We start from the raw sequence: 60,948 nt of genomic DNA on the forward strand, positions 1-60,948 counted from the left end.
GCGCTCCAGGTCTGCAAACAGCGAGCTGGGCATTGCTCCGCCGTGCACGCCGCGCCCCAGCCGGCTCTCCGCTCGGCAGCCAGAAGCTGCAGCCACAAAGGCAGCCGGGAAGAGGGTGGTCAGGGGCGGGGAGGCCGGTCGGCTGCGGAGGGCTCCGTGGCTCGTTTCTCGGCTCCGGGAGGAGTGGGTCTCTGTGTGCAGTCCGCACCGGGCAGTGGCTGCAAGAGCCCCCGCCTGGGTCCCCACCCCAGATCTGCTGGCGGTTGGGGTGGGGGCAGAGCTCGAGCGGCGGCCGCGCGTGCCCCCCCGAGTGCCCGGCTGGCTGGCCACAATGCCGAGCGCAAAGCGAGCAGGCGAGCGACAGCAGCGTTTCTTTAAGGAGCCCCTCCCCGGTTCCTCCACTCCCTCCCTCCCTCCCGCCCGCCCGCCCTCACTCAGCGCTTTTTCCTCCTCTCCTACCCGCCTCTTGACTGAGCCTCTGCAGCCAGACGGCTCCGGAGGGGGACGAGGGAGGCGCAACGTCACCGGCGGGAGCTGACACTACAATGCTACTGACACTATCGCTGGGGGAGGCGATTGGCGCGCGCCAGGCCGGGGGCGGGCGGAGGCCGGGGCTGAGCGAGCGGAGAGCCAGCGCCACCCCCATCGAGCTCACTGCAGCCCGCCCCGGCCTCCTCCCGGCCGCGCCCCTCCCCCGCCGCCGCCGCGAACGCCTCTCTTTGTTGTCTAATGCGGGACTGGCTGGCTTGGGACATTTTTATGTACCTAACAGCCAAGGACAACCACTGCCCCGAAGTCTTTTCCCCTCTCTTGGTTGAGAAGAAAAGGCGCCCAACTGTGATGCCAGCGGAGCGGTCCTTCGAAAGTCCCGTTACTGCCCCCAAATAAAGCATCCCCGGAGCCGACGCTACCACTAGGTGGACGGTATGATATTTGTACAAGAGAGCAACCCAACACTGGGACGCAGAAATCAGAGCTCGAGGTCCAGGGCCCCATGGTGATAGTTACTGCTGGGCGCGAGCTGCCCACCTGCGCGGGAGCGCACGCGACACAAAAGACACGCCCGCCCACATTGCCACTCGCGCGCGCGCCCACATTTCTGTCCCCTTAGGGAGCACTTTGCCCAAGTGGCCCTGAAGGAGCCGATGCCAAACCCAGAAGCCGGCTGCAGCATGTTTGGGCCTGACCCACACCGCCACCAGTGACCTCTGGAATGCTCTGCACCCGGGTCCCGCACACGCCTGGCGCGCGGACTGTGAGATCCCGCGGGCTCCCACACGCGCACGAGCGCAGCGCGGCCACTACCGGGATGCCAACCTTACAGAGCCAGAGGATGGTGCGGGCGTGCGCGCCCGCCGCTCCCGGCCCCGCCCCTCCCCTCGGTCAGGCATGCGCGGTTCCTGCGAGGAGCCTAGAGCGCGCCGGCCCCGCCCTCCGCCTTGCCGGTCCCGCCGGGAGGTGTGTGCTCGGGCCCGGCGCTCTTTGTGCGCTTCTCGGGATGGGGGTGGCGGCGGAGGAAGGGTAGGATGGGACTAGCGGGAGGCCGCGGCGAACTGCGCCCTCTCCCGGCTCCTCCACCGACAGCCTCCAAGAGCAAGCAAAAAGAAAGAAGGTTTTGAGGGGCGGGCCGGGGCGGGGTTCGGGCCTCGGCGCATCTCCCTTCGGGCTCAGCGCGCGTCCGCTTCTCCCTTCTTTGTTCCGGGAGCCCGCCTGTTTATCCGCGCCCCTGCGCCCTGTCTCTGGTGTTTGGCCAGCAGTCCGGGGTTTTCCTAATTCTGCCCAGGTTTACCCGGAGGGACGCCTGCGAGAACCCCAAGGCCACTTATCTATGCCACAGACCGACTAACTGGAGGCCTCCCCTGCCCCTGTTGGGAGCGACCCCGGGGGGCCAGGGCGGATCCGAGGCACCCAAAAAAGGGGATTGGGTTGGGCGCCCCAGTTCCGGCTTTTATCCATAATACCTACCCTGTCCAATGTCTGGATGTTTTTGAGCATTAAACGTGACAAAAGATGGTAGCGCTCTTGAGAGTAGACAGTTCCGCAAGAGCCTGTACGTACTTCCCAGCACGCTAAGGTGACCTGAGCTTACTGGCTCACCTGGAGCTGTCTTGGGGATGAGGTGCTGATTATTTCCTTAGGGAAATGAGGCTGAGGAGCCGCTTTACTGTGGCTATTTCCTCAGGATGTTTACGTCAGCTTCCCCCAAGCTGGCTGTGTTTTTCTTCAAAGCAGCAGTTCTATGAGGGGCGCGCGCGGGGGGGTGGGGCGAGGGAGGAGTAAGAAGATGGTGGTGTAGAGTCCGCGGATCTGGAGCTCCAGTATGTAATTATTCTTATGAACTAACTCAGAATCAAATTGGCTTAGGAATGAGGAAGGGGTGCATTTGAGGACCCTTGCTTAGACAGTGCTGGAGGAAAATCGCTCTGCGTGCAAAGAGTAACAGAAGAGGCGTGCATGAGGGCAGGAAGCCAAAGAGCCTGGCCTAGAGGCTCAAGCCTGTCATCCCAACACTTGAGAGGCTGAAACAGGAGATGTCACCTAGTTCCTGGCCAGCCTGGGCTATATAGTGAGTTCTGGGCCAATCTGGGCCACAGTGTGAGACCCTGATTTGTAAAAGTCAACAAAAAGGGGAAGTTAGGGAAAGTCCATTTTCACCTTGCCAACACAGCACGTTAGCTTTTGTTTGGGGCCTATTGGGGTTCCTTTAAAAAAAAGATTATGATGGTGTGCCCATGAGTGGGATGTGGGATGCAGGATCTCTCGGGATGCTTGCAGGAGGGAGCTTGCCCATAGATTTTTGCTGGCCTGCCATAACTCGATTCCCCCTGGAACCTGCTCATAATAAGATTTCAGATGAGTTACTTCTGAAAATTTGGAGGATTTGGCTCTTTGCAGAGGTCCCCAGGGACTCTGGCTCATTAGCAGGAAGGTAAAAGCAATGCTTCACCAAGGTGACATGTTTAATTTCACTCTTCCCTGCCGGATGAGAGTGGGAACCACGCTTGCTTATAACTGTGAAGGGTGGATGAAATCACACATTTTACCCTATGTGAAAGGAAAGTGGGAACTCTGACCTTAGGAATTCATGAGCAGTCCTGAAAGGTCCAGGTAGTCCAGACTGGGGCTGTTTAGAGACAGTTGTGAAGATCTGTGTTCTGGAGACACAGCATTGACTATGTATGTTCCCGAGAGTATTACAGGATGGCTGATATGATAGAGACTATAACATCTGACACACCCAGGCTCTATTCCCAGCTGGTCTTCCGGGTCAACTATTAAAAGACTGGTATCCAGCTTCCAGTGGGCTGTCTTAACCAGAGAATAGGACAAAGGGAACTCATTGTGGATGACAAGATGCTAGCTGGTACCTTTCCTCCAGCCGCTGCCCTGCTCTGCTTGTGTGCAATACAATATACTGAGTGCTGGAATGAATCTTTTTACAGAAATAATTCAGAAAATTTCATTTTCGATAACGTCTTATAGGTCAAGATACCAGTACAACATGCAAGGCCTGCTTCTGGTTTTAAGTACATACCCTAGTCCCATAGTTTCTGTTAGATTGTTCTAGGCTCCTGTTGGACCCCAGAGCTTGTCGACTTTTCCTGATACAGGACACATTCCCCAAGGACTTTTTTTTTTGTCTTACCACATTATGTCTTTTATTGTTGCAGAAAATTGTTGCAGAGGTTGTACTGGCAATGAGCATTTCAGTTGCTATAAAGTATGAAAGGTTCAAGTTATCTCCTGAAAGCAAACAAGGGTAGCAATAAGACAGCCTGCATTCGTTTCCAGAGGTCTCAAAAGCTATTTTATACATATCTTGCAAACTGAAGAGATGGCAAGAGGAATTCAAATCTCCGTGTGAAAGAAAGCAAGCTGACTTCAGTCAATGTGACTGCCCATGAGAAAAGCATTGTACAAAAACTAGAAGGATGCAGGGGTTGGGGGGAGGACTCTTCCCTGAGCCATTGTTCTTGTGCAAACCAGGCGCATTGAGGGTCCAGATAGTGACTTCTTGCGTTCTGGGAGGACTTCATGGAGGAGAGGATAACTGTGTTGTGCTTTAGTGAAGGAGATGAAAGAATTTATAGTGACCAGAGCTTTGCGGTGTGTAGCATCTACTTAGGAATCCAGTACCTCCTCATTAGATGAATGAGTGAGCCTGGCAGAATAGCCCTGAAGGCACAATTTCTTAAGTACACACATGAATAATTCAGTCTCTAGGAAACAGTCCAAATGACTCCAGCCACAACAACATGACTTTGGGCAATGTTTACTAATCACAGATAATATTTATTATACACATATGATGTGCCAGTCAGTTAATAAATGCTTTCCAATATAGTGTAAGGTTTAATTCTTATAATTTCCCTCTGCCAAAGACTGTCCATGTACCCATTTTACAGATGAAAATTGCTAAGTACCTTATCCCAACAGAGTGAGATTTCCTAAGTGAAGCTTTACTATAGGGACTTTCCCCCAACACAGTACATTCCCAAGATACTGAGAAAAGTCCTAGCAGTTTCTTTACAGGGTCGTGTGTTTTAGTAACATTTTCAACATTGATGTTTTTGTTCATTTTATTAAGGAGAATTCCTAAGATGAAGTAAGCTTCAGGACCAACAAATCTTAGAAAAAATATTGTCCCCCAAGGCCACATAGCTCGTAAGTGGCATCGGGTCCTGTGATCTTGACCAAGCCTAAGTTCCTTCCTGTCTCAAGCCATGGATCCTCAGTTAGAAGTTGGAAATATTTACAGCCCCACATCCTACATGGGGTTGTAAATATCATACGTGGGAAGGGATTTGAGAGTTCTTTGTTCTTATAGCTCACCATTGTCTCTGTATTGTTAACATGTCAGTGACACAGAGTTCATGCAACCCGAATCTATTTAGTGAAATGTTTTAAGAGCATAGGAAATCCTCTCCATATGCTGACCAAACATAAATGACAACAAGGAATGTGTGTCCATGTTTGCGTGTGTGTGTGTGTGTGTGTGTGTGTGTGTGTGTTCAACTGTGTGTGCAGTAGGCCTTAGAAATGGAATAAGCAATAAAATGCATCAAAATCCTAAATTCTTTGCTGAAAAACTTTTTTCATTTATTTTCTGAACATACATATTTAGTCCATTAACTTTTCCAAGTAATATCTAGGATCCACAGGGAAGGCTCAGTGAATAAAGTGCTTTTGGTTCAGCCATGAGGGCCAGAGGAGTTCAGATCCACAGCACCCACATAACAAACCTGACTTGGTAACACATTGCTAAAAGCACTTGGAGGGCAGAGACAGGCAAACCCAAGGGACCTTCTGGCCCACCAGACTGGCATTAGTGGCTAGCTCCAGGCTCAGTGAGACCTATCACAAAAGGTAAAAATAAAGCGGAGAGTGGTTGAGGAAGAACACCAGTGCTGACCTCTGGCTTCCACAGACACACGCATACTTTCTTTTCATTGTTAAATAGTGCTAAGAGGCAAAACCACAACAAAACTATTCCCCGTCCTTGCCACAGGGAATGGATTTGGGGGCCCCACACAGTTACTCTCCACAAACTGTTGAGGACAGCATCCACACAGCTCTTTGAATATAGAGAGGTCAAGCTGACACCTGCATGAAGCCTTCACCCCTAAATTCTAGCCTCTTCAGTGTGGGAAGTAACACTGCCATAAGAAAAACCTAGATACCAATCCTGCCACAAATCCTTTTACCCATGTACAATCCGCCCTACCTGCTAGAGGGTACTGAGGCAATGGTGGCATAGAACTTATGGGAGTGGCCAAGCAATGTCTGATTTAACTTGAGGCCCACTCCACGGGAAGGAGTCCATGCCCTACGCTGTCTGGATGGCCAGGAACCAGAGACTAGATAGCCCAGAGACCTAAAGTTGTGGGTAGCTTTGCACTCTGATCTTCAGGCAAGCATTATCATATCATAAACAAAATATCACCACAGGGCACAGGTAGGTTCACAGAGACTGAAGCAGCAGCAATCATGAGGTCTGCATGGGGCTATACCAGGTCCTTTATGTTTATGTTGTGGCTGTTTGTTTGTTTTGTGGGAGCAAGTGTGTCTCTGACTCTTTTGCCTGCTCCTAGGACTCTTTCTCCTATTGGGTGGCCTTGTCCAGCTTCCAAGTGAGGGCTTTTGCCTTGTCTGACTGAGTTATGTTTCACTGGGTTTGATTGTTGTCTCTTGGAGGCCTACTATTTTCTGAAGGGAGAGGGAGTGGATCTGGGAGAGATGGGGGCAGTTGGAGGAGTGGAGGGAGGGGGAGGGAGAGTTGTGGTTGGGATGTATTGTATGAGAGAAGAATCTATCTTCAATTTTTAAAAAGGAACTATCTAAAGCCCATTTCTTAAAGCAGTTGGCATTATGAGAGAGGGTGAAAATTTCAGAACATGTATGAAATTAGCCTATATAATAGTGCAGCCTGACTTCTAAAGTTTAATATCACTTAGTTAATAGTTAGCAGTCAGCATTCTATAATGCCAGAAAGGAAGAAGGAAGAGAAGATCTGTCAGAGAAACCACCCAAGTCCAGCCTTTGTAGGGGTTAAACGCCACCTTTCCCAAACTCTCATGTGGGAGCACCACCCTGTAAAACTGATGCAACCCATGGAAGGCCAGACTTGGGATGTCTAGATCCTCATTTGACAGCAAGCAGACTGAAAGCCAGTGTAGGACACTGTCAGTCTGAAGCCAAAGGCTTGTTCATCGTGGAGCCAGAGGCCAAGTCAGAATCCGAGGCTTTCAGTGAGGTTCCTTTGCTTTACTGTTTAAGGAAATAGGGTGTAGTGAACATCTCCCCTGTCCCTTACTTGGCCCTGAGGGAGCTTTGTGGTTGATGTTGCTGGAATCTGATCAAGATGGTTGCTGAAGGAATTGCTCCTGGATCTAGGGACTGGAAAATAAGAAAAGGAATGGTCTTGTAGGACATGTAAAAGCAGCATCTGGGGCTTCCTTTGTGGCACCTGATTGCCTCTGGGTGAAGAAAATGTCCCCGGGGACTGCATACCCTTCTTGCAGACTCTGTGATGGAACAAACATCATCATGGTGGTACCAGCTGTTCTTGTCATGGAAGTCAAAAGAAATAAAATAAGCAATTTATATAAGCATTTGATGGCAAGCAAACCCTTTGTTATTTAACACTTGTGGTATTCATAAGATAGGTATTATCATTACTATTGTTATCGTTGTTGCTCTATAAGCCAACTTTCCCAAGTCCACATTTCTAGGAAGAGTTAAAGCTAGCATTCCAGCATCTAGACTCCTGCTAGCCTTCTGAAATAAGCTATATTCAGGAAAATACAGTGAGAATTGTGCACTCAAGACCATAATAGTGGAAATAATGAAATAGTAATCACTCCTCAGACAGGCAGCTGAGGAGATTCCTCAGAGATATGGATGTCAGGGAGATATCAAGTGGTAATAAAAATAAATGAACAGAATAAGAGAGAGAGAGAGAGAGAGAGAGAGAGAGAGAGAGAGAGAGAGAGAGAGAGAGAGAGAGAGAGAGAGAACAGAGTGTTAAAATGAGAAAACTGGGAAAGGATAGTAAGCAACAGGAGGAGCTGAGAGCTTTGCCATATCTAAAGAACTATGTGAGTTAAACTCTTTTATTAAAGGAAAAAAAGACTATTCAAGAAGAATGTCTAGAAACTGTATAGGACAGAACGTGGGTAGATATTCTTGGAAGGTAAACACTGGGATAAGAAAATTTCCTTAATCCAAGAGCTGTCTGCAGGTGGGTGGCCCACCTCTTGGCTGACGTACAGACATGCCCATGTGCACATACAACTGGGAAAGTGATGTTTGTAGATTGTGTACACAGGTGAATTTCTTTCACTTGTTGACTTTCAGCTAGTTGTATAGTTCCCAGGCTTTGGATTTCTTATCTGTGAACTAGGAGTCCTGGTGCTCACTTTGGCAGAAAACTTGCTTGGTCCCCTCTGACACAGGATGTGGATACAGTCTGTTGGGATGAGGGCTTTCAGCATCACATAGACAGGAATGTGAAAACCCTTTCATCTTCATTTAATGCTGTAACTATATGATGATAGGTTCTTTGCTCTTGTAACATACAGTTTTGGTTGGTTGGTTGGTTGGTTAGTTGGTTAGCTGGCTGGCTGACTGGTTGGTTGGTTGGTTAGCTGGCTGGCTGACTGGTTGGTTGGTTGGTTAGCTGGCTGGCTGACTGGTTGGTTGGTTGGTTAGCTGGCTGGCTGACTGGTTGGTTGGTTGGTTAGCTGGCTGGCTGACTGGTTGGTTGGTTGGTTAGCTAGCTGGCTGACTGACTGGTTGATATTGGGTCTCACTATGTACCCAGCTTGCATTTGTCCTCCTGCCTGCCTCAGCCCCACAGTACTGGCATTAGAGGCATGCATCTCTGCAACCAGCTTTGTTCTCTTACCTTTTTAAATAAGAAATACTCTTACAACCTAGAGAGTTTTTATGTCTGTATTAAATGTACATTGACCAAAAGTCAAGATGTTAATTAATGCAATACAGCCAGGATACTGACGTAAATAATCCTGAGGTAAAATTATTTCTTTCTCATCCACATCGGTTAAAACAATAAAAACCATGCCAATAGTGTTATTAGAATTTTAGCTTGAACTGGGTGTAGTGACATATGAGTTTAATCCCAGAACTTGGGAGGTAGGATATCCAGAGTTCTTGATTGCCATTGTTACAGAGCTAGTTCAGAGCTAACCTGAACTGCATAAGAGGCTGTCTCAAAAAAGAAAAACAAACAAAAAAACAAAGTTTTCAAGTTAACAGTTGGGAAGCAGAGCAGATGGATCTCCGTGAGTTCAAGGCTAGTCTGGTATAGACAGTGAATTCCAGTCAGCCAGAGCTATATAGTGAGACCCTGCCTTGAAAACACCAAAAACAAAACACAGCATTAGCTATTGTTTCATGTTAAAGCACATTTTTATTAAAATTGTACTATTAGCATCACAGTAAAATCTGTGTGAAATCATGTTTTCACTGACCCTGACAAACAAAATGACCATTTAAGGAATTCTTTTAAGATCCAGGTATGGGATGGAGGTGGGGAAGATTTGGGAAGAGTTAGAGGAAGGAAAAACCATGATCAGAATATGTTGTATGAAAAAGAAACTAAAATAAAAGACCCAGGGTGGTACATATTTGGAACACCAGCACCTGTAGTGATATTTTGTTTGTAATCTAACAAATACAGCTTACCTGAAGATCAGAGTACAGAGCATTTCTCTCTCTCTCTCTCTCTCTCTCTCTCTCTCTCTCTCTCTCTCTCTCTCTCTCTCTCTCTCTCTCTCTCTCTCTCTCTCACACACACACACACACACACACACACACACAAATTAGCCATAGAGGACAGGCAATGGTGGTCACACCTTTAATTCCAGCACTTGGGAGAAAGAGGCAAATGGAATTCTGTGAGTTCAAGGCCACCCTGGGCTACATGAGAATTGAATCAGTCTAAAAGAGAAACAGAGCTCACACCTTTGATCCCAGCACTTGGGATGGCAGGCCTTTTCTTTTTTTCTTTTGGTTTTATGAGACAGGGTTTCTCTGTATTGTTTTGGAGGCTGTCGGTCCAGCCTGGCCTTGAACTCACAGAGATCCACCTGCCTCTGCCTCCCGAGTGCTGGGATTAAAGGTGTGTGCCACCACCGCCCGGCTATGGATGGCAAGCCTTTAATCCTAACACTACAAAGGAATATAAGGCAGGAGCTCAGCGAAGTCTCAGGGCAGTCTGAGGTTTGGTGGAGAGCATTGCAGTCTGCAATCACTCTGAGGACAGGATCACCCCTCTTTGGTCTGAGCCTTGGTGGAGATAAGAACCCTTCAGTAGCTTGGCAACTTTGCTTTTCTGATCTTCATCTTGAACCCTAATATCTGTCTCTGGGTTTTTATTAATTGTGCTACAAGCACTTGGGAGATAGGAGATCAGGAGTTCATGATTATCATCAGCTACATAGCTAGTTCAGAGCTAACCTGGACTACATGAGAGCCTGTATCAAAAAAGAAAAGCAAACAAAAAACAATGCTTTTAGGTCAGCACAACTGCTACTGCACCCAACCAAACCATTAAAATATAGACTACCAGATAAATTCCATTTCTTGAAACAAAAAATAGTCTCTAACCAGAAAATCTTAATAAGTTTTATAAATAGACAGTACAAAACAAGGCAAGATAAAAGTCACCAAACAGCCAGACAATTTCAATACTATTATAAAAGTCATCAAACAGAGATGGTGCAAGATTTTAATGCCAGCCTTTGGAAGGCAGAGGCAGGTGAATCTCTGAGTAGGAGGCCAGCCTGGACTGCATAATTCCAGGACAGCCAGGACTATTTAAAGAGACCCTGTATCAAAAAGCAAAACACAGATGAGGGCATCAAATACCAACAAGTCAGTAACGCTGGCCGTAACAAAGGTGCGCTCAGATCACCCTCGAGGAAGACAGGTTGGATCTGATATATTTTGTAAAGCTAAGGTCAAGTTCTCAGGACGTAGACAGATGAACAGATCTGACCGTTCCTTAAAGACTTAGAAGTTATGGCCTTGAACCTATGGCTTCTCTTTCTTCATGCAGTTTTCTCACTGGTAAAGCAGGGCTTTAGTGCATTTGGCTACAGCAGAAGTGACACTTGTTGATTAGAGAGGTGACACGTATCACTACTAAGAATCCTGCAAAAGAAGATATATTTAGCTTTGTTATAGAGCTATGAAAATGAAAGCAGCACATTCTGACGTCAAAAGAGGGTTTGCCTTTAAAGCAGCTGTGAAACTTTGGAAACAAATCCAAACTGACATGAATTTACTATGTAATAAAGAGAGATACCAGCTTTTAAGACACAGTAGCTGTGGGTTGTTTTTAGTGTGTGTGCTTCACAGCGATGGGTGGGAATTGACTTGAGTCCTCATGCGATAGCTAAGTGCTCTATCATTGAGCCATATCCTTGACCCTCTCAAAATATACTCAAATCAATTCCAAGTAACTTAAAAAGTTCTGTTTAAAATAATTCAATTGTAAAAAGAATTAATAGAAAATAACACCATTGCTTCTATAATTTTGTAGTAAGGGAAGGACTTTCTCAACATGATTCTAAGGGTGGAAACAATTTAGGTAAATACACACAGAAGCAAACTTAAAAACTGTATCTATATAGCACCACATAGCATGACTCCCAAAGTATAACATATATAACTCCAGGTGTACCAGTCAGGGGACTTAAGAAGTTGTAATGTTTTCTTTTTCTTCTTTTCCAATATAAGAACTTGAACTAAAACATTGGACAAATAATGTTACAGCTGGTTCCCAGATTAGGCCAATAGATGACAGACAGATAGATAATGAATGGATAGATAAGTAGATAAATAAATGGGGATGGATAGATAGATATAATGTACAAATATCTAGTGTTTTGACATAGAAGCTGGAGACATGACATTCTGATGTGACTAATTCTTTTAAAAAAGCATTTATACTCAGAATTTTATGTAATCCTCTCAAAACCCACCTTATGCCACAGAAAAAATGAGATGTGGTACCAATACCATGGAGTAGAAGGATCAAGCAAGGCTTGCTTTGGGAACTACTTATGCTTCCCCTAAATACTTAGAGGGTCTATTCTGGCAAATCAGAATAAGAAGTGATCCAAAGGGAGACCTGGGTTCTGCCTGCACTCTAGGAAGATTGACAGCATTCATCATGGACGCACACACACACACACACACATGCACACGCACGCACGCACGCACATGCACATGCACACGCAATGCACATGTACATACATACATATACATATTCCCAACAATAACCCACACATTGTATATTTAAATGGTCAAAAGTCACAGATGAAGCTAGTAACTGTTGAAGCAGATTCTTGGAGGTTGACAGTAGAAGTCAATGATCTGAAAGCCTGGATTGGAATTTAGAACTCTTCATCACCTGCTGAGGCTGGTGTGGACTCTGGTCACTCAGGGAACTCTGATCCACAACTCTCACCTTTCTTCTATTGCTTCCTCCACCCCAAGATCCACCCATACCACTAAAGGACCCCAAGTGCACATCCCACACAGTCGCATCCACACACTGGAGTTTCCCAAAGCATTCGATTATCCCTTAGATACCCTCTGAGCCCCGGGGAATACACTTACAGCAAATTTCTGGTGAGAGAGAGAGCCACATAGACATACCTCAGGGCCTTCTGCACAGCTTAAGTGTCAGCACAGAAAATTAAGGGGACATAGAAAGGAAAGCAGTCACTCACTCTGGAGTCCAGATGAAATCTCTCACCAGCTGAGGGTCGAGAATGCCAACACAGTTAACATCTCCTGTGAAGTATTGCCTACTATGACACAACATTGCTTTTATAGGTAGATGCTTTAACTAAAAATGTTAAAGCATCAATGATACACACATAAGGCCTTTCTCTTTTCCTAAGTGTGAATGAGTGATTTTTCTAGAACTCTCAAAGGAAACCCCATCAAAGGTAAAAGGTAGGTCTTAGCACCCTTGTGTAACCACTATGACCTGAGGTTTTGTCTTATTCTACTACAACCCTATGCAAAGCATCTCCAGGACTCTCTTGTGATCTCATTTATAAAGATGGGAGGGCTGGAAGCTTGGCCACCCTTTGGCCTGTACCCCAAGAGGCACCAAAATCATATGTATAACTGCTGCTGAAACAGTTAAGTATGTTCTCTCTGGAGATGCCTACACCACACTTGAGTGTGTCTTATCCTTTCTCTTCATCACTGTGCCAATGTCTATGATAAACTTTCTTCTTAAAAATCTCCAGCCCTGGTGTAAACTCACTCAACTTCAAATTCTCTTCTGCAGCAAAGTTAAGAATCCCTTCTTCACCTGAGTAGAGGTCTCTAAAGAGAACTCCATGGGCTTCTGGAGCTTTATGGAGTGCAAGACCCTCTAAAATCAAAGAGCCTGTTTGCTACAGGGGCCTCTCCTACCTAGCACAACCTAACTGACCAAATAGCTAGACAATAACTCCTGAGACACACGCTCATATTCTCTCCATGTGAAAAAGTGCAAGTTGACTTGGGAGGCTTTGAACACTACAGCTGTTGAGGATCTTTCCACATGTAAAGTCTCCCACTGATTCCTCCCCTCTTCTCCCCCTCCCTCCTTCCCTCCCTTCTTTCTTTCCTTCAGCCCTGCCTTGCAGTCTCCCTCTTGCCTCCCTCCCTCCCTCTTCCCTTCCTCCCCCCCCTTGTTTTTATCCTCTCTTCTCCCCACACCTTCCTCCCCCTCTCTTTTTCTTTCATACACAGATATTTAGAAGATGCTTTTTGTGCCAGTCACTCTGGGCATCAGAGTCCAGAGCAATCAAGGCAGAAAGCTGGGAGGAATTTAGGGACCAGGAGCAGACTTGATGACACACAAATAAATGCACAATTACACCCCAGAATAAAGGGAGAGATAAACATGTGTTGATCTGTTAGTTGCCTTTGATTTCAGGCTTCCTGCTGTGAAGGGGTGGGTGTAAATCTGCCTTTCCCTGGAAGCCAAGGGCCTTACATATTTTCACACACTCCTCCCTATGGATGCATTTCTGACAGCTAGCCAGAGCTGACGAGTGCTTCCCACAAACACAGGAGCCGCTGTGATTAAATCAATGCTACTAGTAAAAGCTAACTAAAAGCTTCCCGACCCAAATTCTGCAGTGTTACAAAGCTACTTGTCCTGAAGACTGTGATGCCAGGTTCTATGAGGATGGAGAAAGGGGAGAATTGCTCCAGGACAGAGGACAGCTGCTCCTTGTTCCTCCTGACAACCATGTACCACAAAGTAGGAAAGGACAGGGAGGTGTGGTGGTACTTTTGTTTCCAGATTGCATGACACCAGCCCATTCCTGGTGAATGAATCATCACTTTAGAAAAAGGCAAAAATTTTGCGGGGCGCCTGAGCCTGAAAACAAACAAACAAACAAAAAACCAGGAAGGGCTGTGTTGGTTCTAACTCCTTGCAGTCATAACCAGCTGAATGCAACATCATGCAACTACTAATATTAAATTCATGTGGACCGACAGAGAAAACAGACAGCATTTCATGTTAAAATAGCTTTGCATTGAAGGGCAGAAGCTTAGAAAGAAAACACACACGTGCTGTTAATGTCAGCAACCTGGGTTTCTGAGTGCCAATTGGCCGTGTGTTTTCACTAATAGCATTCATTGTTTCTAGTAAGGATTAAATTCCCAGGAAATGTGCCCCAAGGAAAGAATGATTGCATCTCTACAATTAGGTAAACATTCCCTGGAGAGAGTCTCTTCTGGCACTAAACGTTCCAACAGAAGAAACTCTTAATTTTAAAGTCAGTCTGGTACATTCACACACACACACACACACACACACACACACACTCTGATACACATACACACAGATACACACATCCATATACTAATACAGTCTCACACACATACACACACACACACACACACACACTGATACACACCCACTCACACACTCATACATGCTTTCCTGTACCTTCTCTGCAAAAGTTCTCAGCTCAGAGGCAATGTAGGAACCAGCACACCCTGAGCTTAATGCGCTCCCTAACAAGGGTTCCCTGCTGCAGGTCACTTGCTGACCTGAGGCTGTGCTGTGGGTGGTGAGAAGAGCTGGCCCGACTCATGAACAAGGTGTCTATGCCTCAACCTTCTCCCACCCTCTCACCTCCACTGCCTGCTTAGCTGCCTGAGGTGTCTTTCCTGTATCTACCTGTACACTGCACACTGAGTACAAGGTCTTAATCTTTATTTGCAGGATTTGGGGAAACATGATGCATCAGAATTAGAGCTGAGAAGGGGCTGAGGAAGTGACCAGGAAGGCTATCTCCAAAGCATCTTCAAAACATGTTTATCTTAAAAACATGTACTTTAAAAAAATAATAAACCTCTCAAGTGTCCCCTGACAAGACATAAGTATTTATGTCATCGTCATCTTGGTCAAGGTTGAGGAGTGGGATAGAACCCAAACTCCCCTGACGTGTTCCAGAACTGACCCCCAGCCTTTATCCCCCTCTCCTCACTTCTGTCTCCCCCACCTCCTTTTCTCCCTTTCCGTTTCCTAGCTTTCATGAAGCATATGAAGCTTACAGAGTCTATTATACCAGCTGCACAGAACCTTCCAGGAATGCATCCATTTACTCATTTGTAGAATCAGGAAGATAATCACTGCTCACTCTGAAAGTGCTTGTTTCAAATTATTTCATTCTTCCAACATGTCGCAAGGCACGAAGCTTCCAGAAAGGGCTTGGCCACCACCATTTATGAGGACTCAACTTGCTTTTTGTTTTTGCACCAGCACATTATGCTGTTCACATGTGGGATCCCATCCTGAGTGACATCATCACACTGCCCCCACGTGGGACTCCATCTTGATTGTCCTTGTTTTAAACTATTTTCACTTCATAGTTTTTATTGTGAATTTAGCATCTCCAGGAAGGAGTGTTGCCACTAGGAGGAAATAGCCATACAAGACCCTAGTATAAAGGAAGTGATCTCACAGAGATGTTCTGAAGATGTTTGTAGGGTGATGGTGACGCAGAGAGAGTTCAGGACTTAGCAGCTGAATGTTTTCCCTTTGAGTTCAGGCACTGGTGTGAGAAGGTCTAAGGCTGAATGTCCACAGCCTTGCCATAGTGAATGGGACCAGCAGATGCGAGGCCACAGACAGCCTTAACTGTTCCACTCACAGAGGGTGAGTCTTCGGTCACACAGATGCTACTGTCCCCTCAGGCCTGCGGCCCAGAGCGGGCACACTCCTGTTGTAGGCTTCACTGTTCTCGAGGGAGCTGCATCTGTGGCTGGAATCCAGCCACCGTCTGTGTCTCTGGCGCAGAATAGGATGGGAGCTCCTGGAAGCACAGGCATGACTGGTCTCCTGGCATCACATCTGCAAGAAAACCCTTTGCCTCTGGTAGAACTGGGCCAGCTGAACTGTGAGCACATTCAAGCCATGCGAATAGGTCCAGAGCAGGGGCCGAGCTGGTCCAACTGCAGGCTCAGACTCACACAGCTTCGGCTCCACAGCATCCAGGCTCCTGTTCACCAGGTGCTGCAAAGCAAGCCATCTGTTAACACCTCCTCCTGGAACGATGACTCTATTCACTCTTAACTATTAGTTTTCGTTTGTTTTCTAGCTTTTTACTGGGGCATAATTCAAACTTACAGAAAATTTGTAAAGCTGAAAATAACACAAAGAATGCTCATCTATTCAGATTCGTATGTTGTTGGAGTTGTGTGTGTCAGGCCTTTCTCCCTTGTCCCTTTCTTTCCTTCTTCTTCTTTCCCTCCCTCCCCCTCACAATACTCTTACTTCCTGTAACATCTGAGAACCAGGTACATACTATTATGACCCTTGAACTTGGAATTCTTCAGTACCTGTTTTCTAAAAATGAGGTGTTCTTTTACAAAATGGTGTTCCAGGGATCAACTTTGGTAAATTCAACCCTGATGGAATTTTATAAAATCTACTATCTGGTTCCAATACTGTCCATAAGGTCAGAGCTTTGTGAATTCTCTTTCAAATTAAAAGGATAATGGGACAATCTTAAGTACATTGAACTGGGCGTAGCTCACACCTGTAACCAAACACTTGGGAGTCTGAGGCAAGAACACAAGGAATTCAAGGTCAATCTAAGCTGAGTATTGAGATTCTGTCTAAAAAGCAAATAAAGTTCAACTACTATATTTTTAAAAATCATATTGATTTAAAAAAATCCTAGTTTTATGACTAAATTAAGACATGCACATATCCTTTTATTATTCTATTCCTGCAGTCAAAATTGACCTGAGATGCCAGTATCTGTCATACCATTGGCTGATGGAGGTCCCAGTGTTTAAGCAAGGGGGCCCACCAGGCAAGCAAGCCTCAGGAATGCTGGAGTGCAAAGTCCTGCCTAGGTTAATCTACACCTTCAACAGTTATCCATGAAGCATCTCACTAGGCTGGGCACCAAAGACACAGGGCAAAAAGAAAGTCTGTGATTCAAACTTGGCAATGTGGCAACTGAGAACCAGATTTGGAAGTAAGTCTAACCTGGCCTGTACCACACAGCTGAACCCCTGCCACACACATACTTCTGGGAGACTTGACCATGTTACTATGCCTAAGTCTATTTCCTCACCTGCAGATACTCCTTGACTTATGATGGGGTTACATCACCCCAAATAGCCTACACTGAAAATATTCAAAGTGCTTGTGCAGGTCGAGTATTCCTTTCGTGACATGTTGCTGGAAGAACTGCTTCAGATTTCTCTAGATTTGGAAACGTATGCACATATAGAATGAGATATCCTGGGGATAGGACTCACACATCCCAGACATAAAATTTGCTTGTGTTTCATATACACTTTACACACAAGCCTAAAGATAATTTTATGCACTATTATAGTGCCCCTGCATTTTGACTGCAACCTGCCACATGAAGCCACATGTGGGATTTTCCACTTGGAGTGTCATTTGACACTCAAGAAAGTTTCCAAGTTCAGAGCATGTCAGATTGAGATTACTGATTAGAAACATTTGACCTGTTACAAACCAGCCTCCAAAACCAGGTAACTTAGCCACACAGACCATTCTGGAATGCTAGCTGCTTCCCCCTACCATCTCCTGGAAGCTGAAGCTGCTACGCAGCATTGAAAGAGCTGAAGGAAGACCAAGATTCTACATTGAAAGGAGGGCTTCTAGTGAGTGCATGTCACTTGCATCCCGTCCTGAAACCAGTCAAGAAGGGAAGCGCTGTCAATCAAGGAGGACCTGCAATGGAGAAGCTACTTAGAACATCGAGTGAGAACATCACTGAAGCACTGGCAACCGTGAGGTGACTGTCGTGGCAGGAAGGGAACACACAGTCATAATACGGTCTTCACGGCGAGCAGCTGGCTGTGCAGAGCGCCTGGCCAGAGGACCCCCAGGAGATGGAGCCCATGAGTCTCTCACATGGAGTCTGAGATGCCTTCAGAGGAAGTGTTTGAAGGGAGACGTGAACGGTGACACAAGCTCACAAAGCTGAAGGAAAGGGAGGAGGAGGGTGGGTATTCTATATTCCACTCAAGGAAACCACATGGGATTGCGTGTGGAAGCAGGAGCTGCTGAGTCGCTTGTGACCTAGGCTCTGAGCTGAAGTACAGGTCAGCAGCAGATGCAGCAGGAAAAACACCAGGAACACAACAGTGCAGGCAAAGCCACACTCTCCAGGTAGGTGAGAGAGAGCTGGCTAAACGCCTGTGGGCACATCTACTCGAACAGCTCTTTCGATGGCTCAACATAGCCGAATCTTTAGAAGATTTTTTTTCTGATTGTAAAATTAATAATGCTCATTACAGATGATTTTGAAAATATAAAACAAAATTTCCCACTCTCAATTAAGAAGTACTCACTTCATAATAGCCTCATTATCTCACATGTCAAGTTAATTGAAGGGCTGGCTAACAGAACATTAAGTTGTTTAACTCCCTGCTGTCTTCCCCTTGGACTTTGCATCCTATGATTGACGAACGACCAGCACCCTGAAAAATGGTCTCTGCACCTCACCTCAGGCCTGGTCCTGGATGTCTTTTCTTTCCAGGAGAGAGGAACTGTGATGTGCAACCCCGCAAGGTGACCCAGTATTTGCTGATGGTTAAACACCCAAGACTTTCAGGCTGGGGAGGTGGCTTAGTGGGTAAAGTACTTGCTACACAGCCATGAGGACACGGGTTTGAATCCTGCAGAATGCATGTACTGTCAGCCATGTTAGTGCATGTCTGGAATCTCAGCGCTCTTAAAATCAGACGGGATGCAGATGGGAGAATCCCCAGGAATGTGGGGGTCAGCTAGTCTGGTATGTACAGTTGCAAGCTCAAGACCCTATCTCAATAAGAATGGCAAGGACAGATACCCAAGGTCCGCTGACCTCTTGTGTGCTATGGTACTCTAGCACCTACAGTGACACCACACAGGAATACACAGTTGACTGGAAGGGGGGGTGAGGAGGAAAGGAGGGAGGGAGGGTTTGGTTCTTGCCACAGCATCACTTTGAGGCCTCCCTAGCTCACAGGCCCACCATTTTGCTCATCAGTCATGTCGGGACTGGGTCCAGTGCATGGGCTCTGGTTTCCCAGGTGAGACGGATGAGCCATGGAGAAGGGCGTTTCCTGACATCCAGCAGAAGGGGCCCCAGAGGGAAACAGTTCTGCCAAAAGCCCCAGAGCTGGAGTCCCCTCATTAGCGCTCCACTCACCCCATTGTTCTTTGAATGGCCTGGCTCCCTGGTGCTTTGGAAATGCCTTACTCTCAGATGTGACTCCTTTACTTCCAGTAACAGATTGGTTCAGTGAGCTGAAGCAGAACTCCACGACTGGGCTTCCATTGGACTGTGGTGGCCATTAGGGAAGATTTCACAGAGCAGAAATGTGGCTCCTTCAGTTTACTCCCACATGAAAGATTGTTCATCTCTTTTGGGTACGGAAGGTGTCTTTTTCTGATTTTTAAAGTATTTCTGTATGCTAGTGTTAAGTAAGGGGTCTTACAGCTCTTTGCAAATGAGTTTTAAGAGAAATCGTGACATTCCTGTTAGTGGAAGTTTAAGGTACTAAGTTCAGGTTCTGATGGTCTCAAAACACTAGCCTTGGCCGTGATGTCACAGTGCACTTAGGAAAGACTCCAGGAGGGCATCAAGATGGCTCAACAGGTAAAGGCACTTGCTGACAAACTCGATGACCTGAATCCTACCCCCAGAACCCCTAAGTTGTCCCCTGACTTTCACACATGTGTCATGTCTATGTATATGTACACGTGCAATAACTGTAATTTTTGAAAGAGATAAGACAGGGTGAAAAGCAGAGAAAGGCGATGTATTCAATGTGACCACACTGGAAAGAGAAACAAATAACGGGGTCCAGTAACTCCAAATCCATATTCAGGGTCCTGTCGTGAGATCTAGATTTAATAGAGATCCAGAGGTAACATAGCTAAGTAGTACTAGTGAAAGCGTGGTCCCGCCCATCCTTAAACCATTATTGTCTGGCTCTAGTCTCTCCTGTAAGACGGTCAGATAAGTTCTCAGAACTCTCTCCTGTGAAACCTCTTCCTGACTGAAGCCTCTCCTTCCCACAGCATGGGATTCCTGGTGAAGTTTTAATTCTTTGTGGACCACTGCTTCCATAATCAGATAGCCAAAGGGAGAGGCAGAATCCCTAATGATCATATTCCAGTTCCAACTGCTGGGGCCACATTGACATTTTAAGTATAGTTTATAGACCAGGAGATGCACAGCTGCCAGAAGCATAGCCCGTGTGCAAAACTCTCCACACTGGAACTAAAGCTGCTCAGTCTACCTTTTTCCAAAAGCAGATTTGGGACAGTGACACAATAACAAGCCCAACATGTTCCCAGTTCTATCTCAATCACAACAGGGCCTTGCTGTTACACACACACACACACACACACACACACACACACACACACACACACACACGCACACACACACAGAGCTGGGGACACTGACTGAAACAAGGATGGCAGCTCAGTCTTTGCCACTATGGGACTGTCTGGTACCCAGTGTCTTTTACATTTCTGCCTCATTCCTTCACAAATCACTTTTCTTTATCTCCGTGCAGTCCACCAGTCCAAATACCTGCCAGAGATATCGAGAACTCCAAAGTCATAATGACTACGTTTAGTGTTATAACAATCTGGTTCAGCTTGGGTTCCATTAGCTATAGCCAAGGGATGGGTAGACCCGCCTCCATTTCTGCTCAGGTGGTTGGGGACTGATGGGTCTCTCCACTGAACCTTCTTACTCCTGATTACTTTCAGAGCATCTGTGTTAGTCACTTTTCTTGTTACTATGACCAAGAAGACACTTAAGGGAATGAAGAACTTATTGCGCTCACGGTTTAAGGCAACACAGTTCATTGTCTGAGGAAAGGAGAGGTGGCAGACATGTGAGGTGGTTGGGCACATTGTGTCAGCAATAATGAGAATGCAGAGAGTGCACAGGTAATGGGGTTGATCTGTGATACCTCGAGGCCTGCCTCCTAAGACTTTCCTCATCCAGCAAAGCTCTCTCTCCTAAAGCTTTCACAACCTAACCAAACAGTGCCCCCTACTGGAGACCAAGTGATCAAACACATGAGCCTATGAGGGGCAGTTCACACTCTACAACTTTCATATATTCTACATGCTTTGTCCTCACACTGACTGAGCTAAGTATTGCTGGAGATTATTTGCTGTTTTTGCCTATCCAGTGTCCATTGTTCCTTCTTCTAGTTTTGAACCTCTCTTTTTCTTTTGGAAACATTCCATAATATCCACATGGCCCAGACAAGCTGGCAAACTTCCACTCCCCAGCCTGCCTGTTAAGAATCAACATGGTTTGCCAGAATTTCACTCAGTGGCCAAAGAGAGCCAAAAAGTCCTAGGTAGAATTTTTGCTGGAAGATCTAGCTAAAAAGGAATGCTTTCTTTCCACTGGAGTTCCCAAAGTCATGCTTGAGGCTGCTCATGACTATCTTGAGTGACTCCCAAAATGAAGTCAAATTCAGGTGAAAAAAAGACAGAACCAAGAAACAGAAACACACAGTGGACCATGTGGCTTGAGGGGTAATTCAATGTGACCATACTAGCAGTAAGTGCTGAAATAATCTTTTTACTCCTTTACCTTTTCACTTTTACTCATCATATATGGAACCATGTTATTTAAGGGCATATTCATATTGGTGTACATTATACATTGAGTATATTCCTCTCCCTACTTTCATATCATATATACATGCATATATACATGTGTGTGTGTTTGTATTTATAAATGTATGTTGTATCTACATACAACAAGAAACCAGGGCTATTGAGTTGGCTCAGTAGTCAAAGACACTTGCCACCAAGCCTGACAACCTTTGTTGAGTCTCTGAACCCACAGAGCAAAAGAAGATGCTCAACACTTGCAAGTTGTTCTCTGACTTCCATGTGTATGATGTGAAATACATGCACTCCCATCCTAACACATACCAATTTTCTTAATAAATCTGGAATCACAAAAGAGAGGAAACATATTTGTGTTTAAGAAACTGGATTATGATTGTCCTCAATTGTATTCATTTTTCTGCAAATGATATTGCTCTGTCACTCTTTGTGACTGAAGAACTTCCATTGCATACAGTTAGCACACTAGCTGTTCTTCTCTTGGTGGACATCTAGGTTGGTCCCATAGCTTAGCTACTGTGAATGGTGCTATGGTAAACACTGATGTGTCTCTGGGATGTGTTGACTTGAAGTCCTTCAGGTAAATACGAGGGAATGCTATAGCTGAGCCATGTGGTAGATCTAGTTTTCGTTTAGTTTTTTTTTTTTTTAGAACCCACCATCCCAGCTTCATAATGGCTGGACCAGTTTGCATCCCCACCAGCAGTGTAAAAGGGTTCCCTTTTCTGTACATCTTTACTTTTTTTTGAGATGAAACCTCAATGTAGTTTCAATTTACATTTTCCTGGTGGCTAGTGACTGTTAAATGTGTATATATGTGTATGTGTGTGTGTGTGCACATACTTATATGAGTGTGTGTAAATTCATCTGTGTGTGTGTATTCATATGTGTGTGTGTGTATTTGCCATCTGTATTTCATCCTTTGAGAACTTTCTGTTTAATTAGTTAGCCTATTATTTGATTGGGCTGCTTTGATTTGCTCTTTTATCTTTTTGAGTATTCTTTGTGAAGGGACACAAGTCCACTCACATGTGGCTCTGGCAGGCCTTGCCCTTCTCCCCATTCCTCTGCCTTGCTAAAAAACATTAGAGTACATTCCTAAAGCTACCCCCCCCCAAAGTCTATTCCTTTATTTGACCAATCTCTCTTCTTGAGACTGATTATGAAGGTGTAGCTATCAAAATATTGAAGTCCAGTAATTGAAACGCCCTTTGGCTCATGTAATTAACATGCCCAATTATTCAAGTACAGGGATTCCCATTTTACCTTTATAAACCACCATTTGCCTATGGGCCGCGACTGCCTCCTCTCTATCCAAAGGCGTTTTGTCTCTTGTCCCTCCAGTACAAATATCCATGCTCCCTTTCCTCTCCCCTCCTTACTTGTCCTTGGTCCCCTGTATTTGTATTTATCCTGCCCTCTGTCCCATGGGGCAAATAAGTCCCCTTTGTGCCGAGAACTTGGTCTTGGGAGTCCTGAGCTGATAGCAATCTCTTACACTTTGTATGTTTGGGATATTAATCCTCTGTCAGATGTCTAGCTAGCAACAGTGCCTTTACCACGTTCAAATTTTTATTTCTATTTTTAATTTTTCCCCTATGGCAATATGAGTTGGTTTTCATCCTTGTACCCAAAAGAATCCCTAATGAAAATCTCTGTGGGGAGAAATTATACGTTTCTTCCATTTCTTTTAATTATGTATATGCATATGTGCCTGCACATGGGTGTGTACCTGGGTGTGCAGGTGTCCACAGAGACCACAGGTGTTGGCCCCTTTGGAGATGGAGTTACAGGTGTGTGTGAGCCATCTGATGTAGGTGCTGAGGCCTGAACTCATGTCCTCTGTTAGAACAGCACACTCTTGGCTGCAGAGACATTTGTCTAGTCTAGAAGTTACACTCTTTATCATGTCAGCTTCCCCTGTCACCATATGGAGAATGAAAGAACACCCCAAGGCTACAGTGTTCAGGGAGCCTCGACTTCAGGACAAGCAGAGATTCAGATCTGAAGGCTGAGATCTGCTTTGGGAAATTACTGAAGGGAACACTAGAGTTTAAGTCCAGACTGTGTTATGGGTATTGTTTTTCATTTATTGATACAAATTCAAGGTCAATTTTGTGATATGTATATTTCTCCTCTTGATTAAGTATTGTGCTTATACTGATCTTTTAAAACGTAATGCATAATTGAATACAGACTATAGATAGTTACTTATAATAGTCAGAATTTATAGTTAGGTAAGTTAGGTTTTCTAGATATACAGAAATATATTTGTCATAGACAGTCTTCAAACCTTTCAAAGACCACAGAAGGATAATATATAAACACTAGGATTGACAGAGACATCTTACTGCCTGGACAGTCACCCGAAGTTCCTCTGTAACATTGGAGCATCCATCTTCAGCCCATAGGCCACAATGTGTCCAGAAGATTTCTCAGCAAAGCAGGAAATTTCAAACTGTCCATCTGCATTGGCAGTCTGTCAGTCATTTCTCTGTCCTGTAGAAAGTCTGGTAGACACTTCCATGAAGCAGGACCCTGTAAGACTGAGTTTAGCAGTCACTTTTCTGTGGGTCCTGCATGTCCAGTTTATACAGCAACAGTCAGTCTAGGCAAGAGCAGTTTCTTGCCCAAATGGCTAATCTTGCCGTATTGAAAGCAAACTCCATAACGAGTTTCTTCGATGCCCATCTTCCTCTCAGACGTAATTGGTGCTGCCAGGAGCAGACATTTCTCATTGTCAAGAAAAACCCTAAACCATTTTAAATGCCATTTTCTGAAGGTCTTTGAGAGGTTACCGGAGAGGTTTCCGGGCTTCCTACCCCAATGGCGTTACATCTCGAACTCTCTTGTGTTTCTCCTTCCCAGAATCCTCCTGGACTCCTAGCCCCACCTATCTAGATTCCTATTGGCCAGACAGTCTTTATTGACAAATGCACAGGACTTCCCCCAACAAGACTGTAATCACAGGACTCTGGAGGCTGAGGCAGGAGGACTGCTGCAACGATAAGGCCAGTCTAAGCTCCACAGTGAGTATGTAAACAAAGTAAGACCCTGCTTCAAAACAAAAGTAAGTCCCCAAAACAAAAAAATAAAACCTCCAGTGGAGGCCAAATGCTACATATCAAAGTGTTTATACCATAATGTACAGCAGTGACAAAGGCAATGCCTAGCACAGTTCACACACCTCCTTTCCTCTTTTCCCTTCTCATCTTATTGTAGTTTTCGTTTTTTGTTTGTTTGTTTGTTTGCTTTTGTTTCTGCTTTTCTCTTTGGGGCCTGCCACCCAGCTCCCAAATAAATACATGGAGACTTGTTCTTAATTATGAATGCCTGTCCTTAGTTTGGCTTATTTCTAGCCAGCTTTTCTTTTCTTTTAATTCATTTTACATACCAACCACAGTTTCCCCTTCCTCCTTTCCTTTAATTCTCCCCACCCTTCCCCCCAAACCAGCCCCCATCCACTCCTCAGAAAGGGTAAGACCTCCCATGGGAAGTCAACAAAGCCTTAGCCAACTTTTCTTAAATTATCCTGTCTACGTTTTGCCTCTGGGCTTTTACCTTTCTTTATTCTATGTCTTTTTTCCTTCTTACTCTGTGACTGGCTGGGTGACTGGGTGACTGACTCCTGGAGTCCCTTTCTCCTCCTTTATTCTCTCCTCCCCCCTCATTGCTTCCCATTTATCCTCTCTGCATGCCAGCTCCACCTGTTTCTCTCTCCTGTGTAGCTATTGGCCACTCAGCTCTTTATTAGTCCAATCAGGTGTTTTAGACAGGCAAGTTAACACAGCTTTACATAATTAAACAAATACAATATAAAAGAATACAACACATCTTTGCATCATTAAACAAGCATAAAAGAATATGAGGCATCTTTAACTAATATTACACGACACCTTAGCATCTCCATTTTCTTCCAGAATTCTCTCAGGTTCAAAGGTACATATCTTAGCCACTCACCTAAGCTCAGATGCCCCCTCCCTACATACAAAGCTGCTCTAGCCTCACCCCTCAGCCCTCTGATTAGTCTATCTTCTGGAAGGCAATCTCTGTAAAGAAGTCTGGGGAGGCCCCAGGAACAGCCCTGAAGCATCTGGTCAGAGAATTCTAACATCCTAGGGACCTAAATTAAGGGAGATCCAAAATGAGGAGGCACAGGCCTTGAGCAACACCTTCTTCAACCTTACAGTTTTCTTCCCCAGAGAGGAGAGCCGTGGCCACAGCGTAGCCAGAAGATTTTTTTTTACAAAAGAAGCCTGGATGCTGGGAAGATAGCTCAGCTGGGAAAGTACTTGCTATGCCAACACTATGGCCCAAGTTCAATGCCCAGAAGCCACTTGTAAAGAATGACATGGTGACACACACTTGTAATTCCAACATGGAGAGACAGAGGCAGGCAGATACCTGGGGCTCATTAGTCTGACAGCTGAAATTACTTGGCAAGTTCCAGGCCAAGTGAGAGACCTGTCTCCAAAACTGGGGGGGGGGGGGGGGCAGGAAGTAATGGTACATGAGAAACAACATCCAAGGTTGACCTCTGGCCTTAACATTTATAATTGTATGTGCACACACAGCTACATGTACATACAAACATGGAACGTATACCCACATGCATATAAACACTCAGAAAAGAGAAACCTGGAAAGGGCCCTTATTGCTGGAGTTTTCTCTTGTCCCGCCAGGTCCCGCCACCCTTCTCAGCCCCCAATAAGCACACAGAGACGTATATTAATTATTAAACTTTTGGCCGATGACTAGGGCTTCTTGACTAGTTCTGTCTTAATTATTAATCCATTTCTATCAATCTAAGTATTTCCACATAGTCTTATCTTACCAGAGAAGGGTCTGGGAGTGTTACTCCTTCCTCCGCTACATAGTGTCTCTTTGCAGTCTCTCTCTGCCTGTCTTTCCCAGAATTCTCCTCGTCTCCTAGTCCCACCTATCTTCCTGCCTCTATTGGCCAGTGTTTTATTCATTAACCAATAAGAGGAACATATATACAAAAGGACATCCCTCATCAGGTCCTAGTCTGCTTCTATGTTGCTGTGATAAAACCTGACCAAAAGCAACCTGGGGAGGAAAGGGTTTATCTGGCCTCAACAAGGGAAGCAAGACAAGAACCAGAGACAAAAACCTGCAGGCAGAAACTGAAGCAGAGACCATGGAGGAACATTACTTACTGGTTATTTCTTTGTCTTGCTCAACTCCCTTCTCAAATAGACCAGGTCCACCTGCCCAGGGGTGGCACAACCTGTAGTGTCTTGACCCTAAACATCAGTTACCAATAGAGAAAATGCCTCCACAGTCATGCCCACAGGTCAATCTGATGGAGGCATTCCTCAGTATATCTTAGTTTGTGTTGCGTTGACAAAAACTAACCAGTCAAGGTCCCTCTTGCTGAGGTCTAAAGGCAAGTTCTAGGCTGATGCCATACATAGGAGACAATTTGATTGGCAGCCCCAAGACATGAACTAGCTTTTAGCCTGTTATGCATAGCTTCCTTGGACTGGCGTTTCCATATTCTAAACTTGCATAGACCATTTCAGGTGTGGCTTACTGTCTGATTAAACAAAAGGTTACCAGGCTGTGGGGAAAGTGTTGTCCAGCACAGTTGATTGTGTCTCTTACTGAAAGACAAGTTTCCTTGTGGATCCATCAGCTAAGGATATGCTAGTGTTAGAAGACCACTTTAATAAGAATGATCCTGATTTGGCTCCGGACATCACTGTCACCCAGTCATACAATTCATTTATTTCCTGATTTCTCCAAGTATTTGGGATGGTGAAATTATGTTCATGAGTCCCTGCTTGGGCTCTGCAGGGTCAGTGCTGGCACTCACAGCTATTTATGTGGACTTGTGTCTTAGGATTGTTACTGAAAGGGATAATGGTTTGAAAGAAATACAGACATTGTTGGAAAGACCTGTGGAATCAAATAGATGAAACTTGGAAGCTTATAGACATCTGTATTTGACGATACAGCTTTTACCATCAGACAAATGAGTTTTCCAAGTCAAATAAATGTAGACTATCCTGGATGCAAAGGCCATTAGAGGCCTCTGAGAGCATCCTCTTCATGGCACATAAGTGGTCCCCCAGGGCTACAGTCACCCAGGCAGCTTCCCAGAAAGTAGGACTAGCAGGCATAAAGGCTGTGATCAATTATCTCCTATCATTCACATCCCTTCCTAAGTCTCCAGCAGAAAGGGCCCAGGACAGGCAGTGGCTGAGAGCAGGCAGCTTAGCTGGACCAAGGACACAGCTGTTACATGTGGAATATTATCTTACAGACCCTGGCCGTGCTGGGACACCAGGACAAACTCCAGCTCCTGCACACAGCAGTTCTCTCCTTAGCAGAAACCTTACTTTACCTCTGGTTGAACTTGCCTCCCCCAGCTTTAATTGCCATTAGTTCCCACTGAGCTGAACATTTGGCTGTGTTGGTATCCTAATTGTGTTTTCTCTATGGTGAGTTTTCTGATCAGTTCTTGCCTCTTAATTAATTCTCGGTGCCTCTGTGCTTTCCAGGACCACATTTATGAGGGCTGTATATATAAGATGCCACTTCTTGGTCTTATTTATTGTGAATTTTTCTCCCAAGACATTGTTATTTTTTGTTTTTATTTTATTTTAATATTTGAAAGCTACACATGTGCACACACAGGCACATAGGCACGGAGAGGTGACAGGGACACACACACACACACACACACACACACACACACACCTTCTCTCTTTCCCTTTGTGGCTCCCTTTCTCCCTATATTTGCTCTCGGGCTCCTCTGTGGATGTGTGTGTCATATAGCAAAAATGTCACAGCTGAAGAGAGAAATCTGGGAGTGGCATGAAAAGCAAGAGCCTGGATGACCTTGGAAGAACGAAACAGTGAACAAGAAAGGGTAAGCTGCCAAGAATGAAGGAGGGCCCGAGTAGCAACCAAAGTGAAGCCAGCCCAGCTTGAAGTCAGGAGAGGCAGATTGAGGAGGACAGGAACTCCCAGGGAGTCTCTGTGTTGAGGGGACCAGCCTTCGCCTTTGTTTTACCTCGTCTTTCGTGGTTTCATCCCTCTGGAGTTCCCTGGGGACAGGTGCCAGGTGAGTCTCTGATACTGCCTGGTCTCCAGGTGTTGGGCACCATTTCAGCTCAGTGTCCTAGCTTAGCCCCTTCTGCCTCTCTAGCTCTGCAGACGAGGAGAGCCAGGAGCTAACTGGGCTCTGAGTTGTTTCCCTGACACAGGATATGGCTTCTGGACCAAGCCAGCTGCCTCTGTCTCTTGGACCTCTTGCACTCCTATTAGGCACTTGAAGTTACTTTGGACGCTTAAATGACAGCAATGGAGAGAAAAGTAGTGCATTTTGAACAACCTTCAAGGAGGAGTGGTAACTGGAAGGGATGAGGAGGAGGCCGCATTTCCAAGCATCCTAAGGCTCAAGCAGATTGAGTTATTCATGACTCTAGATAGCTTCATATATGTGGAAACAGAGTCAGTCTGAGGGCCACCCCATGAATTTCTCAAAAAGACATGGTTAAAAAAAAAGTGGAATTGAGAAGGGACATCAGTTTTGCTACTCTCCAGTGTATCGGGTGGCTTGCCACCTGGAACAAGATTGGGGATGTGGGCTTCTCTCTCCCCTTACTCTAAGCAACACCTCTGATCATGACTGACACAGAGCCTGGGAAGTCTAGAGGTATTTGGATTTGCAGGTAAATATGTTGATCTTTTGTGGGTAGGAAAGGATGAACTGCTTGTAAACAGAAGAGGGCCCCGAACCTTCTTGGCAGTCCTGGTGACTGGCAGTGTGGGCTGCCTGGCTGGCCTGCATGCCACACTTGGCAAGGTCAACAGATTCTAGAAAGCATTTCGAGGTAACCACACAGGAAACAGAGTCAGTGGCTAGAGTAGGGACACCCAAAGGTCCTTAGCCGCTAGCGCAGCTCTAGGGAAAGCACTGTGTTTTCCTCGTGGAGGAGACCAAAAGTGTGTTGAACTTGCTTATACTTTACTTTTGCTGGGGACTTGGTGCTGTTTTGAATTGTCAGTTAGGTAGTGGGGAGGTTGAAGACAGAATATCATACTTTTCCTGAAGCCCCTAAAGCTATTCTTCCTGCCTTGGTTAGAGATCATATTTCTGAAGGCTCTCACCTGCTTCTCCATTAGGAAATGGAATCCAGAATCCCAGTACTCAGGAGGGTGAGGCCACCCTGGGTTACATAGTAAGTTCTAGGAAAGCCTGGGCTACAAAGTGAGATCCTGCCCCACCTCTGAAATTCTTTAAAGACTTATTTACTTTTATGTGTATTCATTTTGTTTGCCTGCATGTATGTTTATGCACCATATGCATATCTGGGCATCAGACTATCTGGAAGTAAAACCAACATGTGGGTTCTGGGAACTGAACCCCACCATCCTCTGAAAAAGCAGAAAGTGTACAGAACCACTGAGCCATCTCTCCAGTATCCCACTCCACTTTTTAATTAAAAAAGAATTTGAGCTTATGCAACTCACCCTAATTAAATTCAGTGGGGCACAAATAAAAAGGACATGGAAAAGGAGGGGGCCTTATTTGTAAGAAGGAAGGGTTCAGTGTAAGAGGAGGGGGTAAGACAGAATTAATGGGGGTACTGTGATCAGAACACATGAAGCTGTGAAGGATAAAATAAAATTTTTTAAAAAGTATTTGAGCTTAAGGCTTTCTTAGGGAATCAATAATGTGTGTTTTGTTGGCTTTGAAGTAATCTATATAAGCCAGTCTTAGCAACAGGCACTAAGGCAGAGAAGATGTTCACAAAATGAGTGCTGAGTTCCATTAACAGTAAATAGCCAGACATGTGGTCTTCTCCTGTGTCAAGGATCAATAGACTCTTTGCTTAAAAAACTAGAGCATGTGTATTTTCTACTTTGCCCACCATGTGGCATCTGTTGCAGCCACCTGCCTTTGCTCTTATGCTGTACAAATGGCCGGAGACAATTCACACTTGAGTGACAATAGTGTGGGCCAACTGAGCTGAATCATAGGGCTGACAGTTGGAATCTCAGCTCATTCTCACATTTCTCCCTGGCCATTTAAAACCGTCAAGCATCTTAGACTGTGGGCTCTATGAAAATGAGCAGTGGGCTGGAACTGACTCACAGGCTGTGGTCTGCCACCTCCTGTTCTATGTTGTAAGTGGCTTTGCCACACCCAGCACTTCTATCAGATTTCTTTCCACTCTTGTTAAATGGAAATTAAGCATTAGTGTGCCATATCTCCATTATTAGAACCACAAAGTCCATATTGGATCCCGACCATACTGTTATTAATTTATTGGTGCCATCATTCTCTCACATCTATGGAAATACTGTTTAATTGGGGTCTCCTGAGGGTGTGAACACTGGAAGCTGTAAATGAAGTTTTTAATTGGTCTAAATAATGAAAACCCAGAGTCAGATATAAAGGAAAATGTTGAGAGATCAGAGAGAAGGAGAAAGCCAAAGCCTCATTAGTGTCTCAGTGGAAAAGAGTTCGAGTTCCTGTTTCTTTCTGCTTATATCCTCTCTCCGCCCAGCCGCCTCACTTCCTGTCTCTGCCCAGCCATCTCGCTTCCTGTCTGTCTGCACAGACCTCCAGACCTCTATGGTTATCTAGTGGCAAGCACCATCCTCTGATCTTCAGACAAGCTTTATTTGTACAAGCAAGATATCACCATAGAACACAGTCTAGAGACAAAGAGGGATGTATTGGCTTTGGGTTGTTGGTGAGTGTTCCTAGATTTATTTCTCTGCTCCTCAGTGGAGTGACCAGCTTCATGAGTGCTCATTAGAACACTGTATTTAGGTACATACATACCATGCCAGGTATATCAGGGATGCTCAATAAATGCAGCAGAGATATCCAGAGAAACCAAAGCAAATGCAATACCCCTCGTCTAACCCCCTACTGGTGGTTACTCCTGTCTCTGCCTCCCCCGCCCCCGTCCCAAGAACAAGACCATTTGGGAAGGAAATTTTGACTAGCCTCACCCTCTTGCAGCAGCTATGCTCCCTTCAGCAATCTGCCATTCAAGTCTCACCTGCAGTGGCTTGCACAGCTTTTATTTGAAGTCAAGTGCCCTGTGCTGCTTTGTGCCTGTTGTAATTACCAGCCTGAATACCTACACTGCTCTTCTCTAAGTAGCTTGACCATATTGTCCAACACTTTTTGGTCTTTCCAATAGAATGCTGTGGTAACCATCCTATGTGCCTAGTTCAAAGATAGGTAGCCACTACCGAATAACTAAATAAATGAATAGCTTCCTTTATTCTTTACTTAAGATCAGTTACATGCCATTCATTTACTATCATCTGATTTTCAGAGTCTTACTAGAATATGATCGTAGGGATCTATACAATGTTTCACAGAGAAAAGTTGTCTTACAATAACTTTTAGCCTTCAAAAGTAAGGCACTTTGTGTTTATGTTTGTAGAGGATTGTCAACTTGACACAGAGCTAGACATTTATACCTAGGAAGAAGGAATCTCAATTGAGAATTGCCTCCACCAGACTGGCCTGTGGGCATGCTCATGGGGCATTTCTTAACTGTTAAGTGATGTAGGAGGGTTCCATCTCGGGGCAAGTGGGTCTGGGCTATGTAACAAATGCACCTGAGCAAACCGGAAGGAACAAGCCAGTAAGTAGCATCGTAGTCTTCTGTGATCTCTGCTTCAGCTTCTGCTTCACTTACCTGTGTGATTAACTGTTATCTCGAAGCATAAGATGAATAAATAAACCCTTTCTTCCCAAAGTTGCTGTTCGCTGTGGTGTTTATCACAATGGAAATGAAACTTCTTTTTCTCCTTCTCATCTCCTCCTTCTCCTCCTTCCTCCTCCTCCTTCTTTCTATTACTTTTCTTCTTCTTTTTTGAGGGAAGGGCTTTAAGACAGGGATTTTTTGTATTGCTCTGGCTATTCTGGAGCTCTCCATAAACAAAACTGCCCTCAAACTCAGAGATCCACCTGCCTTTGCCTCCCAAACATATTCTATATTTCTTAAGCTGAGTTCCCTCACTATTTTGCTTTGTCTCTTCTTATTGTATTATACATAGTCAACTGTGCATTTAAAACATTTCACAACAAAAGCAAAATATATGATACTCTTTTAAAAAATTCCTCCCAGTTTTTCCTTAAAAAGTTTCATGACTATCTTTGCATATGTGTTTATCTGGTATTTGTTATGGCCCTTTATTGTTTTCTCTGAGAATGGTGGTCTTGTAGCCTTTTTGGCAGTCTTTATTCCATTCTGTTTATTTCATCATTTATTACTCATTGCTTAAATAACCAGTGTGATCTAAGATGAAGCAAGTGAAATTAGAGGTCCTGGTGAACACATGCTCTAATATTAGTAGAAGGTGAAAGCATAGTTGCGATTTCATGGATCCTTGGCTGATGATGGTGCAGAAGGGAGGGGCTCCTGGGTGAAGGCTGACGGGCAACAGGAACCCTCTCTTCTACCTCACCTGAAGCATTCAATAGCATTAGCTGTCAAGTCCATCCCAGTTATGGCAGCAATGTTAGTCTTCCCTGGAAAACACGAACCCCTGGAAGTATACAAATATAATTCCATTTTTAATTTCTATACAGAACACCCCCAACCTTGACAGCCCAGATGCCTATTTTTTTTAAGTTATGCTTTTTAAATCTTGTTCAAATTAAGATGGAGAGACCAAAAAAAAAGTCTTGAAGCTGGGGAGATGTCTCAGCAGTTAAGAGCACCAACTGCTTGCCCAAAGGACTTGGGTTAAATTTCCAGCCCCCACTTGGTGGTTCACAACCTTCTGCAATTCCAGTGCTTGGGTATCTGACATCTGAGTGTGACAAAGCATGTGAGTGGTGCACATACTTACATGCAGGCAAACACACACAAAATAATACACAAATAAATCTAGTTAAATTGTTAAAACTGTCTTCAGGCAGTTTTAATCTACTTTGAACCTTTTTGCTCATGCCCTCCTGGAGGCGATCTGGGCTACATACTCATCCTGTGCTGCTTTCCTCCTCTACCTGTCAGTTTCCTTAAAAAGTCACTGGACTAGATGACTGCCACAGATTTATGGGAATGTCAATATATCCTTGTAAACATGTTTTCTGTTAGCTTGATTTGATTAAATGATCAATTGCCTGCTGATTGGCTGATTAATGGATGTTTAATGATACCAAAACAGAGACAGATCTTGCTTTGGCTGTTGCCAGGACCTGATGAAAAGCTACATCAGTGAGGAAAGTTGGACCTCACTGGAGCTTGAGGCCCAAAGCTAGTCTTTCCTTCTGCAAAATAGATAAAGGTCCAGAATTTCAGAACACATGACTAAATTTCACCCCTTTTGAGAAGCCATTACAGATGCCCTTGGGACATAGAACTTGATCCGCTTTCTAGAATATTCCTTTGCATGAGCTCATTACCGCATCTCCACACTACACCAAAACCCTCCTTTGCTCTACGAGACGGGTAAGCTCTGGCCAATGTGACTCTGTAATTTTGGAAACTGTAAGCTTTTAGGCAGTACCTTGAGGCTGCCAAGGGAATCTTTGGTTGAACAGAGAAGAGAGCATGCATGGGCTTTGAAGGCAGAGAAACCACAAACAGAAGAATGGTCTATCGTGGCACTGTACACACAGTAGTCACTGCCATGTGGAGCCACTTCTGTAACAAGTCATGGAATTTCAATGCAGTTTAAAAGTCACTCCCTTCACCACAGGAGCTACATAGCAAAGCCTCAATAGTACAGTGACTGGTGGCTACATTATTGTTTCTTTCATTGAAATTAAGGGATAGTTGTTTTGGATAGGGACTGGCTCAGAGGTAACTCTTATCTTCATCACACAGACACACACAGGTATACACACACATTCCACAGCATTCCAATAGCTTGATCTTCACCATTAACATGTACACAGCACAACCCTGCTCTCAGAATTGTTTCTAGAGGAAGTTGAAGGGGAGCCTTTGTTTCCAGAGACCTGTTGGAGAATGAAGTACAAGAGGAGACTCTGGCAATGATGGCAGACAGGACTCTTTCCCTTTCCAGACAATCCCTCCCTCACTGTATTTCCAGTGTGTTAGATTTTGGCTTTACAAAGGCAGACTCCCTGGTCTCACATGATAAATCATCTTTATTCGAGGCTGAAAAGGAGCCAAAAGCAGACGGTCAGTGAGGTGCATGCTTGTTAACCACAGATGGCTGCCAGGAGGGCCCTTGCTGAGCAAATGCGGACCTGCTTATTCCAGAACATTCTTTGTGGGACAGTGTTTGCCAGATATTTTCCAATGTGTTGGGTTTTCTTTTTTTGTTTTTTTGTTTGTCCCTGAGGCTTGATCCTAACCTGTGCTCATCTATCACTCTCCAGAGTTCCACTTTTGCAGAGGAGACGCAAGACTACAGAGACGAGACGACAGTCTAGTTACCCCATTGTGACTCCACTCAGCCCCACAAACCCTGCTGACCTCTTTTGGAAACAATCAGCAATGGTTATTCTGGAGAGTGTGTGAGATCAGAATGCCCCTGGGCAAGAGCTGGTTCTTAGTACAAATTCAAGTTGGCCCATGATCTTTCATACAGTGGCTTCTGTGAATGGGAGGTTTTTACTGGAGAAAGATCTCTGAATTGTACTCAATAACAAATGTCATGAGCCCAAAATGGTCACAGTTCTAGGCCAAACAAATACAAGAAAGCACCCACACTAGAAAGCAGAGATGGGTTCAGCACTGGAAAGAAAGCCAACCTTATGGAGATGGGAGCAACACTCTAATGAGACTTGTAGGGAGAACTTATCAGAGGAAGTTAGAAAACTTCATCAAGAACCATTATCTCTACTTCATTTCAACACTCCAATGAACTTGCTCCAGGCAGAATGCAAGATGTAAGATAAGTCCAAACAAATGGAAACTAACATGTGGACTGCAGCCTGTAGGCTGGCATCTTTAAATGCAGAGCCCTGATCTTGCATTCCAGAAATGGTGTTTGTAAGACCAAATGCCCAAGGGTTTCAGATGCACAAACACCTACCAGAAGGCAAGAGAACAATCATAACACTAAACATTTTTGACTAGGTCTGGTGGCACAGGACTATCCTCTTGAGAGTTTGAAGAAGAAAAGTCCTAAGTTTAAGGCTAGCCTGTACTAAATAATGAGATCCTGTATTATGAAAGGAGAGACAGGGGTGGGAAAGATGAGAGATAGTGGTGGAAATGGGAGGAGAAAGAGAAGAAAACAAACTTCAACATGAAAAATAAGGAAAAAGTGCCGAGTAATGGTGACTAGATTATCAAAGTAACTCAGTCCTTTCAGGAACACACAGCCTAGTGGGAGTAAACACAGACATGTCAGTAAATAATTTTAGGTATCTTGCAATGGGAACCCAAGAGAGGAGGAGCCAGGGTCTGTGGAGATGTCAAGGACTGTATCATATAGGACTCAGAGAGAAGGCAAACTTAGGAGGCATCCAAGCAATTCTCATTGTAAGCAGGGTCCTTTGGACTACCAGCATCTACACATCTCAGAGACACCAACACTCATGGGGTGACTTAGAGTCAGTCATGATGTTTAGCATAGAAGGGTGAGACAGGAAGATCTCATGAGCCTTAGGCGTTCAAGGGCAGAATATCCAACATATCCAGACATCATCTCAAACAAACAAAACACAAGGATCAAACTATCAGCTAATACCCAGCATACCTGAGGAAGAGGTGGCGAGCATTTAGCCATGGTCTTGTCACTCATTGTAGTGGATTGAATGAGAATGGTCCATAGGCTCATATGTTTGAATGTTTGGTCCACAGTTGGTGGAACTGTTTGGGGAGGATTGAGAGGTGTGGCATCATTGGAGGAGGTGTTAATGGAGGTGGGCTTTGAGGTTGCAAAATGGCATGCCATTTTCAAGTAGATTCTCTACCTTCTGCTTGTGGGTCAAGATGTAAGCTCTCAATTCCTCCAGTGCTGCGTTTCCTTATCTTTATCTACTGCTGTGCTCCCCACCATGGTGGTCATGGATGGACTCTAAACATGAGCCCAAATTTAATGCTTTCTTCTTTAAGTTTCCTTGGTCATGGTGTCTTATCACAGCAATAGGAAAGTAACTAAGACACTCATGTTTATTATTAACCTTTGAGATTTTGGAGTGGGAGTTGACAGTCACTGCTGAACAGTTATATAAAAGTCATTGCCTCTGGGACTGCTCACATCCCCTTAGCATGATTTTCCATAATCATGAACACTGGGGACAATGCAAATCTCTCCTGGTTGAGTAGGGGGAGCAGAATAGGGGGAAGAGGGAATCATAGGTTAGAAGACAGATATGGCACCAGTGTGACCTCTAGTGATCTAAAGGGATGACACCAACTGGCAAGCTAAGCAATAGTGGAGAGACCACCTCAAATGCCCATTCCTGATAATGAACTTGATGTTTATAACCATTCTGGGGCCTTCATCCAGTGACTGATGGAAGCAGAGGCAAACACCCACAGTTAAACACTGAACTGAACCCAAGGAACCCAGTGACAGAGAGAGAGAGGAGCGATGAGCAAATTGGCAAAGAATGGGCTGGCAAAACCAGCAGAGACAGCTGATCTGAACAGGGGAGAGCTCTTGGACCCCAGACCGACAGCTGGGAGGCCAGCATGGGACCGATCCAGACCCCCTGAATGTGAGAGTCAGTGAGGAGGTCTGGGCAACCTATGGGGCCCTGGGCAGTGGATCAGTGTTTATACCTGGCATACAAACAGACATCGTGTGTCCATAACACAAAGAGGGATGCTCTCTCAGCCTGGACTCTTAAGGGAGTGCCTGGACCCTGCCCTGAGTGAAATGACAGACTCTAGATATCCCCTATGTGGAAGGAAGTGGGGATAAGGTGAGAGTCTGGGGGGATGGTGGGGAGGTGCGGGAGGAGGAGAGGGAAAGGGAACTGGGATTGACATGTAAAACGAGCTATTTAAAATTAAAATAATAAAAAAGAAAAAATGTCAAGTTATTAAATACATACAGTGGCATATGGTGGAGTGACAAAAAGGGGGTGAGCTAAGTGTGTGTACATTGGATGAACAGATAGCCACATTTTATGTTCTTTTTTTTAAGTTGTAGATTAATACTCTATGGGGTAAGCCTCATGCTGGCTATGTGTGCATTTACCCAGAAACATAGCTGTAGTATGAATAATAAAAAAACCCAGAGACACATATTGGGGTTCAAACTGAAGACCATAAAAGGAAAGCAGGCAAACCATCAGAAAGCTCTTACCTCTAACAAGGCTAGGGCAATCCTGTCCTCAATGTGGCTGGAAACTACCTGTCCTGAGACTGAATGCCAAATGCAGCAAGAGACCCTTAGCTCCTGTCTTAAATACCTCTTTAGCACTGGGATTAAAGGCATGAGCTCTGTTTCTCTTTTAGACTGATTCACTCTCATGTAGCCCTGGGTGGCCTTGAACTCATAGAGATCCTTCTACCTCCTGAGTCCTGGCATTAAAGGTGTGTGCCATCACTGCCTGGCCTCTATGGCTGTGGTTAACTTTGCATTCTGATCTCCAGGCAAGCTTTATTAGATCATAAACAATATATCACCACACATATCTCTGAAAGAGGTTGTCACAAATGAAAGAAACTGTCTGGAGAAAGTTAACTGTTAGATAGAAGTTTGTGGTTGTTGCATGCTCTTCTTAATTCTTTTCGTGGTGTGTGTGTGTGTGTGTGTGTGTGTGTGTGTGTGTGTGTGTGTGTGTGTGTGCTTCAGAGGTCAGAAGAAGTTATATGACTGCCTCTAGAATTGGAGTTATAGAAAATTGTGACCTATCTATCTTGGGTGCCAGGAATCAAGCCTGAATTCTCTGGAAGAAAAACAAGCACTCTTACCCACTGAGCCATCTCTCTATGCCCCCACAACAAACTATAGTGATGATAATAATAATAAATGTAAAGCTAGTAAAAGGGAGATACTGATCTGAAATTAAATCAAGTAAAACTGTCACCAACCAGCTGGTTGAGATTCCTGGACTCTACTTGGATAGAAATCTTGGGACATAAAATGTTCTCAAGTGCTGGTTTTGGCAGCTTTGGTGTCCTCCAGCCGTTGACAGCAGAGCAGCAGCAAGCAGAGATGTCTGTGGTGACAGCTCTCCAGCATCTAGCATCCCTGGTGCACTTTAGGAGGCCTGCCTAGGTCAGCATCCCTCAGCGCTGGCAGAAGCAGGCACTGCAGCTCCTGCTTCAGGCTGGGCTTCCCTACTGAAATTCCCAGTTCTTGGTAATAACCATTGTTAAGGCTCCCAGGCTTCAGAAGCTTCATAGCACTCTGGAACTCTGCCAGTGACCAGGGCTACAGTGTCTCTTCTCTAGCTCTTGGCAATCTTCTATCCTTCTTCAGCTTCAGCTCCTTCATCCCTCCTGTGTCTTCACTCCTAGATCTGCCTTTGCCACCCTTCTGGTCGGCTGCCTCTTCTTCAGCAGCCCCTCCTCTTGGTCAGCTGCTAGGGGCTGGCTGCCTTACCACTGGTGTAACTTAACCTGTGTCCACTCAGCAGTCACAGCCACTGCTGCTTCCCTGGCCCTGCTGCTTCTTTTTGTATGCTACCACTCAACTCACATTACTAAATTCAAGCAAGACATGATCGCCGGAGAGAAACCTTTTTATTGTGTCTAACATGACAACATGACATCAGGAAATGGTTCAGGAGCATGTCTCACAGCTAAAAGAACAAGGAAGCCTGAAAAGCCAGCCTACATACCCAGAGAAAGGGTATTCAAACAAATCACAGTATACCTCACATGTAAACGAAGGTTGATGTTCGCACCAATCACAGCGCATCTGGCCTACAAATTCAGATTTGTCTTTGTACCAGTGACAGCAGTCTTTCTGTAAACCCACTGGCGTCATGTGATATTTTGATTGCACTCTGACAATAAAGTCTGCTTTGAGTCATAGGGTGGAACTAGCTACTAGCTAACCAATTTTAACCATAGACGTTTGGGAGGACTGAGGAAAGAGAGACAGGAAGTAGTAGGGCAGGGCTTAGTGAGGACCTCAGCCCATTTGGAGGAACAGAAGAGATAGGAGGTCACTGGTCTCTCTCTTCTCCACCTCTTCTCTGATCATTCAGGTTCTTGCACCAATTGACATCTGACACCTGATTTTTAATTAATAAAGAATAATTAGGTAAGTGCAACACACTGAGGGAAGTGCTTGCCCTTAGGCCCAGGTGGATACAGTAGCAAAGCCAGCTACTGCTCACCAAGGCTTGTGACAGAAAAAAAAAAATCCAGGTACAAACTTCTTGAAATAACCCTGGTCAAGGCTGTATCTTCAGGAGCCAAAGCAGTCAGCTGCAATTGTGTAGTTTTCTCAAGAGAAGTGTTTTAGTTAAGGTATCTATTGCTGTGATGAAACACCATAACCAAAAGCAAGTTAGGGAGTAAAGGGTTTATTTGGCTTACACTTCCATGCCATAGCCAATCATTGGAGGAAGTCAGAGCAGAAACTCAAGCAGGGTTGGAACCTGGAGACAGGAACTGATGGAGAGGCCATGGAAGGGAGCTGCTCACTGGCTTGCTCAGCCTGCTTTCTTTAGAACCCACGGCCACCATGCACCATGTGCTGGGCCCTTCCCCGTTGAGCACTGAGAAAACGCCTTACAGCTGGATCTCATGAAGCCGTTTCCTCAACTGAGACTCTTTCCTTTACGATGACTCTAACTTATGTCAAGTTGACACAAAACCAGCCAGTACAGGGAGTGTATATGGTGGTTTGAATGGAAAACATTTCCTATAGCATTTAGACACGTGGTCCCAATTGATGGCACTGTTTGAGAAGGTGTAGGGGTGAGCTTTGGGAATTTGCAGCCTCACCCCACTTCTAGTTCACCCTTAGTGCTTCACGTTTGGCTTTGAAGATGTGCTCTCTCATTTTTCTGCTCCAGCTGCCAGCTGCCATGCCATTCTTGCTGGTATAGACTCTCTGGAACCGCATAAACCTGTCTTTCTGTAAGTAGCCTTAGTCGTGGTGTTCCTTCACAGCAATGGAAAAGTAGCTGAGACAACATGAAATGTCTCAGAACTGTGTTCCTGACAGAACTGTTACTCAAAGCAGTCAGCAGAATAAAGCAGAGTCCATCACCTACAGATTAGGGAGTTAAATTACCTTACCTCCTAAAAGTCTTGGTTTATTCATAGGAAAATGGATATCAGCAGAGGTGATTACAAAAATGTTTTTAGTATGTGTGTGGCTGCCCTTGGAAGCCAGCAGTTACCCTCAGATCCTGCAAACAGGAGTTAAGAAGGTAATGAGATGCCCACAGTAGATGCTAGGAACCTAACTCAGGTTTCCTGGAAGAGCATCAAGCATTCTTAACCACTCTGCTATCTCTCCATCCCCATAACAAGAATGTCTAAGTGTTTCATTAACACTGACCATGAGTTAAACAACTTTTAAAATCTATGTGCCAGTGTTCCAAAGAAATGTGAGTTCCCTTATCTGTCTCAAAATAAAATCAAACCTGGACTGGGAAAATCTCCCAAGGCCTCACCCCTCCAAAAAGGACTCCAGACAACTGAGGAAAGCTGGGAATGAGAGAGGTGGTCCTCCCCAGGGAAGAATACACCAATTAGTGGTCCAGTGCCAAATAGTCAGCCCTGAAAGCATACATACAAGTAACATTATATGGACTCAATAGGTTATACTTTGGATATATATATCCAAAAACATAAGGCATATGGTAACAATTGATTAAAAAATAGAAGCCATGCATTTAAAGGAGAGCAAAAAAGGAGTTTAAGAGATGGCTTGGAGAGTAGAAAGGGAAGGGTGGTATATTGTAATTAAATTACATTATCAAAAATAAAATTTAAAATAAAAGAAGATATCTGTTCCATTCCTTCTCCATAAAGTTCCTATATCCTTAGGCACTGGGAGCCTGAACCCAGGATGCACATGGAGGCAGAAGGAAAACTAGAAAAATGAAGCTCTTTCCAAACTTTTCTGTTGCGGGGGAATTGTTTACAGTCAGAAACTGCCAATAAAATTAAGCCTTAATTCCAAGGGAAGAGCCCACATTCAGCTGGCTAGAACAAACCACGGAGTCTTGGTGGACTAAAATGAGGAGAGAGACATTAGGAGGTAGGAGAGGCTTAAAAAGATTCTCAGACTTTTCAATGTGGAAGATGTGGATAGTGGGGTCAACTGATGATTCCTTGGCTATTTGGATGTATTGGGTTTTTATCTCAATTTCTGACTCTGGAGTTTTTGTTAACACTGGAATAATTAGGGTAAACACTTTGTCTGGCATCAAATGCTTGGGAAGATCGTGCAGTGACTTTTAAAGTCACCATTTCTCCATGCTGTGGCAGGTCACCAGCTTTCCCAGAGAGGGGCTTTATCTGATGTGGTCTACAGCTACACACCCCAGCACCAAGTCATCTGGGGCCTCTGCTAGCCACCCGAGACAGCCGCTCATTGCTGGCTCTGTCATTCGGGCTGACTGGCTCTCCTGTGCCCATCCTAGCTGCAGGGCATCTGCTGCCTGTTTTCTCCTTGCCTTTGCTTTTCAGGCATCAGAGGCCCCACTCTCAGCACAGCCCAGCACAAACGCCTGGGCCAGCCTCCTGGAATGACCACCTCCTAGGTCCTTCCTGTGTAGCCTGGCACAAGTACCTGGGTCAACTGGAGCTAGTTCTGCTGCCTGGCTACCCCACCCCAAGCTTGCATACCTTCGCCTTCAACCGGGAATTCAGGATGCATACATATGTATCATGTTAAGAATGGTGACTATTATGATATAGGGAGTTAGGTTTCTGTATGGTTCCACAATAGATGGCTTAAAAATGGAAAAATTAAAGGAAGGGATAATCAACTTAGCAGAGATTGGCATAATGTTGATTACAATTATTACCAGTTTGGTAATTCATGCTTTATCCTTAAAAAGTGGTTTGATATCAATGTCAAATATGAAAAATTAGCCGATAAGATAACAATCCTCAGAAAGACCTACTAATGAAACTATTCACACACAGACAGAGGAACTTAGAACAGAACCTACTGCATCATTGCATTAGGGAATTGAAGAGGAGTGGTTTATTAGAAAACCAAACTTAATTTATCCAGCTACCATATCAGGATGACTACCAGGTGATAAACACCCCCAAGGCTATGGAGAATTTAACTGGAATCCTGTCAAATTTTAGATTTAAAGAGATTTAAGGAAGCAGTTGTTTCATATGGTATGATTTAACCTTTGTGAAACAGATGTTAAAGTCGTGGGCAACTCAGAATAGAATTATTCCACAGGACTGTAAAGATTTAGCTGCAGCAATATTGGAAGTTAATCCTCAGTTACAATGGAAACATGGTGAAGAGACGACACTAGGCTAATAGAAGAACAAGGTAGGGCTAGGAGTTTATGAGATTTTCCAAGACCAGCTTCTCAGTGAAGGTCAGTATGCTGATTTTTCAAAGACAGTTTAGATATAATGATCACACATTGGCTCTATGCAGCTTTGGATACTTGCAACATGGTTGAAAATCAGGAAAGGAAACTAATTCATTTTCAAAAATTATACAAGTACCAAAGGAAACATTTAATGATTTTTTTTTACAAAGATTGACTTCAGCTGTGAATAGAATGATAGCTAATCTAGCAGCTAGACAAATGTTAATTGGATCTTTGGCTTCAGAAAAGGCTAATTCAGAATGCAAAGCGTGACTAGGACTTTAAAGGTGAGACTAACATCCATAGAGGAATGGATCTGAAATACAGTTGATACTGGTCCTCACACTTACGATGATACTTGGATAGAAGAAGTGATTTCTAAAAATTTTAGAAAAAAATCAAAAGGACAGAAATTGTAATTGTGGTAAACAAGATCATCTGAAAGGGGATTGTAGCGATTGTTCCTAGAAATGATGATTTTTTTTCTAGAGATAATTCAAACAGAAGGCCCCAGTCTTCTGGAATGTGCAGATGTGGCAAAGGCTGGCACTGGACTAATGAATGCAGATCAATAAGGGACAGACAAAGTAACCCTTTGCCATTTGAAATGCCTTAGGGGACCTCCTGCAGGCCCCAATGTCAAATTTGGTTCAATTATTCCCTGTCAGCATTGGGGAACCTCCTCCACAGAGTAACTAAAAGACCTAATACCTATTGTTAAAACCCATACTGGGGCCAGGAGGTGGTGGCGCACGCCTTTAATCCCAGCACTTGGGAGGCAGAGGCAGGCGGATATCTGTGAGTTAGAGGCCGGGTTGGACCGATAGCCTCCAAAACAATACAGAGAAACCCTGTCTCGTAAAAACCAAAAAAACAAAACAAAACAAAAAAAACCCATACTGTTCTGGATGATGTAAAAACTTCATTAGATAAAATAACATTTTCAGGAGAAACCATAAAACAAATATTTTGGCAAACTTCTGTAAATGATCAAAGATCAAAGCCAAAAGCACAAATACATGACATTGTGATCGAAGGATACATGTCATTGTGATTCAAGGTTCAGTATACACAGGTAAGATGCAACAATAATTTCACAAAAATCTTGGCATTGAGGTTGGCCTCTTCAGGAGGTAAATACTCAGCTTCTAGGAATTGGAACTTTACCTCAGGTTAAACAAAGCACAAGGTGGGTCAAGTGCATAAGGCCAGAAGGATAGGTAGGGAAATTAAAACCATATGTGGCTAATTTAACAATGAATTTATGGAAGCAGTTGTTTCATATGATATGATTTACCCTTTGTTAAACAGATGTTAAAGTCATGGGCAACTCAATGATTTTGGAATGGAAAACCTAGATTAACATTTCTCCAATCTCAAAAACAAACCGAAACTAAAGTATACTTCTGAAAAAAATTGTTAAGAGGCATTATCAAGAGCAATCATGTTGTTATCAACAAACCATTCAGGTTGTACATAAGCAGGACACAGTAGCTGCTGATCTTTCAAAGGTACCAACAGCCCTACCTTTAAAATGGTTAACTGACAAACGTGTGTAGATGCAACAATGGCCTTTAATATCAGAAAAATTACAGGCACTAGAACAACTGGCACAAAAGCAGCTAAATGCTCAACATATTGAAGAATTGAGCAGTCCTGGGAATTATCCTATATTTGTCATTAAAAAGAAATCTGGAAAATGGAGAATGTTAACAGATTTAAATAAGGTGATTAAGCCAATGGTCTCTTTTTGCCTGAAATTTCCTTGCTTTTTTTATTATCTAGAGGACTATTATCATGATTGATTTAAAAGAATGATTTTTTTACTGTACCTTTACAAGAACAGGATAGAGAAGAATTTTCCTTCACAGTGCCTGCTTATAATAATTCTCAGCCTATTAAAAGATATCAGTGGAAAGTTATCCCACAAGAGATGTTAAACAGCCCTACCTTATGTCAATATTTTCTAAAACAGTCACTAGAAATAATACATAAATAGTCCTTCAATATATAATTTACCATTATATGGATGATATTTTACTAGCCAATTCAGACTCAGATACCTTAGAAAAATATTTGAAGAGTTAAAGAAAAACTTGCCTTGTTGGGGATTACAAATTGCTCCTGAGAAAAAATACAAAGAGGGGATTCTATTAATTACTTAGGATATAAGACAGGTCTACATAAAATTCAACCACAAAAAGTACAAATAAGGAGAGATCAATTTTGAACTCTTTATTTTTTATTTTTTATTTTTTTGGCTTTTCAAGACAGGGTTTCTCTGTGTAGCTTTGTAGACCAGGCTGGCCAATTTTGAACTCATAATGATTTTCAAAAATTTATGGAATATGTTAAGTGGTTATGGCCCACAATTAGCTTGACAACTCAAGAACTAAGTAATTTATTTAAAACCTTACAAGGCGATAAGTACTTAAATAGTCCAAGAAAATTATCAGCTGAGACAGACAGAAAATTGGCTTTGGTAGAAAGAAATTACAGGGTGCACATGTGGATCATTTGGATCTAGAGCTTAATTGTATTCTGGTTATTTTACCTTCCATACAGTCTCACATAGGAATTTTTATACAGAGAGAATAATATTTTAGAATGGATGTTTTCCACACAAAAAAATTAAAGACCTATGTAGAAAAGGTTTCTAAATTGATTCTGAAAGGAAAATTAAGACTTCATCAATTAACAAAAATAAACCTAATGAAAATTGTGGTGCCTTTTACTAATGCTGAAATTGCCTCATTATGAACAGAAAATAAACATTGGCAAAGAGCTAACAGTACTTTTTAAAGGTTATTTTTGTTATACTGTATATATGTTTCTATTTTTTAAGGTATTGTACAGTAAAATTTAAAATTTTAATGTAGAGTTCTAGTCTTTGAAAGCTATTTAGGATAATAAAAATACAGATTAGTAGTTATTTATAACAATGAGACTTATAGTCATGTTAGATATGTTTTCAAGGTCAAACAGAGATATATTTTAAATAGGTGGTCTTCAAACACTTCAGAGACCTACAAGAATATGGCATTTAAAATGTTTTAATAGCATAAGGCTTTTCATGACAGTGAGACACGTCTGCTCCTAACAGCACCAATTTACTTCAACAGATGATGACAAGCATCAAAGAATATCCAGCTAGAGTTTGCTTTCATTGTGGTAAAGTTAGCCACTGGGCAAGAAACTGTCTCAACTAATGACAGTATGCTGTCCAAACTGGACAAGCAGAAGACAAAAAAGGCAACAGATGAACTTTGCCAGAACAAGGTAGGACAGACCTTTAAAAATTTCCTGCTTCACCAAAAAAGTCTTTCAAATGTTCTAAGCCTGTAGACCAAAGGTGGATGCCCCAATGTTGCAGAAGAACCTTGGGGTGACTGTTCATACAGTCAGTTGTCTCTGTCATTTTTGTAGTTTTAGAAGTTGCTTGCTCCACACTTCCTGCTTACTAAGGTAATATTATATCCTTCTCAGATCTCTGATGGGGTTGAAAATTAGATAGCTATAGTTACAGTTTTCTTTAGTTATGATAGAAAGCAAATTAGGTAAAAAACTTTGGACTCAACAATGTAATATAAATAATAGAGTATTTTTTTTCTGAATTTGCCAAATGCAAACAGACTGGACATTGTGACTATAATTCTTACTTGGTAATTGTTCCTATTGCATATAGTTTTACAATGTTAGAGTTTGAATATTTCCTTTGTATTTAGACAGAAAGGGGAAATGTTGCAGGAGAATTGTTCACACCGCCACTCTGAAACTGCCAATAAAATTAAACCTTAATTCCAAGGGTGAGCCCACATTCAGCTGGCCAGAACAAACTCTATGGTTCTTGGTGGACTAAAATGAGTCGAGGGAGACACAGGGAGGTAGAAGGAAAGGTTTAAGAAAGATTTGCAGGCTTTTTGATGTGGAAAACATGGGGAGTAGGGCAGCTGATCATTCCCTCAGTGTTCTTCAGATTTACCAGGTTTCATCACAACTTCTGACTCCTGTTAGTGCTTTACTTTTCACTGCTGGGCTATGGTGAACAAGGTCAAGTATTCAGCAATAAGGGCTTCTTTCCTTATATCTCACTGCAGATATTTCTTGGAAACCACGAAGGAGACAGCAGAGCTTGGGTCTGGGCATTCTCTATACAGGAGACTCTGGTGTCTGTGTGGCCCTTGTTCTCACTCTTGATCCTAGGTCTTCCTTCCCCAGCTCCTCATGACTAAACTAGAAACTTCAGGCATGAAGTAGGAACACAGAACCTAGAGATGGCACGTTGGCTCTTGTAACTGGGAAGCATCCATGTGCCGTCCACTTTGTCTGCTATATACTCTGTATCAGTACCTCTGTCCATACTGTGATGGTCACTTTCTAGAATTTCTATGCCCCTGCATTGCTTTCCCTTTTTCCCTTCATTTGATTTTGTCCTGGCTTGCTTTCTATTGCCATGATAAAATGCTGGCCAGAAACATGGGGAGGAAAGGGTCTATTTCAGCCTACAACTCCCAGGTCACACTTCATCACTGAAGGAAGTCAGGGCAGGAACTTAAGGCAGCAACTGAAATGGAGACCATGGAGGAACACTGTTTACTGGTTTGATCTCGAGGCTCATGCTCAACCAGCTTTCTTATGCCCCCCTTTCACGTGTGGCTCCACCCACAGCGAACTGGGCCTTGTCACATCGATTATTCATCAAGAAAATGCCCCCCCCAGACCTGCCTACAGGTTAACCTGATGGAGGCATCTTCTCAGTTGGGGTCCCTCTTCCAGATGAACCCGTCCATCTTTCTCTATCACTTCTCTTTCATATCCCTTCTTGTGAACGAAACGAAGGGTCCTCAAAGTCCTCTCTGCCTCAATACTCCCATTCTAGCCATTCCGGCGTATGGAGCTAGCAGGTGTTAGTGTGTACTGCTCGCCACAGCAGGCTGCTCCACACGCATCCTTCCCATGTGGTGGTCACACAGCTCCACCATTGTGGGGATGGATACTCCACCATGTTCTCTGTCTTGGGACTATGGGGGAAATGAATTCTTGCCATTTCACTGGACAGGCACAAGAAATAGCCTGCTAGGTGGAAGAGGGAGAGTCACTGGAGAATCATCTAAGCATCCGGGAAGAAAAAAAACAAAGCCCCAGAAGAATAGAGTGACTCAGAGGCAGACAAAAGATTGCCAGAACCCACCTCCAGGTTGACTACCCAAGACACTGGCTCCTGCAGTGTCCAGTGGAGTGATGACTTCAAGATATGCCTCCCTATCCGAAAGACATTCCTCTCGCTGTCCAAGCTCCTAGACACTTAAGCTGTATGTAGCATTGGAACGCTTCATCTACTTAGAACCAGCTGTGCTGACAACTGTCTTGTATAGAGGTGCTGTCAACACCGAGTGGGTGAAGAGGTCTCTGAACAACCAAAGTGAATGAACTCAAGCTCGGCCACCGAAGCTCATTATCCTACACAAAGTAAAGTCACTCGACTCTCATGTGGAGGCTGTGCGTGGCCATTTAACTGCAGCTCTGACAAGCTCTGGTGCCCGGTATCTTTGCACAAATACCAATCAGAAGAGGAACAAGATGGACGTGACTACAGAAACATGCTAATGGCGCTAAAACGAGGTGCCCTGCGAACATGAAGGTCTGCAAAGGCACTAAGTGAGAAGGTGGTGTGAGAGTCAGAGCCGCCGTGTGAGAAGAAGGCCGCCTGACCATGCCATTGGTCCATTAGCAGCTATTACTTTTGGCTGCTAGTTAATTTAAGAAGCTGTGCGGGTATTTTTCACACACATAACGTTGTGGTAGGGTGGCTCATTGGTTTTATTACAAACCTTCTGTATTTTGCATCTCTGTTCTTGGAAGGTGGATTTATATTAGTTACTTCCTTTGTTATTGTGATAAAACACCAGACAGCGTAATTTAAGGTGTGGTGTAGTTTGGCTATGGTTGAAAAGGAATAGGCTATCATGGCAAGGAAGGCACATTCCCTGGAGTGGCTTGTCCATGGGGGTCAGGAGCTTTGGCATGGCTTGTTTCCATGTTGATGGGTCAGAATGATGAGTCCAGAACTAGCCAAGGCTTTTCTTCAATAACCTACTTCCACTACTGAAGCCACAGTTCCAAAAGTTCTATAGTCTCCCCAGACAGAACAACCATCTGGGGTCCAAGTATCCAAACATGTAAGCCTCTGAGGGGAACTTTACCTTCAAAGTATAATGTTCTGCCCCTGTGCCCAGTAGGCTTAGGGCCATCTCACAATGCAAAATACACTCAGGCCAACGGCAGTACTCTTTATCGTCTTAACAATCTAGTCTCGACAGTCCCAACATTGTTCAGAAGTCCCAAATCTCATCTGAGACTCAGGCAAACTCATAACCATGAGCCCTATACCACCAAAAACACTTTCAAATTCCCAATATGCATTCCCATCCCACAAAAGTGGAACAGAGTGCAAGAAAGACTGGACAAACATAAGACCTAAACTAAGTAAGGAAAACATTAATTCTTGTAGCTTCATGTCTTGCATCCAGGGCACATGGTAGCATCATCTGAGCTCCAGCAGGCTTGGGTAGCTGCTGCCCTTCTGGCCCTAGCATGCACAGCATGGATAACCCTTTACTTGGTCTAGCCACCACTCAGTGTTTTCACTTTTCTTGAGACATCCCATGTTCCCGGCAAGTTCAACTGGTGATCCCCGGGGTCATCAGTGCAAGTTTTCATAGTTTCATGCATTGGTCACTCAGTAATTCCCTGCAAGGACTCCAAATCTGTTACACATTGGGGTGGCCTTATCGGCTTTTCTTTCTTTTTTTTCCAGAACCTTGATGTGTGCCTCCATAAGCCTGTAACTTGAATTCTGCATGCTTGCAAAGCTAACATCACTTGGATACCAAATTCTATTATCAGCTGAAACTGTATTCTGGCCTGCTGTGGCCTCTTAGTGTTTAAGTGGCTGAACATCCCTCCAGCAACCCTGAGTACTGCACACTTGTGCCCCTAGTTTAGGTGCACTCCTTTTATTTATTCCTCTAACTCAGATATAGCCTGGCCTCTGCCTCTCCAGTGCTGGGATTAAAGGCATGCAACACCACACCCAGCTAGGTGCTCTCTGTTTTAGAACTTCCCCAAAGTAATTTGTATCTCATCCACTGGACCTTTCATAGGTGAGATTTTTTTTTTCCTCAAAGCATGTGTCCTATCCCCTCAGCGAGAAGTTCCCCTTCAATGGTACTAACCTAGTTAAAAATCATAGCTGCTTTATCTGAAGCATTAATCACACTTTTTGTAACTTTCTCCTCCATTTCTTGCTTTGAATTCCCACCACAAATCTGACTAAAAGCAGTCAGCAGCAATCACACTGTAACCTGAATGTTACACTTCCATAAAGTTTTCTCTACTGAGTTAATTAGCCCTTTACTTTTCCATTCAACCTTATTAAAATTTTCAGGACACAGGCAGAATACAGCCCAGCTGTTTGCCAGTGTGTGACACGAATGGCCTCTTGCCCATTACTGACTGTCTCTGCTCCTCTTTGAAACCTCACGAGCATAGTCCTGTCCACATTTCTAATGACATTGTGGTCATGTCAACATCCAGCAGGATGATCCGTCAAGCTTTGCTTACAGCATCCTGGGTCTAAGGCCAAACTATCATACTCCACACCCCCCTTGCAAACCGGTTCCAAAGGTCAGTGAGTTACAGGGTTGGATCCACCGCAAAGAGCGGTACTGATTTTCTGTACTCCTTACTTTCCTTGTTTCTATGACAAAATACCAGGCAGAAGCAACTTGAGGGAGGAGAGGTTTGTTTGGGCTCAGTTGTATCGTGTGAGACCCATCATGGCAGCAAACATGGCAGACAGAGTGACTCAGTCCACGGCATCAGAAGTTTGCGGCAAGGCTTGTTCACACAGAGCAAGGTCAGTGAATGGAAGTGAGGACCTGACTGCTCCAAGGTGTGGTTGAAGAGAAGGGTTTTATTGTAGATGTGAGGGAGAGAATAGCCTGAGGCGTCTGGGAGAGTCCAGGCTGAACTGGACCTTGAGAGGAGAGAGCAGGAGCGGAGGAGAAGAGAGAAGGAGAGGAGAGAAGGCAAGTGGACCAAGAGACGAGCCAAGGACCAGGCGAGCACGTGACTGAAGTGACAGGTGTACACAGGAATCAGAAGCTAGGGGAGGGAATTGGAGCTCCTGGGCTGGGAGGGCTAAGGGGAGGGTAGGGGCAAGAAGTGCTGGGGGGAGTCACAGGTACTGAGTGAGCCATGTCCAGGGTTTCTTTGGGACCTGAAAGCCGCAGGAAGCTGAAGGCCTAAGGACTGGAACTAGAAATGGTATCACTGTCAAGACAATACCAGGGACCCTGGGACATATACCTAATGTTTCCACAATTTCCCAAAACAACGTCACCAACTGGGGACCACATGCTTTATAGACAAACCTGTGGAGGAAGTTTAAGAATAAAACCATAACAGGCTTCCATCTTCAAAGTTAGACATCGGATCTAGATTCCAGTCTGCAAAGTGAAAAAGAAGACACAAAGGCATGGTTTTCATCTGAATCACCCCTTTAACTGGCCGAATGACACAATTTGCCCAATGTTGCTTCCATTTCCCTGCTCATCTCTATGTGCACAAGGAACAGGGAATGCAGGTGTTACTGAAAACCCCCAATGATGCAGAGATACTGTGTGTGAGGGAGGAGGAGCAATGTTGGGCTGGCAGCTAGCTCAGCCAGATCCCAGCACACTGCAGTGATGACCCAGCAGCAGCCCTGTCCACTGCCAAGGCCCCAGAGGGAACTCTTCCATTTCAAAGTGGCTAAAATCATAGCAGAGTCTTGAGACAGAACTTTAGCCACCATGAAGTGACTCAGTCATTGGGGGCAGGACTTTCCCAGGGGGATCTTGGCTGCTGAGACTTTTGTTGAGTTGGTTTTGTTTGTTTTAATTCTGTAAGAACCACATTTCTGTGTACGCAACCCGCCCGGGATCTGTTCCCTTTCACCACCACTCATGCTCCTGGTAACTCTAGGGTGAGATGTAAGAGAAGGCTTTACTACTAGCAAATGCCCCCATTATTTCCCAGCCAGAGGCCGCTGTGCTCCTCTCTGTTCCCCACTCCTCCTACTTACCTCAGCCATGTTTAGGTTGTGGACAATACCTTGAAGCAATTTCATTAGGAGAAAAGTCCCCTGGGATGCTGTAAACCCCGGCAGCCTGTGGCTGTGACTCTAGATGCATGAAAGATGCATTTCCTGTGTCATTCAGATTACAGATGGTGTTTTCTTGCCCAGTGTGAGTCTGAGGCCCTCGGAAGCTCTGTCTCTGGGTGAGGGAGAGATTTCAAGCTGATTTATTTCTGTCTTAACCAGTGGGAATTCCCTGCCCTCTACTAAGAGCAGAGGCAACCAGTTTTGACTCCTCCCCGATGGGTCCTTTCCTGTGCACCCCTGACTCCCGCCTGAACACTGCCACTGACCTGGGTCTCTTCTCCCCAGCTGCTAAGGGGCACCTGCACAGCAGGACGGAGGTGGTGACAGGGAGGGACAGTACACAGACTGCCTGGGGACCTGAAGAGAGGCAGAGCCAGGGGCACACAGGAATGGTTCTGAGCCCTGGTCTCTCATCATTGCAGATAGGGCGATAGCTCTTTCTGAATGATTTCCTCTGTGGCCCAAGGATGAGGCACCAGGCCTCCACAGGCCCTGTGGTCTGGGAGAGTAGCAGTAGGCCTAAGGAAGGGCTGCATAGAAGTTCAAGTGACTCCTGCACTCTATCTGGTACAGGGACCCTCTGAAAGAGACCTTGGAAACGGGGTTCTGAAGTACATACAGGTCAGGAAGCAGAGACGGAAGCAGGGGTCACGCGGCTCTTCCGAGTGAACTTTAGCTTGTCTGGAGAGGAATGGCACGGGGAAGGTAAAACCGGGCAAGATGAGCAGGCTGGAACGGGCCACGGATTCAAAGTAATTGGGCCAAACTCTGCTGTGTGGGACTCTTGAGGCTGGAAAACAGCAAGCAGGGAGGAGTCACGCGTCTGGTGGACGGTGAGAGGCAGCAGTTGAAGAGGTGCAGCAAGGAGAGCAAGCCAGTCTCGTCATGCACGGCAGTAGAGAAGAGAGAAACTGCACAGCTGGCTGCAGAGCGGTGGCACACGGGGAGACACTATGTGACTCTTCCTACAGAGAGAGAAACAAGCGTCTGTTCACCCCAGAGAAAGCGCTGATGACAGGGCAAAGACAGGGCACCAAAGAGCAAGGTCAACCCAAAGGCAGCCACCTTAGAACCAGCGGGGACTCACAGGTCTGCATCCCCGGAGGCCCCACACCCCCACCCAACGGGCAGGCAAACCCAATGATGTCTTCTTTCTGCAATGGCTTTTAGTGTTCGCAGAGCCCTGGGGCAGCTCTTTTCCAGACTCTCCACTTTCTGAGCGCAACTCTTAGGACTGCAGTGAGCTTCCCAAGCCTCAGCTTCCTGATGGAGTCCGATGAGCCTCCCTTGGCACGTTTCAATCTGGAGGAAGTGGGTATGCAACAAGGAAGTAAGCGGCAAATGGGGAGGGCCACTTGTCATGGGGCAGAGAGAGTTTACTCCCCCTTCTCGTTTACGGGAAGGATGTAAGCTCAGCCATGGGATGCACAGGCCTACAGTACAGCTAGTGGACCCTGCCCCCCTGCAGCTCTGAGTACGAGAGCCTGAGGTTCCTGAGAGATAGAATGCCCTAATTCCAGTTCTCCTGCTGGTCCTTGAAGATCAACGTGATTGAAATCTCCGATGAATAGATTTAAGTTTCCCCTCCTGAGCATGAAGCTCCCTAAGAAGGAATGACAGTCCCCAAAAGGTGGGTGGTGGCATTAGCTCTGGAAGTGCTTCTCTGGCCTGGCATCAGGGCAACAGCTTAGAAATGTTTTGTTTTGAAACAAGGCTTCCATGTGTAATATAGCCCATGTTGATTTTGAACTTGCAACACCCCCACCTCAGCCCTCCCAAATGGTGGAATTACAGGTCTATGCAGCTACAGCTGGCTTAGCTGATCATTTTCATATACATATTTTCAACATATCCTGGTAAGTAGGTAGTAACGTTGCCTTCATTTGACTCAAAATGAATCAGATGATCAGAAACGGACAGAGATTTACTCATGTTACCCAGCCAGCTAATGAGAAGGATGGGTGAGGTTCCAGATCTTCTGATCCCTGAGTTGGACCCAGTAGAGAGCTAAGCCCAGCAGTTAGTACAAAGACTTGGGAGTCAGGTGAATCCAAGCTAGAATCCTGGCTCTACAGCAGTGGTTCTCATCTGATGCTGTGGCCTTTTAATACAGACCTTCATGCCGTGGTGACCCCCCAAACATAAAGGTATTTTTGTTACTATTCTATAACTAATGAATCATAATGTAAATAACTGATATGCTGCCCCTCCAAGGGGGTCAAAGCCCACAGGCTGAGAACCACGGTTCGACAGCTTGCAAGTCCCTTGGAGCTTTAGTTTTGGCTTGTGTAAACTGGGATGCTGTGGGTCTCTGGTGATTTAACGCCAGCCTGTAGTGCACCTCACACTGCCATCTTGCTGGGCCCCTTCTTGCTGTTGCAGTCACTTAACAGAGCGTGAGGGTGGGGTGCGTACAAGTGCCGTTTAGAAGTAAGTCGTGGTCTGAAGTGACAATCAGTGGAAGAGGAATGACAGGGGGGATTGTTGTCATGACTCCAAGCATCAAAAGGGCTGAGACCTTCCTCCCTCGGGGGCTGAATGTATGCCAGAGTCTGACCGACCCTTGGGGCTAGAGAGAAATGTGGAGCTCCTTCTCCTATGGCTGCCAGAGATGTTGAGGACAGATACAAGCTGTACTCCTGGTTCTGAGAGCCTTGGCTCATGCTTCTCAGCCCAGCTCTTCCCCCTTCCTCTTGGCAGAAACTGTGCCTTCAGGGGTCAGACTCCTTGGAGTCAAGCCCGAGACTGGGCAGACTCTGGCAGAAGATCAGAGCCCTGACTCAGGCCACAGGGGTCCCCACCATGGCAAGAGAGAGAGGAGGGCATCCCCAGCTCTGCCTTCTGTAGAGCTAGGGCCAAGGCCAGCAGAATGTCCCTTGTCACATGCCTGCTGGATCAGCGGTCCAGCCATAACAGTACATAAGCATGAACCCCACTCCTTCCCGTTATCACCTTGGGTACCATTTCTGCTGCTTCGTAGGAGTCTGTAAAACCTTGTGCTGAGCCAGACAGTCCTCACTTCTGAGGTCCAGATGCAGCTGCATCCTTATAAGAAAAAAATGATCTCAATTCAAATAAAGAGGAAAAAAAATAGTTCCTTGAGAAAACAGATACCCCATCGAAACATTTAAACCCGAGACTGATGTATAAATGAGATTCTTCTCTCCTTAAAATAGAACAGCTTAGGCATATGGCCGCTATGCTTCCCCTTCACTCCCTGAATGCCATCTGAATCCACCCTGAGCTCTCTGAGGCCAGCAGAGTGGACTCCCACTGTTCACACTGCTAGAGTGGACTCCCACTGTTCACACTGCTAGAGTGGACTCCCACTGTTCACACTGCTAGAGTGGACTCACACTGCTGGTATACAGATGCTTTCTTTACACCGTTACTGGATAGCAGAGCTGCGTGCAGAGGCATAGTTTGTGCTACAAAAGTTATCCATCCTTCACCAAGGGCCCTGGGGCAGGTTTCAAACAAGTGGGATATGGGGAAGACACAGAGGCCTGTCCTAAAGAAAGGCAGGGGGTGTTTCCTCCAGAGCCACACTGTCGGGTGTCTCCATTCCCAGGAGCAAAGACTGAGTTCTTGTCCTACATTTACTTCCTCTACGGCTCCCACCTGGTTCTTTAATGCCTTGAATCTCTGAAATCAGACTTGCTGGCCTTTGAGAGGCAGGCTAACGTGGCACATGAAAACATGCTTGAACATCTGAGAGCACTGAGTATCACTGGGTTACCACAAGAGCACACTCGGCACTGGGCCCTCCTATAGTTGGGGAATTTGTTTTCTCCCTGTTAAAAGAGAGTTCAGAACAGGTCTAAGAATAGCTGAGAGCAGTGATGAAACAAAGACAGAATCTCCTGCTGCCATCAAGGAAGAAAGTGATGAGGGATTTATGAGCATAGCATGCACAAACACACATATCATATACATCACATATCACATGGACACAGCATATACATATCCCATGCACTTGTATCAAATCACACACCAGCACATATCACATGTGTACAAATCATGCATATCACATTCACATACATCACATGTATCCACAATATATACACACTGCTCACCATCACATATCACATGTGTGTGGCACATACATATTACATTTACACATTTACATGTGCTAAGTACACACATATCCCATGCAGACATCACATACATACCACACACCAAGGATGAACACCAGGAGCATTTTACACACACACCCACACACACCCCCCCCCCACGGGTTGTATTAAAGGGTAATGGGACAAATTTAAGAAGTTCCCATGGACAAAGTGGGGACAATTTGAGCGATAAGTGGCATTGTCTTGGATTTTAACACAAAGCATGAAGTCAATATCCACAAGTCTGTACAGATATAAAGGAATGACAAATAAATAAGTAGCAAAGCGACAAATAGCTCATGGCAGATAAAGTAGGTGGTTGCTGCATCCTGGAGGAAGGAGAGCATGAGGCTGGTGGAGTCTCTTAGCTCGAGAGCACAGTGTGGACAGCAGAGACAATGGGACAGCTCTACCGCGAGGAAAACTCTTCCCCAGCCAAGCCATAAGGCCCACTCCCATCATCGATCACACTAATTCCATTAACGTGATACAACTACGGTTCCACCTCACCCCTCTAACCATTGACAAAGACTAAAACGCCACTGATTATAAGTACAATGTCAGAAAAACTCAAGAAGAGAGGCACCTCACAAATGCCTGGGCAGTGCTCCTCACACTCAGAGACAAAGAGAGTCTGAGGAACTGCCCCAGCTAGGGAAGCCTGAGAAGGGTGGAGAGATAGATAAACAGCAGGGTGTTCTCCACCAGATCCTTGTCCAGAAAGGGAAAAGACCAGGTACAAACCAAACCCAAGGAAGATGAACAAAGTGCCCCATGGCGTTAGCAATCATACACCAGTATTGTACTGTCCTAGCCAAGGAAAGGCACCGACACAGAAGGCATTCATGATGGGAAAGTTTGTGGGGAGGAAGGGGAAGGCTCTCTGCTGGCCACACGAATTATTCCTCAAATCCAAGACAGCTCTCAAAAGGTAAAATATGAAATAAAATCCATTAAAAAGAGGAGGAAAGGTGCACGTGACTCAAACAATTGACCTGGGGGAGAGCAGATCAACACTTTCACGAGGAGGGTTCAGGTGAGGGAAAAATTCAGGGTAGTGACACACTCTCAAGGTTGTGGGGAGATGGGAAAATCTGAAAGGGAGCCAGGGAAACGAGCCCACATTAGCCTTCTGATCCCACAGACTCAACATCGACATGCACGGTGGGGCATTTGGGGTTCAGTACGCTAAAGCCAGTAAAGGAGGGAAGTATGTCTTTGCTCGTAATGGTGGTTCAGAAAAAAGTATCTTGTCCTGTGACATTCCTTTTGTAGACTTACCTATGCCTAGCACTCATCTTAAAAGACAACATCAGGAGAGGTGGAAAGAAGACATAATACTGAGGACTCTTGTCTGGTGAGAGCTCTCCCGGTGGGCTGCTTGAAAGACTTTTACAACAGGAGCACCAGCGACATGGACTTAACTGGCTTGCCACACCATGTGACCTTCCCTGGAGTCCGGCCATCACCACTCAGGTTCTGTTGCAGCTATGGCCCAGGATGCTCCCAATTGTTTGGGTGGGTAGGGGCATGGGTTTATTTGGGAGCTTTCCTAGGTTGAGATAAAGAAGCATCCATGTGGATCCTTTATCAGCATTATCTTTCCCTGGGTCCTTTCCCATCCTTGTTTCTGGGTCCAACTTCTTACAGTTCAGCATCCACCCGATGAGCAAACAAACCACAGCTGTGAGCAGCCTCTGGGCTCCCTCCACCCGGAAGTTCTGATGTCTCACTTACCGTATCAACCACAGTGCCAGACACCCAGTCGAGTAGCCTGACACCCATCCCTGCTGCCCCTCCTGGGCTACACTTGCCAACACAGACCCAAGCTCCTGACAGGTAGGGAGGGCAGAAACCATGGAGACAGATCTCTTCCTCCAGAAGGATTTAGGCTCCTGATTTGATCTCTTCACTCACAAAACCAGATTTGGGCTTGTTTTCAAATTCTGATGTTCCACCAGTTAAGAATCAGTACGAGGGCTGGAGCAATGGTTCACTGTTGTTAAGAGCACTTCATGCTCTTCCAGAGGACCTGGGTGTGATTTCTAGCACCCACACTTCCTGTCGAGAGGGAAAGATACAGGGCATGGGATCACAACCACCTGCAATTCCAGTTCCAGGCGATTTGATGCCTCGTAGGAACCGGGCATGCACAAGTAACTGGTCACATATACAGGCAAAAATCCACACACATGAAATAAAAATTAAAAAGTATCAATGTGATGGATAAATGAAGGTTAATTTAAGGTTAAGGTGCCAGAGAATGAACTCCTCGATTAATCAGTTCTCTTTACACGGAACCAAGAGCAGCAATGATGTGTGCTTAGGGACTGCCTGGGGTGGTGCTCTCCCACAAATGCTCAGCTAATTGGTTCTGTCAGTTCCAAAATCTTTCCTTGCTTTTGTTTCTGTTTTAATTAGAAAATTCAACTTTTTTTTTCACATAGTTCGGCCATTTGGACAAATTCCAGACTTCCCTCTTCTTGTCCTTTGCTTGTTTTCCCACCTTTGGTTCTAATACACACATGTGCTGCCACCTCAAGAGAAGCTTGCACACCGGTGCTGAGTTCTTGCTCAGCTTGCACACCGGTGCTCATACTTCCTTGAGAGAAAAGTTTTGTTCTTCTTTGACTTGATTTTGCAAATGGCATTTTCCTGTTTTGATGGAATTACCTTTTCATGTGTATCTATCTTCTGGTTCTAGGGCAGGGCCCCACAGCAGGATGGTTCATGCTTAGAAACCTAGGCTCCACAACTGGATAGGTGAGATTCCTACCTATGCCGGGTGACTTCAGGAGGGCCAACCTCACTGTTCTTCTCTTTTCTCAAATATATAATAGGAGAAGGATGCAGGTTGTGGGGAAGACGAAATGAGACGCAGTGTTCAGCGCCTGCTAGGTGTCACTTGGCCCATGCTGCTCCTCACGGTGTCTTGCTGTTTTAATTTGGGCTTCTGAGTAGCATAGTCAGTGGGACTCTGAATCAGCAGGATGTGTGCAAAGAGGACAGGAAGAACCCACACAGCACCTGAAAGTGAGCTGCGGGGGAAGAGACAAGGGCTCTATAGAGAAGCAGGAGGGGGCTGGGGAGGCAGCACCTCCCAGTGGCCTGCTTCAGCATGTCCTTAGGCTTTAGTCTGTCACAAGTCTGTGCTCCTGCTGTCTTGCAGGCTAAAAGTTAGGCTGTCTGAATGCAGAGGCAGTTGTCATTTTGATTAGCTTGTTTTCCAATGCTGCAGAGACATCTGCCCTCTGGTGATACTAATATCCTAATAGCCCTGCATGTGTATTTGTTGGCTGTGGGCTTGGGGTTTTAAATGAAGTCAATAAGGACTTATGACTGTTGAAGTTAGGAAAGGCCTTGAAAACACTTAGCCTGTGCTTGGCACATGGTAGGAACTAACGTAGGGCAAGGCTCTTTCTTTCCTGCCTCCCATCTCCCCTGTCTCTTCTTCCCTGCTTAGTGACACTACTGATCAAAGCCGCTCTGTGCAGTACTCAATATCTGCTGTGTTGATGCTGGACAGGTTACATACCCTCTGGATTTCTTTTTCTCCTCTATAAAACATTATTTGGGCTGGGAAGATAGCTTAGTGGTAAAGCAGTTGCTGAACAAGTGTGAGGACATGAGTTCGAATCCCTAGTACCCATTTAGTGCATTGATTAATTCCTGTGTTCCTACAGAGATGGGAGGCAGACACAGGAGAATTGCCAGAAGCCTGTGGGCAAGATAACCTGGTATGCACAGTAGGAAACAGGAAGAGACCATATCTCAAAGAGGGTGGGAAGCGGGGGGGGGGGGAGGGGGGCTAATGTATTGGTCTTTCCTCTGAGCTCCACATGTACACCATGGGATGTGTGCACCTGCATCCACGCAGACACAAACTGGGAAAATGAAACGTGGTTGGGAGACACAGTGGACAAGTTTCTCTCTATTTCAGAAGTTTATCCTATAAGTGTGGGGATCACAGACCCTGGCCGGAAACCCACTCCTCGATCAGCCTGGGAGCAGGCAGCTGGAGACAATGTTTACTGAAAACATGTTTACTGAAAACAATTCAGTGCCATAAATTCCTGATAAGGGCTTGATAAGGGCTCAGTCACTGAAACACCCTGGCTTTGATTCCCCCGATGGCTAGCTACTTCCTGCTCCCTGCTGTTTTTCCCAATTCTGGTGCCAGAGATTTAACTACCAGCCAGTAGGAGGGAGAGGGCTGTGAGGGGTGTATGAGAGGTCTGTTGGAGATTTGTGCGTGTATGGATGGCAGAAGTCTTTCTGAAGGGAAGCGCTTTTTCTTGGGAAGTTCTCCTAAGCCGATTTGGGGAGCATAAAGTTTTTTTACGGCAAACGACTGGTCTCTGTGTCATCTATCCCGACCACCTTGCCACATTCTCGGATACAGGCTTCGCAGCAGGCGCGACATATAAGACTTAGCATAAGTGGTCATCTTTGTACACTCATATTTAAGATATTTGGAAAAACAGAGGACTCAGTCTGGAAG

At 45.0% G+C, this 60,948-nt stretch overlaps 1 protein-coding gene and 1 long non-coding RNA gene across 2 annotated transcripts in view; one reads left to right on the forward strand and one right to left on the reverse strand.

The window, feature by feature from the left end:
• Mex3b (mex-3 RNA binding family member B) overlaps positions 1 to 393 on the reverse strand; it is a 4,311-nt gene extending 3,918 nt beyond the window's left edge. The window contains exon 1 of the mRNA XM_005077848.4: positions 1 to 393. This exon is cut by the window's left edge and continues 244 nt beyond it. Coding sequence (XP_005077905.1) covers positions 1 to 33 — 33 coding nt within the window. The 5' untranslated portion in view covers positions 34 to 393.
• Positions 394 to 24,632: 24,239 nt separating this feature from the next.
• On the forward strand, positions 24,633 to 58,041 carry LOC121133242. The gene is made up of 3 exons (XR_005870031.1): positions 24,633 to 24,729; positions 46,247 to 46,403; positions 57,723 to 58,041. It is a non-coding gene; the product is annotated as an uncharacterized LOC121133242 (long non-coding RNA).
• Positions 58,042 to 60,948: the final 2,907 nt, after the last annotated feature.

The sequence above is a fragment of the Mesocricetus auratus genome, unplaced genomic scaffold, assembly GCF_017639785.1.
Source record: "Mesocricetus auratus isolate SY011 unplaced genomic scaffold, BCM_Maur_2.0 Super-Scaffold_4256, whole genome shotgun sequence".
Taxonomy (NCBI): domain Eukaryota; kingdom Metazoa; phylum Chordata; class Mammalia; order Rodentia; family Cricetidae; genus Mesocricetus; species Mesocricetus auratus.